General features: G+C 39.9%; 1 protein-coding gene across 2 annotated transcripts; it reads left to right on the top strand.

The window, feature by feature from the left end:
• The first annotated feature begins 20,548 nt into the window (after positions 1 to 20,548).
• runx1 (RUNX family transcription factor 1) lies at positions 20,549 to 69,364 on the top strand. Of its 2 annotated transcripts, none has more exons than XM_063466092.1 (8): positions 20,549 to 20,750; positions 25,816 to 25,967; positions 26,037 to 26,147; positions 27,907 to 28,063; positions 32,691 to 32,795; positions 35,558 to 35,758; positions 67,582 to 67,728; positions 67,807 to 69,364. In XM_063466092.1, exons 1-8 carry the CDS (start codon positions 20,663 to 20,665, stop codon positions 68,346 to 68,348), a joined length of 1,503 nt encoding a protein of 500 aa, XP_063322162.1. In that variant the 5' UTR covers positions 20,549 to 20,662; the 3' UTR covers positions 68,349 to 69,364. The 2 variants fall into 2 exon arrangements, with proteins under 2 accessions (XP_063322162.1, XP_063322163.1); XM_063466093.1 differs by lacking the exon at positions 20,549 to 20,750 and adding an exon at positions 24,059 to 24,489.
• Positions 69,365 to 72,089: the final 2,725 nt, after the last annotated feature.

Below are 72,089 nucleotides of genomic sequence, written 5' to 3'. Positions count from 1 at the left end.
GTAAAAAAAAATGATGTACAGATGTTTGTTTGTTTATAACTAGTAAGTGCAAGTACTGGTAAAGTGTCAAAGCTATTGCTATGTTTTTCACAGATGGTGTGTTTTGTAGTTGTGTCTTTTTATTGCAAAATTATGGACAAGTATTAATAAAAATGTGCATTCTATATTATTTTTTGTGTTCAGAAAAGTTATGAGTTTGAACAAAAATTATAAAGTCCATGAAAAGTGTTAATGTAATCAATATCAATATTATTTATTTTTCTATATAAAATATAAGTAAGAAGTAAAATGTTTTAATCAGGTTTAAATTTGTGTGAAAAGGAAATATTGCATTCAGTATCAGACATTTTGGATGGTGAATGGCATCAAAAGAGTGAAATGCCAGGCTTTTGCAGATGTTCATTGTACTTCCACATATTTCAGGTGTTTGGCAGAAAACAAGAGTAACTTGTTTTTGAGCCTGTCCATGAACCATGTGTTGAATTCACATTGTTCCTTAAGTTCATATATCAAATTGCAGTGAAGGCTGTTTTTCTCACTTTCTTTTCACTATTTTCTTGAGTTTAGTCTCTTCGTTTCCTCCACTTTCCTCCTGTCAGCACTGTTTTCTTTTCTCAGCCATGTTATATTTTTCCTCTCACGGCTGATTCTGGTTATCTGGACGCTACACCTGCTTTGTGTGTGTGTGTGTGTGTGTGTGTGTGTGTGTGTGTGTCACAGTGACAGAAACTCAGTGTGTTATCAGGAGACAGCAAAGTTCAACAGAGGAAACGTGCTTATATATAGATCTGCTCAGGCTGATTTGAAAGGAGTTGGTTCTCTCTGTATGTAGTCACATTTGGACAAACACATGTTCACACAACTTTTACATGGCCTTTCTCATTTTAATGACTTAACATAGTAACAAAACGGGCCTGAATTTAACACAGACAAAAGGTGGAAACATTTTTGCTCTGTTGCTTTTCAAACAGTTTTTCCTGGCTTGCTTGGTCAGACTGTTCTCATGTAACTGATTTATTTTGTTGTTCTTTTCTATTCATTTTCCTCCAGACAGTTTGTTTAGTTGTAAAAGTTAATATAAAGGTCTTTTTTACAATTTTCCTAGTGATGAGGTCAAATGTTACAGTCAAACTGAGTAAATATCCAATGACAATGGGCATCATTCAGAAACAGTGCATAGACATAGATCTGTCATTCATCAGTATTTTCATAAAGTCGGTGCCTCACACTCTCCATACAAACAAATGGTGAAGGCCTGACTGTTGCAGAAAATTTGAATACACACCTTAGGTTTTTGTTGTTGTTGAGTCACAGTAAGAGTATCAGGGGAAACTATATTAACACCCTTGGTCATTTTCATCATTATTTCATCCTGAGTCTTTTTTTAAACCATCAACCAGCTCTTATAAACATATTTCCTTCTTTAGATAAAGGGAGCCATGGAGTGTGGTGCATAGGTTACATGAATGTGGCAATAATTTTGCACACACAATTTCTATCCTATACAAATAACACAGGTATATATAAACTCAAAACTTTGACAAGAGGAACACAAAAATAACATAAATGATCACAAAAAGGTGTGAGGTGCCAGGCACCTAGTTTTCAGCTCAGCCAACCCCACTAGCCCTCTCAGGCTGGATCGGTTGCCCGTTGCCTCTGGATTCTCACCCTTCCGCCATTGGCGCTCCATCCGGGGCCTCCTTCCTTCTCCTACTGGGATGGACGCACAGATATCACCGAGATGTGCGACTTCAGGTCTTTGGTACTGCTGGGGGCTGTGGATGGCCTGGATTTCCTGGATCTGTCTCTGTCTGCTTCTGGCTCCGGGGGGTGTTATTGTGGCTTCCCACCCTCATTATCAAGTACATTTAATATCAATGACACATACACAGACACTCACAGTCTCTCTCGCTATCTCTCTCTCTCTCTCACACACACACACACACACACACACACACACCACAAGTAGATTGCTGAAGATAGTTGATTTATGTATTATGTGCATTTTCATATTTTTCCAGGTGCTGTATTTTTGGGGGGGTTTTCTTAAAGGTGCAGCATTTCTACGTGTACTCTATCCTTCTGTTATTTTTTCCCCTTCCTATCGAGGACCACAAGAGCCACGCGCATGGAAATAAAGATTTCTGTGCTTAAATAATAAATTGTACAATAAATTATGCATTTGTAAATTTATTTACAAGTTCATTTTTCTATAATTTTATTTATTCAAACATTACTAAAGTAATGTATTATTTAATAATTTAATGTAAAATATAAACACTATTTTTAAATCAGTTTTTCAAAATGAATTGTTAATCCATCAATAAATACTTCAAATCAAAAACGAATTTCACAAAAAAATAATTAAACTCTCAATAAAAAAAATCATTTCAAACTGTAAATTGAAAAACAAATTTTCAAAATCATTTTTAAATCACAATTTTAAAAAGAGAAATAAGTAAATGGATTTTTAAAAAATCAAAGATTTATTTCTGACATTTAAAATTGCGATTCCACTTCTTATTTGAAAATCCATTTCCCTTTCCTGTTAGCTCATGGATCAGCTGTTATATGGTAAATGGTAAATGGCCTGCATTTGTATAGCGCTTTACTTAGTCCCTAAGGACCCCAAAGCGCTTCACACTACATTCAGTCATCCACCCATTCACACACACATTCACACACTGGTGATGGCAGCTACATTGTAGCCACAGCTGCCCTGGGGCGCACTGACAGAGGCGAGGCTGCCGGACACTGGCGCCACCGGGCCCTCTGACCACCACCAGTAGGCAAACATGGGATTAGTATCTTGCCATTTAGCCATATTAGCTATTGGATTAGCTATCTCATTTCCTAAATCCCGAAGCAATGCAAATTAGACACGCAGCATAATGTAAGGAGCTCTCTGATTGGTTGGACAGACACAGGCTGGCCGTTCAGCCTCGGAATTTAAACCCGACACGGATATGTGAAGAATAGAGGGGCTCTGCAGGGAAACCGCCGAGTGTGCGCCTGTGGACTAGATTAGAATAGCTAGCTAGCTTGTACTGTTGGGATGTAATATTATCATAAGCTAAGATGATCTTAAAATAACGGGGCTGCATGTGGTGATGCTAGCGTTAGCCATGTTAGCACGTAACCTTCAATGTCCACAGGTGCACACTCGGAGGTTCAGCTCGGCGTTTCTTTGCAGGGTCCATTCATTCTTTACTGATGGATTAAAAATTCATTTTTGACAAATTGATTTAAAAGTAGTGTTTTTATTTTAACTTAAATTACTAAATAATAAATTACTTTAGAAATTTTTGAATAAATAAAATTATCCAAAAAATGAATTTATAAATGAATTTACAAATGCATAATTTATTGTACAATTCATTATTTAAGCACAGAAATCTTTATTTCTATTAGTGTGACTCTTGTGGTCCTCCATACCTTCCTTTTTTTCTGCCTGTTCTGCCATAGAAATTGTCATACTATACCACATATACTGTCATAACTCAAAATAACAGAATCAGAAATGAATAAAGAAACATGTGAACAAGAGGAGCCGATAGAGAATTTCTAGAGCTGATGCTGGAAAAGCAAACAGTGTATTCAGATCATAATTCTGACTGAAAAAGCTGCAGGGCAGAACAGGGTGTGAAAAAAGGGAGTGGGAGTGTGTGTGTGTGTGTGTGTGTGTGTGTGTGTGTGTGTGTGTGTGTGTGTGTGTGTGTGTGAGAGAGAGAGAGAGAAAGTGAGAGTGAGAATTGTAACAGAATGCAGATATTGACAGAAAAAGGAAGCTAGGAGGATGTGTGTGACAGGTGACCGTTACAAAGGCAAGTCCTCATATTCACCACACAGAGACACACAAGAAGCAGCACATACAGTGCTGATGGTTTTAGCACAAACAGCTTTTTTATGGAAAGTTTATGAGTTTATGACATGTTCAAATATTACAGAGTAACCTGAATACACTCCTTTTAATCCTAGATAGCAGTTGATGAATAATTGGATTTAAGGTGTATCTATGAGCTTGACAAGAAAACTTCAACTTATTTTTCAGGGGTCTACTATGAGCAAGGAGGGAAGAAAAGTAAGTGTAAGAGGTGTGCATGGTGGGTGTAATGAAGCTTTTCATGGGTGAAACGATGAACAGTGACTAACTAATCTAGTCTGGTAATCTCATAATTTATGATGGAGTTTCCTATTGTGTCTCAGTCCACTGTCTTTCATGTTGGCTCTTTTTCTATGCTGTAGGCTCCATAAAGCAAAGAAAGAAAACAGTAATCTTGGGGCGATTGTGGCGAGTTCCAGATTTCTCTTGCTACGTTTTTCCTCTAAGATCCCTGTCTCTGTGTGTGTGTGTGTGCGCGCATGCATATGGGTTCTGGTGTTCTTGTTTTTGTGCCGTGTTGGGACTTTGTGGAGGGTCCCCACCTTTTGGCTGTGATGACCTTGACAAGAGCCACTACTTAAGGGAGTGGCTGAGCTTGAGTCTACGCTAGATCGTTGAATGACAACCAATGAAACCCTGAATCGTGCATGAAGCGATTCTATCCTACGACTCTAAAGAAACCTTACCTTTGTTCTCTTTGTTCAGGAAACCTGTGGAGTGGTTTGGGATAGAGTACTGAGTGTCTTGTAAATATGATTTTATTTACAAATAATATGTATCACTTGTAAATAAAGTCACTGTTATTTTTAAGGAAGTCCTGTAACAGACCTGACATGATCTCCATTTCATGGTTCAAACTCTGCTGAATCTCAGCTTCTGTTTCACTTTTTAAAGCAAAACTTCTCCTCAGCAGTGGATACATTGGGTACAGCCTACAAGGTAACTCCAAAATAGTTATTTCTTTTCAGTACTCACAAAGATGACAAGCCGAGCAACTTAACACATGTGGTGTAGCGATGTAGTGTCTGGTGAGGAAAAACCTCCATCCTAACTCGGCCAGCAGAAATCCATCAACTGCAGCCTTCAAAAAACATTTCAGGTGGAGACCGAGGTAAAACTCTTGAACACACAAGGCCCGAGACACAGCCACAAACCAACCCAGTATCAGTGGACCGACGTGTCTATTACACATTTTGCCTGATATCAGGTCGCACAAACACAGAGACAAAGAAGGGAAAAGACTCAAAGGGAGAGTCAAAACTGGACAGAGAGGAAGAAAAGGTCGAGTCTGACCAGTAGGACCAGGACACCCTGACCAGGGATGGGATCTGATAAGAATTTAGCAAATCTGATGTCATTGATATCACCTATCAGTTTGATTCCTTATCACTTCTTTTATTTATTGTCATTATGTTCTCATTGGCCCCATCTTCAGTGTCACCGCCATCTATTTCATTCATGTAAATTAATTGCATTTTTGCATTAGCAGCAAAATGCAGTTGTTTCTGTCCTGGATGCAGTTTCAACTTGTCTTTTTATTTAAAGTATAAATAAAATGTTCATATCCACACTGTACTTTGTAGACTGCGCCACTATTTTCCTCCTCCGGCACAAGGAATGAAAAGCTGATTGTAGTGTAAGTAAAATTGATGAGGGGGGTTGATAGGCAGCGGACTAACAATATCAAAAAGCTGAACTAGTAGTTTCCCAACCCCAGTTTGGAGATAGTTTTATTGATTCAGCTCTTTTTGTTAGAATATTTTTGTCAGACAACCAGACTTTCTGACCTGGAGAGTAGTTGGGGCCTGAAATTTGATGGCAATCGGCTTGGTGCTTGTTTTGTTCCTGCATCCTTAGCAATGCTGTTTTGTTGTCTCTCCAAAGGCAACAGCAGCAATGGAGATGATGCTGGATGGAGGGAGCACAACACTTGCTGTCCTGGGAATGCAAACAGAGGTAGGCAGAAAACATCTGTTATTGTGTGCCTACTCTAGCTAAGCCAGCTGGGTACTCCACATAGGCTGGTTTGATTGGACCACACTGAGCCTGGTTGGCTGTCTTGGTCTGTGCATGGAACTTAGCAAAGAGACTAACCTTGTTGACTGAGACCTGATGGGAAACTTGAAAATTTGCTTTGGGCACAGACAGGGCAGGTGGAGACATATTACAGCTGGAACCAAAGACAGACACCAAAACAACCTCTGGAGAAATAAGACCGTCCATTACTGCCTTAGTTGGCAGTTGAACCTTACAGTGTAAGCCCAGCGGATTACCTGGGGTCTTAGGGCTGTAGGAACATAGAGTCGGTTAGGTGGTCCACCTCCAGGATTGGGTTTGGTCTGCTGCTGTCTTGACCAAGTATCCGATCTGTCAGGAGACCTTTAGGACAACACAGGTGGGCAACAGAATGGGCTCAGGTTATCAGATTTATAGATTACCAGCCTTCCTTCAAAGAACAGCTCGCTTTAAGTTAAACCCATTCTCACTCCATATGTCTGGGTTTGGGTTTTCTCTCTAACCCATGAGTCCTATACCTACCTACAGCCTTCTGACAGCTTTTTCTTTATCTTTTTTTTAATGCCATCGTCTATCTCTATTTTCAGTCACCTTCTTCATTTCGCTACACTTCCCTGCTGACTTTAAGCTCCTCTGAAGTTTGGAGAAACCGCTAACAGCAAATAGCCATCTGGCGATCGATGAAGTCTCTGACAATCCACAGCTTTTTCAGTATTCCCTACATTTTCTCACAGCCACATTGGTTCCCCCTCAGCCTTAATGGGCAAAATGCTGGGTGCATATCTGTAAAGTCTAGTGTGACAGGTGTCCTGTGTGAGGCGAGGCAAAGTCCCTTTAGTCTTGTGGTTAATGAAGAAGTCATGCAAAGAGTTGCCTCGCCCATTTCTCACTCTTCCTCACCCTCTATTTTCCCTCCATTTCCATTTGTTCCCACATTGTGGTTAACAAGTGAATGCAAAGTGTTGTCTTTGTACTTGGACTGTACCCATTAGTGCCCTTATATTCTGTATTGTAAATGCCACCAAGTGACTAAGCCTTCTGATTTATTCATTGGCTCGTTTGGGATTTGTGTCTCCTTGTGTGGTTGGCTTTAAGATTGGCTGCCTCTGCTGCTTGCACCACTGACCTGCTTATGTTTTAACAGATCTTCTGGGTTACTTAACATGTGCACATACACAAACACACATGCTACAAAGGCATAAAGTAATGACATCTCAAGGGGTGTGAATGGCTAATTAGTTAATTGGAAGTCTTCTTCTCAAGCTGTCCAAAATGATCTATGTCATGAAAGACAGTCATTGATTTTTGTAGTTGTCTGTAGTTACTTCTATATTGTGTATTTACTTTCCGTGCCTGTTCACAATCTAGTGTTTACCATTTTAATGTCAGATGTATCCTCAAATAGCTCTTCTATTGTTATGTGACTTCAGTTCTTACAGTTACTCTTTACACATTGCACCGTGTCAAGGCCCATATACATGAACTGTTAAAGCTTAACGTTGTGAGGTTTCATGGTGTGAAGTAACACTTTTCATGTGAAAACATGCAAATGTTATATAATGTATTTCTCATTGTTGCTTCTCTTGGTTAAGGTACGATACGAAGTAACAATCCGAGTACTCAGAACTTACAGGGCTAACCCCAAAGCAACATTAGTCATCCTGATATTGAAAGAAATCATGTACAATCCAAAAAATATGATACAGGGTGAGTTATTAGCAACAAGCAGTAGCAGCAAGTGCCTTATATCAGCCCAGCAAGCTAGCATATTAATGACTGAGCTGGGCCTCTCTCAGAACAGCTTTGTTGCTGCTTGTTACAGATTCTCCAGTCTTAGAACTGAAAAATTATTTCTCTTCATGAAGGGATGAACGCTATTCTTAAACCCCTCCATAGGGGAAGCAGCATGTGCTCTGAAACACAGTCTTTTCCATGGATTGGGCTACTCAATATCAATTTCCTGGTGTTCAAGCAAAGAATGGCGCAAGGACCTGTCAGTTAGCCACAGCACAAAACGACATACATTCACACAACCAATAGAAATGCATGATGACAATGAACAGGTGTATATAGGACACATGAAGATTATGGTTTGGTTTTTTTTTAAAAAAAAGAGGACAGTACAGGCAGAGCACAGCGGCCAGCCCAACACAAATTTGGGACTGTTTGCTCAAACTAACTGTCAGGACTTCTCAGTATGAAGTCTCCCATATATGTTCAGTTGGGCTGAGATCTGTGATGTGTATAAATCACATCATTTGAGCTTGTACCCCATCACCACACCATGCTAGAAAATACCTGAACTGGTTTTCCTGTTTTTGTTACCTGTTTGTAGGACATGAGTTTACATAAAGCTCCCTATGTATTTAAAGTGGTGATGTGCAGAGGTTCCTCATTTATATTCCGGGTTCACATCTTCTAATTGTTCTGGTGAGAAAAGATTCTTGTAGGTCTTTGGCCGTAGTAATGTCCTGGTTCCACTGCACAGCGGTGAAGTCCTGACATCACAGCCTTTACAGTGATGTGAATGCTGAAGTATTCTTTATTCAGTATTCATATCAGTGTTGCCCTGTCATAGCAAAGTGTGGTTGAGGTCACAGAGATTTCAGTCACTCAGGCACATATATATTACAGTACACATTTTTACATTTAGATAAGGGTATGCAGAGTGTTTAATCACAGCTTTTATTCATTTACAAAATATCCACGAGGTTGGAAAGTAAATGCTGTTAAAATCAAGGCTCTAGTTTCCTTTGGCAGCTTTCACTCAAGCTGTTTTCCTCACAGATCTCCATTTCTCTTCTCATTCTCCTTTTCCTGCCCTCAGAACCTGAATTCAGTCCTCGATACCACACCAGTGTTGCTGCTACTCCATCCATCCTCCTGGCATTTTGTTCACGGTTTGTCGTAAAATCATCATAAAATCTTTACACAGAAGAGACACGCTTGTTTTGGATAGATTTGGACCAATATTGTTTAAGTGTAGCTGACTAAAATAATCAAGAGTCTACTAGTTCCATAATGAAACGTCTTGAGTTTAGAGTATTATATTTAATCTGTAAACTATATTCAGTGGAGCTCAATATTGTCTGTACAGATTCCAGTGTTGTCCATTTAATAGTGTTTGTAGAATTTCAGTGTGTACAGGAGTAGCACTGTCATGTCCTGAGCCATTACACGTATACACTACGTCAGCTGCAGTTCCTGATAACCCAATAAGCTTTGTTTTTGTAAAGGCAGCAGTCACTGAGGTTCTTTGAGCATGTGATGCTTTCTGTATATTACCTCACATACTGTTAATTCATCTAATGGGAAGTATTAAAAACAGCTGCATCTGCGACTCTGTTTCTAAAGTTTTAAATGCCACTCTGCCAGATCTTTATCAGTCCACAATCCATTTTACACAGTAATCGGTCAGATGACCACAGGTGAAAAAGAAGCCAGAATTTACCCTGCTTGTGTCGCTTTTCATGTGCCCATATAGCAAAATTGGTATGGCCCGGACGTGGCCCACACATGGGCCAGCACATATTAGGTATTGCTGCCAAAGGAATCTCTGAAGAAACTACGTGCTCGGTTTGTTGGCTTTGTGTGATTATGCAGCTGTGTAAAAGATCAGCCCTGATCTGAACATCATTTACTGCATCCTTTAAAATCATTGAATCATTTTCATATATTTATTAGCTCTCACAGTATGATGCTGATCTCAGTAACAAACGGGCTGCTTCCTTCCCTGTAGGAAGGTTTGCAGATGTGGCTAAAAGAGGGTGATGCACTGTCATCAGTCAGTCAGCAAAGGAGACTGTTTTCTAAGTTTGATATGTAGGATTCTCTCATACTGGAATATTTATTTAGCATAGATATTTTTTTTACTTGACAGTGTTTTGTGCTGAAATTAGAATTATTTCATATTAAATACTGATGTGCATTGGCTGAATAGCACTAACTGGGAAGGAGACTTGCGTGTTAAAACTTTTGTATTGTTATGTTTGGATTACCTGTGTCTGAAGAATACTGCAAAGAGAAAGAATAAATGCATGCTCACATTTACAAATACATCACTGTTTCCTTGTAAAAGCTGTATTTATGTTATGTTATATTTAAGTTCATAATATTCCTAATTATTCAATAATTTCTCATATTTGTTCTATGAACACTACATTGAATAAAATATATTCTGTCAAGCTTCAGATATGAGAGTACAGATCGTACCCTGGGTGCATGATGGAAGCATTGGTCTGTGCTGGGGCAGGAATAACACTCACACTCGACATGTACTGTGCCCAGCTGAATTGTTGGCTTAAAAAGGCATGGCACGATAAGGCATGGTACAAACTGCCTTATGTGAGCACGCCTTTATTCTTTCTTTTAGCACTTTCCGTTGTCAGAAGGGAGTTTCCCGATATTCTGGACATATCTGTGGTACCTTCAGTCTCCACATCCACACAGCAGGAGAGATACAGTTGGAAAAAAATGCTTACATTTTCGATGGTCACAGATGGGTGTGTGTGTGTGTGTGTGTGTGAGTGTGTGTGTGTGTGTGTGTGTGTGTGTGTGTGTGTGTGTGTGTGTGTGTGTGTGTGTGTGTGTGTGTGTGTGAGAGAGAGAGAGAGAGAGCAAGTAGAAGAGGGAGAGTTAAAAGTTTCTGCTCTAATGCACCTTGTTATCCATTCATACTGCACTAAACACAGCCTGAGGCGATTCTATCTCTCCCTCTCTATCACTCTCTCTGTCTTGCTCCCTTTTATGTCCGTTTCTATGTTAAAAGAATGAAGATTTAAATAACTCTGACTGTGTGCAAGATTGAATAGGTATGTCTCCCCGCCCCCCCTCCCCCCAAACCCAACCCCAACATCACCATCACCACATTTCTTGTCACAAAATCAATTTTTAGTTTAGCAAGAATAAACCTGTCTCCTTTCATCGCAGAGGCTGGCTAAATAATTGAGTACATGTACGCACACATACACCTAAAAAACAAATACACACTTTTGCACTTGTAAAGTACTTTTTGTGAAAAGGAACATTGCTGAGCATTTTATCATTTTGCTTTCTTACATCAATGTGTGTCTGTGATTTTAATACATTTTAGAGAATTATTAGAGAAGTCGTTCCGAGACGTTGAATCTACTCAGTGTTTTTGTTACTGTCAACATACCATAAAAATCAAATACAATAACGTATTTATTATTGGACTCCACTCCTATTTACATGACCCTCTGGCTTTTATCAAATACATAGATGAATCCAACCACACCAAGGGTGTTCTCACACTGACCCACATAGCAAAATTGGTATGGCCTGGATGTGGCCCACACATGGGCCAGCACAAGGCCAGTTGCAGACACACTGCTGGCCCTGTGCTGGCCCATGTGTGGGCCACCTCTGGCAAACCTGATCTGGGCCACCAAAGAGCCATCATTCTTTGCGATATATGTGCCATGTGTAAGTTGTGTGCAGCCACGGGCCAGTTGCAGACACAGTGCTGGCCCTGTGCTGGCCCAGAACAGTTTCAGCTCTGGCCCCAGATGTCAGCCTAATGTGTACCTTAATCAAGCCATGTAATAATGACATGTGCCTGAACATAATAGTGCAAAAGTAACATGACGAAACTCTGTTCAGACAGTAAATTAACTGATTCTCATATAGCGCTTTTCTACTCCCCCAGATTATTTAAAGTGCTCTATACAACATGCCACATTCACACACTTCCTTTAAACTGAGTGCTTCCTAACTACATTCATACACATTCACACTCTTGATACACAGACTGGTGGAGCCAGGGATTGAACTACTAACCTTCAGATCAGTAGGTGACCTGCTCTTCCTCCTGAGCTACAGCCACCCAGTAGTAACCATCAGTAAACTGTCACTAGGTTTTGGATAAAGTGTACACTCACAAACCTGTCAAACCTGCATTTGAAACGTTTGCTACCATAGCAGTATAGTATTGCAACATGGCATTTGGGTCTTCTAACTAAAATAGGAAAATAGGAACATAAATAGTGCCATCATTGCCAGACCTGGCCCACATCTGGTTGACATACACCCTGCCATGACACCAGTCAGTCAGATCTGCCAGCTTGATGCCAGATCTGGGCCAGACCTGTTTTCTATGAGCCTGGGCCACATAAACCAAACCACAATCGGGCCAGATGTAGCATGCCATCACATAAACAGTGCCATCTATGCCAGGCCTGGCCCATATCTGGATGACATACCACTTACCATGCCAGAGGTCAGCCAGCAGTGCCGGCTTGACACCAGATCCAGGCCAGACCTGTCAGCTATGTGGGGAGTAGTCCTTAGCATGCAAAGCATCTTTGACCACCAAATGCATTTTGGTTTGACTGGTGTGCTGCTGCATGCAGTGCCAGGCTGTTTGAGAAGGTGAGCCTGGGGACAGGTCCACTGGACTTGGACTGTACAGGTGTTGTGTGATTGCACATCCACTCAGATGGATGCATTGTGAGCAATTTGGTGTTCAGTGTCCTCAGAACCCACACTATGACACGGAAGAGTGAATCCCTGAAAGGTGACCTGGTCCCATGGCTGCAAAAGAAGCTCCTCCCCTCACAACTATTTGACAGTTAGTTTAAGGTGTTTGTCATGACATGCTCTTTGGCATTGACCAGCTGTAAGTGCAGGAATAACCCTTTTCTCCACCATTTCTCTGAGCACTGGGGAGAATTTGCTAAAGCTCTCTTGAACGTTTTCCACTGACACAGTTTAAAATGTCATGTATTGTTATTTGTCTGAGGTTGTGCTGTAGACCTGCTTAGGACCAGATGTTATTTTATGTCCTGAAACATAAATCCTTAGAAACTGAAGACTGTTTTTTTAACTTTCTTTTTCACATTACTGTATACGACACATATATATGTACCACATAGCATTTTACACAGCTGAAATAGGTCGAACTTCTGATTCTCTGTAACATTTCAGGTACTTTTCATTGACCATCAGTCAAACACAGGCCCTAAATCTGCTCCACTGCCATGAATCACAAATTTATATCTATCATCCCTTTAGCCAAATGTCTACTTTGTAGAGTAGGGTTCTAGATAATCAACCACTGAATATCCAAATCATCAATGGACTATATGTTCTTGATCACTCTCTAAGTAATTTTTGATTACAAATAACTTGTGCTTTTATTTCCTTTTTTTGGGGAGGGGGGGCAAGTGGATACACAGGGCTTCCGAGTCACAGATGATGATGATGGATGAGCCTGGAGCGTTGTTTAAGACCTAGAGCAAATACAATGACTGTAGTATTATATGCTTCACAGAAATGTGGCTGATCTCAAACTTGACAGTCTGATAGTTTCTGGCTTCAGAACTTTTTAGGCAGCCCTGAGGTATTTCAGTGACTCCTACAGCAGGAAAAGTGGAGACCAAACATGAGTAGAACAACACAGGGTATGTGTGGAGTCCTATTAATTAATGCTTAAATATGATCTTAAACATAATCTGCCTCTATTAATGGTGTATGTACCACAGGCCTTCAAGCTGGCTGTAGTTAAACCTTTACTTAAAAAGCATCTCTAGACCCAGCAGTCTTAGCTAATTATAGGCCAATCTCCAACCTTCCTTTCATATCAAACATCCTTGAAAGAGTAGTTGTCAAACAGCTAACAGATCATCTGCAGAGGAATGGCTTATTTGAAGAGTTTCAGTCAGGTTTCAGAGCTCATCACAGCACAGAAACAGCTTTAGTGAAGGTTACAAATGATCTTCTTATGGCCTCTGACAGTGGACTCGTCTCTGTGCTAGATCTCAGCACATCATTCAAAACTATTGACCACAATATTTTATTACAGAGATTATATGCTGTAGGGTACTGCAGTGGTTTGGATCATATCTACCTAATAGATACAATTTATTTATGCAAATATAAATGGGGACTTTCTTCAAACACTAAGGTTAATTATGGAGTTCCACAGGGTTCAGTGCTAGGACCAATTCTGTTTGCATTTGCACTTCCCTTAGTTAGGTTTATTAGACTGCATAGCATAAAATTTCATTATGATGTACATGATACCCAGTTTTATCTATTTTCTTTCTTCCATTTACGTGTAATATCTCCAGAATTAAAACATCATGTCTCAGAGTGATGCTACATCTAGACTTCAGTATTGTAATTAATTATTATCAGGTTGCTCTACATCCAGAATCAATTTTTAAATGCTTCTTACATAAAAGGTCTTGAATAATCAGGCCCCATCCCATCTTAAAGACCTCATCTTACCATATGACCCAATATAGCCAACAGACAGGCTCCAGTTTATGAGACTGGGCAGTTCTCTGTTAGATTTGGTGATGTATAGTACAGAGGCTGCTCACCTGTAGGCAACATACAGAAGTACTGTGCTGGGGATGCCTGTACTCCTAAGCTTTCCAGTCCAGTGAAACGGTGAAACATGCCACCTGCAAAAGTTCTCTGTTCCCACCACAGTGGTGGGGTCTTTTAGAGGTGGGCAGGAACTGGGGAATAAGGAACTGGTAAGATTTTTGTGGAGTAATCCAGCAGGACTGGACTGGAGGGCCAACAGTTATGCTGTGCACAAGAAGGGAATGGGAAGATTCTATCTTCTGAGGAAGCTCAGATCCTTCATCATATGCAGCAAGATGTTGGAGATCTAATGCCAGTGTCCATCTATTGACTGCCCACCCGTGCACCCGTCCACCTGCCCGCCTAACCCAACACAGTGTATACAAGAAGCAGGCTCTATTTCCTTAAAGAGGATGAGATCTCCCAGTGTGTGTGTATGCAGTAAAATACTGAAGATTTTCTATGAGCCAGCTGTGAAAACTGGAGGAGCAGCATCACTTAGAAAGCTGGCTCTGTGGTGGAAGCATGTCACTATTACCTGTTACTGTGGATAAACTCGACCACAGCATGTACAGAAGAGGCAGCGGAGCACCTTCACACTGTTTAAGCTTCGCTGCAAACAAGAAACCTTGATACATCATCTACAACAGAGCTGTCTAGAGCATTATTTGCCACGCATTATTATTATTATTATTATTATTATTATTATTGTTGTTGTTGTTGTTGTTGTTGTTGTTGTAGTTGTTGTTGTTGTTGTTGTTAATGATAATAACAATAATAATGGTGTCATCATCATTTTAACTGCTGTAGCAAAAGAATTCCTGAAATATGACAAATAATATTAATAATAAATCAAATATTTTGCAGCACATTGTACTTCCTTAATGATTCATAGTTAGTCACAGGGAGCTGATTTTTTGTGGCTGTCAGCCTTTTACTTCTCCCACAATTTGCAATGACAAACTGTGAAAGCACCCATCTGTGTCATAAAGTAATCTGAGTGAGTAGCACCACGTTAAACATGGAGTACTTTGTCTCGTCACAGTAATCAGGATAAATTCTCAAATCCAAAGGGGCAATGATTCAGTTAAGGACTATCTACGTTTATGAGCGATCAGATGGGAAGAGGGCAGAATGAGACAGTTTGACTGTGTAATTCTATAATGTGCAGTTAGTGCACATCTTGGTGCAGGTCTGCGTTTTATCCAGACTCTTTGGGTCTATTTGTGTCATTTAGTGCTGCTGCGAACTGATATGTCAGAAAATCAATTAATTACTTTGAAGTGGCAGTTAACTGCATCCGCACAATACACCCCATGAATTATAGATGAAGTGTGTGTGCAAATAATCTGTGTGTGTGTGTGTGTGTGTGTGTGTGTGTGTGTGTGTGTGTGTGTGTGTGTGTGTGTGTGTGTGCAACACCAATGATTTCTCTGTTAACTAGAGACAACTGCTAGCTCTTCTGTCGCTAATAACTTGATGAGAGTGCTTTGATACGAATCCACTGAGTTGTGAAGAGTCTGAAGCAACTGAAATGAATAATAGGACAATAATACAAAGAAGTCAAGTAACATGAAAGTAACAAAAGTTAATGAAAATCCAATAAAGCATTTAACATGATGTCTAAAACATTTCACCGCTGTACATTCCTTTGTGTGATCTCTCTGTATCATTTTCTGGAGAAATTCAGTGATGTTTGTAAAGATTGGATTTTATCGCAGTCTGAACTCGAAATTCTGCTTTTGAGAAAATATGATGATGAGTTATGTTAGAGAATACAAAGGATTTACCCTCAACACAGCCACTGGTTTCTCAATCCATTGATCCCCCGCTGAAGGTGTGTGTGTGTGTGTGTGTGTGTGTGTGTGTGTGTGTGTGTGTGTGTGTGTGTGTGTGTGTGTGTGTGTGTGTGTGTGTGTGTGTGTGTTGATCAAGCCATGGCACTGTCATTAGCCTCAGGCTGGCCTCAATTCAGGCGACGACAGGGACTGACAGCCACTGGCATGGGTGGGGGCGGGGACCATGAGGTCATTTTATTTGAGTGCTATCTGATCATAGCACACACAACTTAGTTACATAAACTGCACACAATACTAAATAACATGTATTTATTATTACAAGCTATTGTAATTAAACACTTACAGTTCAAGTATCAATAAGTAATCAAACATTAGCTGACACAGAACTTTTGGTCATTTAAATGAAATCACAAAACAAATTATTCTATTTGGTTCCTCATTCAGCCAAAATGTTTTTGGTGAAAAACAACAGAAAAAGAAAGACAGTTTCTCAGCTTTGAACATGTTCTGCCTGTTAAATTGCTGAATTTAACATGTGGAGTATCACTGCAGTTCCCCTTGATGTTAATATCAAAACAAAATGAAGTTTAAGTACACTGTAAACCCAAACGCTCAAAATAAAAATGAATAAAGTCATGTCAGTTTTTTAAAAGCAGTCCTACAAACTCAAACATATTCAATAAATCCATCCAACATTTTCTTCAACTTATTATTTTTGATCAACTTCAGCTAGTTTGCATATTACGTTCCTGCTACTTAAAAATGTGATTATTTCTTTTAATAATGTAATTTTACTCATTAATTTCATCTACTTGGCGGTCATCTTTGGAAGGTTTTATTGCTTGGGTCGATTTGACCCCAAACATAAAGAAATCTTTTGTTTTAAGTCTTTTGTCAGCTGTTCACAGGTTCTTGCACTTCCATTATGTTTAAGTTTAATCATTTTTGGGTTGCTTTTATTTATTTATTGTAAACTGCAGGGGAAAAAATCAGTATGAACTGCACGTCTTAAAAAGAGTCAACTGACTTTTTAATTTAGGGTTTTAATTTTTTAAATGCATTTCTTTCTGAGGTCATTGAATAATGTGAGGTAATCTACTGTCCAACAGTGTCTTCAGTCTGTCTCCCAAGTCTGATGTAATTAACCAAAACTCAGTGACCCAAACCCTCCCAGCTGTTCCATCCTGTAAAAAAAGGATTTACAAAGTTTCATGGATTTGGAAGTTAGCAGTAGAGTTTTATACGTACCATGCTCTGACTGAGGGATTTCTGAAAAACTAAAAGATGGAGCTGTGCTATCACTGCAGGACATCTGGGAGCTGAGACAGACCTCTAAGTTTTTAAACTATAGACAATGTGCTATTCTTATTTGGTGCAGACGCACATTATAACAAAGTCTAACCTTTCAAAGTGAAAGGGAATCAGTGAATGAAGGAGAGCTGATGAAAAACATCTGCAGTTATTCCCAGGTAAAGAGAAGTGAATTTTATTTAGTGATATAATATGTATGTATGATATGTAAAGAAATGGCTGAACATTTTGGGTGGAATATGTTGCTGCACATCTGCTCAGTTAAAGCAATGCAGAAATCTACAGCCAGGATGACGACGGGTCAGAACATCCCTCGCACTTGTGTTTTGAAACAATTGCCACAGCAGTAGTCACGCTGCACCTTTGTTGTTTTTTCCGTGTAGGTTTACTCAGAGTTTCAACATATAAAGGAGGATTCAGAGGATGCACGACACTTTCTACACCAAACTTGCCAACCTGCCAACCAAAAAAGTCAAATCAGCAAAAGTTTTGGATGAAACATAAAAATTTCACAGTGCAAAGAGATCGTTTAATGTGAACCTCAAAATGTGATTTTTGACCAGTAGTTCACTTTGTTTTCCTCTTTCTCTTCTTCCTCTTTTCAGTGCTTTTGTAGATCCTTGCACACTGTATCCACTGTCCCTCCTCCTGCTGGTGTCTAAACCATCTCAGCCTTTCCTCTGTTTGTCATCTGGGTTTGGTGACCGTAGAAAGGATTACTATTTAGAATACAGACAATCTGTTTTGATCTCTCTGTTTGTTCTCAAAACAATTATAAAAATACAAAGTAACTAAAATAATATGTAGCTTTCAAGCATTAAATAATAAACTGGAGATTTGTAAAATCATCATCTGATGAGCCGAATCTGAGATGGTGCAGCAGCCTGTCGAGTCCCTCATCATTCAAAGTGACTGTGTGGACGTCTGAAACTGCAACCAACTGCTGAGGAATTTCTTAGCAATGTTTGGAGTGATGCATGCACCATACCTACAGTACAGCACTGCATTCATTCAGAGTACAGCTGGAGTCTGTTTCAGAGCACGCTATCTTGCTTTGTTTTTTCAATCTATTTGAGTTTTGTGTTACATGTTTTGGAGATTTCTGAATTTCAGATGACTGACTTCTGTTTAATTCAAAAGGATCACAGACATGAACCGTTTGCTAAACTCAAACATGTGACTCTGTTATGTCAACTTATTCCATGGGATATTGATTTAAAACATTTACTACATTTACTCAAACCATTATTTGGTCAGATAATATCTATGTGCCATTCTTCCTGTCAGTATTCATTATCCACTAAATACATCAATGCGATGATAAGCAGTGATGTATTTGCATCCAAGGAAAACCATCATAGGGATCAAGGTAACTGTCTGTGCTGGTTTTCACTTCTACATTATGTCGAAGCATCAAAGCAAACACACAGACAAAGCAGAGCTGAGGCAGGCCTCGACCACGACCACAGCGGCTCACCAAAACCCAGCAACACAAACTGTGTTACCGTTCAGAGTCACAGATACTTTTTGGTCCAGCAGTCACATACACGCTATAAGTTTGCCAGAGCCACTAAGGGGAGACAGATAGATGTCACCAGCTAATCCTCTGTGAGAGTCACTGTGGGAAGTGAAGTGAGCACCGATGTTGGTGTGAGGTCTGGTAGCATGCACCATCTCTGCCACGTATAATACTCTTTTACATCTATGTTGAAATGTAAATCTGCACATACCACGTAAGCATGTAGGTGGACTAGCATTTATATAGGAGTTTTCTAGTGTCACTGAACACACAGAGTACCAGCAACATTTACCTTTGGGCCATGTATAAAAATGTCCATTCTCCTAAATATTCATGTAATACTTTTGTTAATCCCCTTGAGGTACATTAAACTCACTTGCCCATTGGCCATTAAACTCAAACTCACATCAAGATTACATTTATGTGTCTATAACAACTGGGACATGTACCAGCATATCAGGGATGCCAAACCTGCCCAGGATGAGTTTGTTGGGTTTCAGGTTCCTGAGCTAACCTGTGCGCATCTTTTTAAACAACCCACAGAGCTGTCACTGGTCACTATGGTGACAGTGTCCAGCAGCAGCCTGTATCACTTTGAATATTTTTATGTCTTTTATTCAGTGTAAAATCTCACTTTTGGGTGACGGCACAAACACTAAGAAACGACTGAGAACATGTCATTTTTACAAAGCTGTAGCTTCGGTTTTGCCCACATTTATTGATGATGATTTCACATAACTAAGCAGTGTACTGTACTCTCATCAGTTATTTAGGCTCTTATAATAATTAAGAGAGAGTACAGAGAGGTGGCACAGGTACACAGTGAAGTTGGCTGAAAAACAAACATTATTGTTTATAAAGTAATTGTTCGTGTATTTCAAGGATCTGTGCTTTCTAGTAGCACACTTAAAAAATGCCAGTGCACATTCTTAACAGAAAATATTGATATGAATGGTAACATTTCACAGGATGGCTGCTACACTGATGTGACGGAATACAAGTCTACTCCCCACTCATGAAATTGGGGTACACGGTGCTCTGTGCTGAGTCTGCATAATAAAGGGAGGGTTGTACTTTATTACAAAACAGCTCTATTACCAATTTGCTTTGTGTACAGGTCTATGGAATGAATAGTGCTACTTTTGGTGGACTGGGATGGTCCTTGTGTCAAATATCAGTGATGTGATACTTAGTTAGCATGGTTTCAAATTGAACACAATAGCTATCTGCAAGTTCAACACCTAAATGAAGCTCATCATACTGATTGTTTGACCTCGATGTTCAAGCAGATCTTAGTAGAACCAAATAGAAATAAAGAGCAAAGAGCAGATCAAGAGCAGTTAAATAAAATTAGCAGCTTTAAAGAGCCTGAGGGCAAAATGGAGTTGTGTCCCTCGTGGCTACGCTTTGAAGAAGGGGAGAATGAATTAAGCTTGACTTGCTCCTCTCCCTCCTCCTCTTCTTTGCTCTCACTTTTAACTCCCTCACTTTTCTTCTGGTTTGCACTAATATGTAGGGTGACATGGAGGGAGAGGGAGGGGGTTGAGGAGATGAATGAGGGGTATAAAAGCAAATCATGAAGGTAAGGACAGGCTGGAGCACTTCATTGCTGAACAGCTTTTTGGATTCTCTTACACGTGTTGTTCTTAAGTTTCACAAATACTTGATTTGTTCCCTTTCTATATAAGTTCTCTTTTTCCTCCCTCTCATCCTTCTCTGTACAGTTTTTCCCTCATACGTTCTGAGTATCTGAAATTGGGCCCCAGCTGTTGGTGCTTCTACACACAGGACTGGAGCATGAACCCCGGGGCTTTCTCCAGCTCTGGGCCTCTGTCTTGGGCTATGTATCTGATGAGGAAAGGCCGGACAGGCAGCGGACTCTTTGGTAAAGCTGATTCTTCTTCATATTTGACGTCACCTTGATCACTATCATATCTGCTCTGTTGTTCTGTTGCTGCTCCTTATTGGGAGGTTTTGCATGACCTAAATCCTCACAGTACAAACAGTTAAACTGAACTGTGCTGCCTATCATCAGATGGCTCCTACCTGTTCCATTTTCTTGTCTAGTTCTGTTTCTTGGATTTCTACAAGCATTTGTAGATGGAGTTTCAGGGCTTTTTGAAATTCTGCTGGGTGCTTCAGGACTGCAAAAACTCAAAATCTTAGCAAGTATATTTGTCTTATTTCTAGTCAAAATAATCTCACCACACTTAAAACAGGACAAAATCAGCTAAAGAGTAACATCTCAGTAAGTTTTGTTTTGTTTTTAGACTGTGGATCTTGAAACTAGAAAATTTTCACTTGTTCCATTGGCAGATTTTTTTCCTCTTATTTCAAGCAAAAATATCTTGTATTAAGTGAAAAAATTGCCAATGGAACAGTGAAACTTTTCTAGTTTCAAGATCCACAGTCTAAAAACAAGTTAATATATCTTACTGAGATGTTACTCTTTAGCTGATTTTGTCCTATTTTAAGTGTGGTGAGATTATTTTGACTAGAAATAAGACAAATATACTTGCTAAGATTTTGAGTTTTTGCAGTGAGTTGGTTCTGGCTGAAGGCTACGAAAGTTTGCATTGTCTCAGATCTGCAATTCAGTCGTGCCTGTTTATTAATATAAATCATCTAACTTTAAAAGAGAAATAGACAAAAAAAACCCATCAAATGTGTGAAAAGCACAGCTGATTCTGACTGCAGATATCGATGTTATCAGTGTCAATCACTACCCTGGACAGGACAAATCTCTTTTGTAAACTTGTCCTTCTGCTACTTCAGAGAAGCAGTTTCTGGTTTTTACAATGAAATTTTTATGTCTAATAAATAATTAGAAAAGAAAAACAGTTACATGCACACGACTGATCCACACTGTATTTCTATGAAAGATATCAAGCAATGTTAGTATCAATAACGTTGATAGGACACTGTGGCTGAGTATTGATTATGGATCAGAGGGCAGTAAGCAGCTCACATTACAAGATAGTCGGCGGTAAATGCTGGCTGCGTGAAATCCAACTCCTCTGCCATTGTCATCACTCTTTCTTTCTTTCTTTCTTTATCTGTTGTTTTATTTGACTTCTCAGATGTCTACAGAGGACTTTCATTGAAATAATGTTTAGCAGGCTGCTCTTTGTTTTTTCTTTTATTGTGATGAGCACCAGAACTGTATTTCTTTCTACAGAGATATACTGTTTCAAACAATCCTTCAGTATTTGGAATATTTAGCAGTTTACTAATAAGAAAAGGAAATGTCACGTTTGAAAAAACTATATTTTAAAACAACTTTAACTTGTACTGGAAGGAAAATAATGGTAAAAAGCTGTGAAGTGAGGCTTTAATAGGTTTAACGTTTTGATTTCTGTTAACTTCTGATAACCTGCACAGTGTGGACAAACAGGCATGATGTGAAAAATGGATATTTCCAAGAGCAAAACACACCGTGTCCATCTGGGGCTGAGGCATTTACATTTTTTATCATCCCCCGTTGGCTACAAAGACAGACGGGTGTCTGCATGGACAGCATGTGTTTCTCAGTCAACACAAAGCTGTATTTAATATAGTTTTATAGTGAAAGGAATCGTAGCTACTGTGTGTACGGCATAGGTTTACTCCTGTTTCTGGAAAAACTCCAAGCTGCTGATTCCTGATTTTTGATTTCATTTTTTAGTTTCTATTTTCATTTGAAAATCAGTTTCCTCCAAATGAATATTAATGGAAGAGGAAAACAGATATTTGAATTTGGCTTCAAAGCAAACAACTGCAAACTGATTTCAGAGACATGTTCACTTATAAGTTGGTGTGCTGCGGTTTGACATACAGATATACACAGACACAGAGGAACATTAACGTCACGCACACATAAATGAGCTGAAGACGATGGCACATCTGAAAGCTGAATGAGTTGGATCATTTTCTCATTTTTGGATTAAAAAAGAAAGAAAAACATGATCTCATACACTAAAAAGCGTTTGCCGCTCATTTTAGTCTTTAAGATTATAACATAATGTAAAACTGAAACACGTGAACTCCAACGTGGTTACTGTGTGACTCTTTAAGTGCTGTTGGAGTTTCAACAGCAATTTAAACACAGTTTAGTTCTTCATCACTGAGACTTTTTTTTTTTAGTTGCGCAGATAAGTCATAGTTACTTTTTTCATCTGTCAGCTCTTTCCCTGCTGCTGCTTTCTTCCAGAAATGCTTAATAGCTCCATAATAATAATCTTCATGGTCATCTTCATTTATATAGACTTTACATACAGTACATGCAGAAGACAGAGTGCTGAAATGAACTCAGTATTTAAACCATTTTTTTGTGCATTAAAGTTTTTGCGTGTGCATGAAGACAATGTGCATGTGCAAATGTTGTTCAAATATGAAATTAATATAATAGCAATATAATAAAAATAGCTTTTCCTTCATTTAAAGTTATTTTTGGTGCTTAATTTGTTTCGTGAAATATTTTCCAGTAAAAACTTGAGCAGGATTCAAACTATCCCTGGTCACTATAGGCAGCAATAACATTGTGTTCACAGTTATGATGATAACATCTCCCTCTGAGCACCTGCAGATCTCAATAATGCAATTTTGTATAGTTAGAGGCTGAGTGTATTATTAAACGGTCAGGAATTCAGAGGTATCATTTATATCAAAGTACTAATACAGATGTTTGAATGTGTATTCGAGCTCTTACTATTAGAAACAGATGAAATCACATGAATGTGGAAGTCATCCATGTGAGTCCGGCTCGTTCGGCCTGTGCCGTCTTCATTTAGGATCAGTAACGTGCTTTAGATCACCTGCTGCCCTCTATCGTCTGTATGTGCTACTGACAGCTTGCATATATAAAGCGCACAGATTCTCACGCCTCGGTCTGCTGTGGTGAAAGGAATAAGAAAACAAAGATTTGGAGGCATGTGACTCTGACTTTGATCCGCAGTGAATGCATGCATCTGTCGTTAGTTTGTTATGTGTGGATAACGCACATAACCACACAGTGTCACGCAGGAAGAAGCAAAGCGCTGCCTCCTTGTTTCTCTGCCAAAGCCGCCTCCTTTCGGACGCACAGGATGCTGATTGGTCTTATGTTTTCGGCGACAGCCTCTAGAACGCGTCCTGATTGGCTGAGAGCAGGTCTTTGCACAGACGAGATGCAAATCCAGAGCGGTGCCGGTAAAAGGCTAACGCCAAGATCGGAGATGGCCATTCATCTGCAGCGGAAAGGACATAGAAGTAGTTATGATGAAAGCGCTTACTTACAGAAGCAAAATTTAAAATACAGTCAGATTCTCTCTTTTTTTCCCCTCCAACGTCTGCCCATTTCCTTCCACTTTCAGTATGAGCGGAAGTTTGTTCTGCTGAGCTTTACAGAACCCATCTCAAGTCTGCCTTTGACTTCTACTCTGTATGGAGAACGCATGAAACACACCTGAAAGCGTCGGAGACATGTTTGCACGGATTTAAATGTGTCGCGTTTGGTCGGGATAGTTTGACAGATAAGTATTGGACGACGCGCACTCAGGAATCCGCTTCTTGGCCGCAAACAGGAGGAAAGCAGGAGGCTTATAGTGAAAGTCAGCGAGAGGAAACTGTGGACGCACAGATGGTGTTTCCGTGGGACGCCAAATACGGTACGACGTATTATTCTGGTTATTGTTCACGATAAAGTATGACGACATGCGCAGAGAACATATTTGTTCTCGTCAGCTGTCACATTAGTTTGACTGACTGAGCTGTTGGAGAAATGGTCTCTGACGGTGCGGTGTTAGTCCGTGGTTTGTCGGTCCGTGTGTGTTTGTGTGTGAGCAGTGATGGTGATGTCCATATACTGGAATCTATGTCATTGTACAACAACGTGGTCATTTACAGGCCTGTAGAAAACATTTGTAGCTTTATACATAATATAGCATAATACAGCGTTCGTGTACCGGTTTACTCTGTGACATCCAAATCGGTTTGATTATTGGTTTGATCCAGTCCACGAGTCAAAGTTTCTTAGATTGAAATATACAACCCCACCTTTTCTCAGTGACTGCGTTTGTGAATGGAAACACAGAGTTATTGTGTGAACAGGTGAATATGATTTGTAGTGTTTGCAAAAGGGGAAAAAGTGGAGTCTGAGTTTTGCCCTGCTGCCAGAATTCTTCAGAGATTGATGCAAAATGTTAACCATGTGTTAAAGTGTTCATTCTGAACTAACAAATGTGTGTTATAATGAGTGTTACCTGAGCTCACTAGGATCCAAAGCTTTGGATTTGACTGAGCAGGTCATCAGGCTGGTGGTTCAATTCCCGGCTGCTCCAGTCTGCATGCTCTCTGATCGCAGTGTGAATGTTAGACCAAAAGTGCTTGTATGAAAGGACGTGAATGAGGCGTGTTGTATAAAATACTTTGAAGGCTCCAGATTAGAAATTTAAAAACAGATATAAGAATCAGTTCATTTAACATTTAGATACATGCTCTATAACACAAATGTAACTGTTAGCAAAATAAATGGTCACACCTGTTCAGCTGGTTACCTTCTCCTGTGGTTGCAGTGCCCAAACAAGCGTACGACGTAAACATCTCTCTCCCTCACTCTGTGTGTGTGTTTTATAGATCCCAGTTCACACACACCTGTACAGTGAAACAGGTGTGTGTGTGTGTGTGTGTGTCTTTAACCTGAATAAAAAGCAAGCGTAGTCATAATTTGTCAAACACTATCTATAGAAATCTTTCTAGTCATTACCTACTAATCTAATTACTGATTGCTCATAAGTTGTGACAGAATAGTGAAAAAGTCCTTATTAGTGCACACTGGGGGGAAAAGAAAATATCTGTGAGCAAACAAAATCGCTACATTTTCTTTTTCTGCTGAAATAATTTCTTAAACAATGACTGAAGCGTGAAAATATATTCTCATACTGTTCTGATGATTATGTGATTCAAAGACTATTTTTTCCTGGGTTCTGTCATAGACCCTGCCCCCGGTCGCCGCTATACTCCCCCCTCTACCACCCTCGCCTCGGGGGGGAAGATGGCCGAGGCCCTGCCTCTCGGAGCCCAGGAGGCCGGTGGTGGAGCTGCTCTGGTGGGAAAACTGCGAATTGCGGACCACGGGATGGTGGAGGTAGGGCAGCATGGGACTGGTTGCTTATTTCTGTCTTAGACTAAAATAACTGTGCTGCTGTTTTTTCAGGTGATGCCAGATCATCCAGGAGAGCTGGTGAAGACAGACAGTCCCAATTTTCTGTGCTCTGTGTTGCCTACTCACTGGAGGTGTAACAAGACTCTGCCCATCGCTTTTAAGGTGTGTATGTTGTCATTTCAGCACAGGCCGTGCTGTACATCGTAATGGACTGCGTGTACTTAGAGTTCACATACATACCAGGTTTTACTGTTACGTATACAGTTAGCTCCACCTCTAACCCAGTGATCACGAACCTTTCACCTACTGAAAGTTTCCTGATAATAACACGTAGCATTACCTTTATATGTTATTACATCATGATGAGTTCATCTCTCTGTTACTTTGATTACTTTTACTGTTCTTGTCCAGCGTGCTGTTCAGTATATTCACCGTCCACTGACAAACAGAGAGAAGCAGCAATTCTTTACATCTGGGAACAAATCTTTGACATTTTGTCTTTAAAAGTTAATTGATGTAAATGGTCTGGATGATTTACGACTTTAGTGTTTAATGTACAAAATCTAACATTTTGTACATTTTCCAGCATCACTCACCAAGGTCCATTTTTACAGACCTTTATACTGTCTTACCAGTGGGTCATATGATCCATCCACCCTCAGTGATTTAACACAAGTTTGTTTGTTTTTGCTGCATTTCCCTCATGTGGATGGTTTTCCTGCACTTTGAGACAAAATGCATTTGTGGAAAAGCAGCTTTTAGCTGCAGAAAACACAGTGGATTGATTTACTGAGTTTTATGCATTAGTGTTTGCGCATACATGTGTGTGTAAGAGAGAGTTTGGTGCATTATGCATCATTATGGAGTGTCATGAGCGGATGTCACTGCCTCTTACTGATAATGGATGACTGTTGAGATGAACACACACATTTTATGCACACAGTGAAAGACGCGCATCCATATTGTATGTAGCTGATAACACACACACACACTCTGCAGGTATTGTTCTGTATACATACACACACACACATATTTGCTGGGCTGCTTTTTTGCCCCGCTGCTGCTCCACAGTCTGCCCGACGGTGAGTTTAGTGTTTGTTCTTGAATTATTTCCAAACCCAGTGAAATGCTATTGCAGCCAGTGCGATTCCATAAACTCATCTCATTACTGTGACCGCCACTGTTACTCAGCCTCACACCACTTTAAGTGATGACCAATAGGTGGAAGGTATAATTGAGTACTTTTAATACCAGTGTGGCAGTGAGCGCTGGTTGGAGCGCTCTGGGTTACAGACAGAGATGCTCAATAGTACTATATCTGCCCTGCTTATTTGCACAATGATGCTTTGGTGTGATTAGCCATAATATGGAAATCAGCCTGTCTGGCTCTATATTTGTGTAGGTGTGGAAAAGGAGAGTGTGCTCTCTAGTGCGTTGAGCTCTCGTGGAGGGTAAAGCCTAACAGTACGCACAAAAGCTTTATTCAACAACTTTTAGTTAATCATTTGCATCTTTTACTGTCCATGAAGTTCAGTGTAAAACTGCCTCTTTGCCTCTCAGTCAAACCAAGCGTATGGTCAGTTAGAAATTGTGCTAGCCTCTCAGCAATTCAGTCTTTATATATGAACATTAGCTGCTCAGTTACTAATAGATGACTTTTTTGTTGTACTCTACTTTGGATCATCCCACAATCATCCCATCTGCATAATCAGGAGTTTTGCACTCCTGCTTTGAATGGACTGGCATTTGGTACAAAGTAGCATCAGGCGTGTAAAAACCTCTGTGGGACGTGTGCACTGAAAAATGGCACAGAACAGGTTGGATACAAAGATGTTCTGAAAACCTCAAACTTGGATTAAACCCTCACGCAGACACAGCGCACACTCATGCTTTCCTCCTGTTTGTGCCAACATGTCACTAGGTGGTTGCCCTGGGCGACATTCCAGATGGCACCTTGGTTACAATGATGGCAGGAAATGATGAGAATTACTCAGCAGAGCTTCGCAATGCGACAGCTGCAATCAAGAACCAAGTGGCCAGATTCAACGACCTCCGCTTTGTGGGCCGCAGCGGAAGAGGTACGCACAGACACGCAAATACATCTATGGAAATGTGAATGCAGATTTACTGTATAGTGTAAAAGTTGTACAGTGTGAAATTAGCAAGCACCAGTTTATTAGTATGAGTGACATTAGTCAGAAGAGTTTCACCTTTAAATCTTCCACAGGTTGAAAATTAATAGACATGTTTTGTACAAGCATACAGCACAGCATTAAACTAGGGGAAGTACATGTGAATAAAAACAGCATTCACACAACTTCCTCCTAATATCCCATCCAGTGTCTGCCTCTTTCTTTCTCCCTCTCTTTTTAACGGACACACAAGCACAGTTACTCTAAATCAGGCACAGGCAAATGTCCCTACTTATCTATTTAAAACACCAGTCTTGTGTACACAAACCCTGCTAACCTACAGACACACACAATATTGATAAATCCTCCCCCAGCCAAAAGAAATTGGTATAACTGTCAATATTTTATCAGCTGTGCAGACCTTAAGTTGAAAAAATGAGCATATTAATATTTCAAGTGCAGCAGAATTCAAATGAAGAAGAGTGAGGAGTCTAAATTTGTTTTCATGCAAATTTAACAGCACAGAATACAATGGGGCCATTTTCTCTCCCAGCAGTATTTTAAGATAGTATTTTTGTAATGTTGACTTACAGCTAGAAGACTGTAGCTGCATCTGTCTGTCCATCTGTACAACAGTGTCTGACCCAAACTGCTGTGACACGCAGTGCTTTGTTCTCTGTGCATCTATTTCTTATTAATGCGTTTCATGATAAGGTGACAGGAACAACATGCAGGAAGGACGCAAATCATTTACACACACATGTGTAAGACGTACAGATGTGATGGAGACGATACAAACCTGCCCAAATGTCACTCCTTTCATTTCCACTAAATGGCCAAAAGTTAAATTGGAAATTAGCAAAACATTTGTTACAGACTTGGTAACAAAACTGCTGGTTCGTGGATCAGTTTTCAGAATGCAATTATTGGAATCTGTCTGGAAAACTAAAGCAGTCAATATGGAAATAATCCGGTGAAAAATCTGGACCTGGCTTCTTCATTTTCGAATAAATGTAGTGGAGACAGTTACATACAATATGCCTCGTGCAGTAAATACATATTTTATTTCTTACCGTTTTCTATATGTGTAAAATCACATCTCACCATGTTTCTGTTTGCTTTTGATAAAACTTTACACTTATGGATTCAAGTCAAGATCATTTTTCGTGCATATGTCATCATCTCATGCTCACTCGATCAAAGCCTTCTGATTTAGTTTATTCGTGAGTGCTTCGTTTGCTCTGCACAGAGATGTTCTGACTTTAGAACATTTGCCTCACTAACCTGTATTTCTTTGTTTATGCTATCTGATGACTTTTCAGTCCCCTCGTAGGGACCAAAATCCACGTCCCCAAGAGGTTCAAGGCATTTTTCACACTCAAAATGTGGTTTTAGTGTCATGGTTACAATTAGGTTATGGTTATGGTTATGGTTAGGGCTAGGCATCCATTTTTGATGGTTAGGGTAACCAGCTCAGGAAAGCAATATGCCAATGAGATGTCCCCATGAGGATAGCAAACCAGACGTGTGTGTGTGTGTGTGTGTGTGTGTGTGTGTGTGTGTGTGTGTGTGTGTGTGTGTGTGTGTGTGTGTGTGTGTGTGTAGCCATATATTGTGAAATACAGAAATTATGGTCTTGAAAGAGGAAATGAGAAAAAGACTGAAAATTGGTTACATGCACGTGCACACACACACACACACACACACACACACACACATACTGTGTGTATTTATACTTTGATTGTTAGCTAAACTGGGTGACATGATGTGCACATTCATGAATCACATCTTGTCCTATTTTCCCAGGGTAAGATGTGCAAGAGTGACTGTAGAAAAAACATTGGTCGAGACGCACACAGGCTCTTTGTGATCTGTTAATGTAGTGTGTGTGTGTGTGTGTGTGTGTGTGTGTGTGTGTGTGTGTGTGTGTGTGTGTGTGCACGTGCATGTAACTCTTTCTGTAAACAACGGAACAGAAATGCTGTTGTACATTTTTCATTCATGGTGTGCTTTTCCTTTGCTTATATAGAACAGTGCAAAGAGAGAAAACACTGTGTGTAGACCAGGATCACGATCTCTTTCTGTTGGTTGCACAAAGACAGCAGAGACACACTGGTGTCAGTTGCCATCTAGTGGCCATTAGTACAGCTGAGAATGTCATCTGTTAATCGTTAGTGTTTGCTATAGAAGGGCTCTAGACAACCTAAACTGTTATTCAGTTCTGAGCTTTATATATCACTAAATATATGTTATATAATATATGACTACGTTTCATGTATCATAATTTAACATAATGAGAGGAGACAGAAAGGGAGAGGGAAATGAGAGTAACACGCGGCACACACAACAGCAGTGGGGCTCTGCCATGTGTAGTGTTTACATCTAGCACAGGGTTAAGTGACTGCTACTTCACACAGACACAGAGATAGTCCTATTAATGTGTGGTACCTACACTCATATCTCTTTGATATGACCGCAGTTAAACACTGGTTTGTGATTGGCTGGCAGGTGTCTATTAGAAATGGGACACAGTAGTTTTCTAAATGAGTAATCAGGCTACTTCCAAAGCCAAACTTTCAGTCACTCAAAAAAGTATCTGTCATTTAAATGATCGAACCTTTACAAAAACGTGTTTTTTATAACATTTAAGGTAAAGCAGAGAATTTTGTTTATAAATGAAAAACAGTTTTTTAGTTTTTCTCTCATTTTTTAAAATATCTACTTGAAAAGATTGACTGCAGATATGTGCGAATAGCTTCATAATACCTTGTAATATTCATGACTACCTACATTTGAATTGTTAACTTTGTCTATAATACAAGTTTGCATGAAAAACATCTTCATCTACACCATCATTTTTTCTTTCCTCCACAATCTGAGGAATCAAGTCACATCCAGCAAAGGACAAAGTAATAGTAAAGTAATAGTATTTTCTTCTCATACATATTGTTTGCTTTTCAGAAACTCTTTTACTTTCAGTACTTTTTGTATATCACACTCAGAAGCTGGAATAAAGTTTACACATCGATCGTTAGCAATAAAAACCAAGGCAGTCATACTGAATTTAACTTAAAGACAGACACATATCATCGTAATAGCACAAGGGAGCTATAAAATTTCGATGTGGTCAAAGGTCTTGAAGTTCCAATTTTCATTTGGTAGATGGCCTTAATGACTACAGACTACAGGCCTGAATTCTCTCAATGAGATCATTAATAAGCTTGGGTACGGATACCGAGTACAGAATGGAGCAATCATTAGCCACCCCCTCTACATGGATGACATCACGCTGTATGCCAGGACTGAACAAGACATTGGTTTACTGATCTACAACACTAGGATCTACAACAATGACATATGAATGCCATTTGAACTGGAGAAATGTAGTCAGATGGTTAAGAAGAAAGGAAGAGTAGTTAGAACCAAGACGAGTGTACTACGAGAAGGCAACATTGCAGACATTGAAGATATGTTCAAGAACCTGAGAATCCCACAGCCAAATGAAAACCATGAAAAAGCTGCTAGGAAAGCTGCAACCACCAAATACCTCCAGAGAGTAAGGCCAATCCTGATGAATCAGCTGAATGGGAGGAACTACACCCTGCTGGTGATCAGATACCTTGTTAGGATAATAAGCTGGCCAAAGGAAGGAGATAGAAGCCACTGACATCAAGACCAGGAAGCTCCTGACCATGCATGGAGGGTTTCACCCCAAGTCCAGCATCCTGAGACTGTATGCTAAGTGGAAAGAAGGAGGCCAGGGACTGGTGAGTGTCAGAACCACAGTCCAGAATGAAACAAACATCCATGTAGCAAGGACCCGACACACACACATAAGAGGAACTTTCATTGCTATCTTTGAAGGACAGGCCCCTGCATGGTATCCCATATGGAAAAGAAATAGTAAAAACTTACATGATTTACTCATGAAAGTGGCCACTTTCTCATTACTTTCATATTTTTTTTTAGTAAGTATCCAAAACATACAAGTTTCATTATATAATTTTTCAAGGGATCTTATATGTGTTTTCACTCTTGTATGCTTTTCATACAGGTTTCACACAAGACAGATACAAACTTTATAAGATTTATATATCTTTTCCATATGGGATGTACCACCAGCAGATAGAGGAGGTGGCTGACATCCAGAAATCCTACCAGTGGCTGGACAAAGCTGGACTGAAAGACAGCACAGAGGCACTAATCATGGCAGCACAGGAACAAGCTCTGAGCACAAGATCTATAGAGGCTGGGATATATCTGTATATATGTATATATGTATATATATATATATATATATATATATATATATATATATATATATATATATATGTATATATATATATATATATATATATATATGTATATATATATATATATATATATATATATGTATATATATATATATATATATATATATATGTGTGTATATATATATATACATATACATATATATATATATATATACATATATATATGATTTGCCCTGTGATTTTTGTCCATTGTATTTCCCTTTCTCTCGTCGTCTCTCGCTTTTCACCTTCCTTTTTCTCCCTTTTTTGTGTTTTCATAGGGAAAAGTTTCACGCTGACCATCACAGTGTTCACCAACCCTCCACAAGTGGCCACATACCAAAGAGCCATTAAAATCACAGTGGATGGTCCCAGAGAGCCGCGGCGTGAGTACTACTGACATACAAATGTTCACATTTTCCTCCTAAGCAAACACTAACCTGGTGTTATATACAGTTCGTTTGTAGATCAAATCAAATTACAAAAATACATATGCTTGTGGTCAGAAGTTTACGTACAGTCATGATGGGCATGAATGTCATGGTAATTTGGGGGTTTTAGTGAGGTTTAAATTGCTCTTTTTTCAGAGTGGAATGATTGTATAGCGTAAATCTTTATTTTCATTTCATTTTCTATTCTATTTATGAAGCATCAAATCGCTACAGCTGCCTCAAGGTGACTAAAAATGAGGAATTGGGTGAACAAGTTTGAATTCATTTTGGATTTTCTAGAATCTACACAGGCTGGTTAAATTGTTTCCTTTCCTGGCATGGATCCGGTTAAATGTTGTCCACAAATTTCAACAGGGCTGAGATTGCAGCTTTAGGAAGGGCATTGCAGAATCTTAATGTTAGCCTGCTTTATCCATTACAAAACCAGTTTAATGTATCTTTGTTATCTTTGAGATTATTATCCTGTTGTTTAAATATATTTTTGTTTAAAAGTTTTAACCAGCTAACTGTTGACTGAAGTTAAAGAATTTGGAGGTCATCCTCCTCCTTCATCACTAGGAGAAAAACAGCCCCAGAGCTTAACACTACCATCTCCATGCTTGACAGTTGGTACAGTGTTATTAGGCCTGAATGCCTCAGATTTACTCCTAGAAAAAATACCTTTGGACACTTTGGCCAAATAGCTCAGTTTTTCTCTTGTAGTAAAACTTTACTCCAGAAAACATTTGGCTTCAGCCACGCTTGGAGGTCTTGATTTTGGAGTAAGGGTTGACAGTCGATGGTGACACTGGTGTTCGTAGTCCATGCCAGGATTGATCCTTGGTGAATACCGCATTGTCGTTTAGAAATGATTCCAAAAGACCTTCGCAACTTGTGTTAATCTATAGTTCTCCTTAGATCTTCACTGAGTTTGTAGTCCCCCAGTCCCATGGTTCTGAGTATTGGTCAATCCAACGAGCGCTGTCGAACAAACTCTTTTTATGCCACACAAGTTCTAATCGCTAACATGAAGTTAATAGAGCTTGGCCTTTAAAACATGAACCGTCAGAATCACCTTTGAACCTGTGAGCAGAGAAAATCCCAAATAAAGTCAAACTTGGTAACCCACCTCTCATTTTTTAAAATCACTAAAAATGTATGCTGTGCAATCATTCCACCTTTGAAAAAAAACAATTAAAAGAATTATTAAAAGCCCAGAATTACCATGACATTCATGTCCATGATGAGTGTATGCCAACTTTTGACCAAAACTGTATATTATTTTTATCCTACAGGATTTCAGATTTCACTGGTTTCCACTGGTCAGAACTGTCATGATTCACAGTTGTCACACAAATTTAAATAATTTCAATATAACCAAGGTAAACTAACTCCAAGTGAAGCATTGTTTATTGAGCTCACAGAACAAGGTATGGTAATAATAAATGGACCTGAAAACTAAAAAGCAAACTTCTGGTGTTCAGTGCCATTGTTTAAAGGGTTTCCTTTTAACAACACATTGGACTCACCAATAATAAACAACATTTTTTTATTAGTTTATTACAAATGGTCGGCCTACCAAATGTAAAACCTTGTGCTTTTTACTGTATTTGGTGCTAGGTTGGCCATGCATTTATATCATGCAATTTTAATTGTCCCGACTCAACAACTCCTTCTTCCCCACAGCTGACCTACCTCGACTGCAATCTGCACATCAGGACACTTTGCACACTAAGTTCATTTTGCACATTAAGCTCCTTTGTACATCCATTTACATTTACATCTGCATACCTCACTTGTCTTCACTTACTTATTTTTGTACTTATTTATTCATCTTTCACTATTTTTATTCTTATTTTCATCTTTATTTATCTTAATATCTTGTCTTATTGTTATCCTTGTTTATCTTTTTCCTTCAACCCTACCTACTTGGCATTTGTGTATGGACAGCAAAGGAAGAATTTCATTGCACAGAGAAATGCTATTTTGTTCTGTACACATGACAATAAACACTTTGAATCTTGAATCTTTGTGCTGACATATGATATTACAATAATATTATACAGAATTTCTTAGGATTATATATTTCATTTAATGTCATTATTTCATCACTTTTATTTTGTTTTGTGAACTGCATACTCAGTGAAGACTCACCCCTACAGACAAACTTTCAATTGAGTGCTTTCATAAGGGGAACCTGATGCAACACTTACTTCCTCTCCCACTGAGTATGATGAAACATGGGGATTTCTTTAGGCTTACGAATGGGAGAAGAAAGAAGATAGACGTGTTTCTTCTAATAAATGCTAATAAGTGTCATTAAAATAACATAAGTCCACTTCACTTCCATGTAACATGAACAAAGTGATACTGGTCAGAACAAGAGGAGAAGTAACAAAACGACAGGAGCACTTGTCAAATCTGCTTAGCTGTGAATACCCATCACTCGTCTATAACTCACCCATGCACACACAGTATAAATACACAAATGCACACTTCCCCTGTTGTGAGGAAGTGCCTGTAACTGGAGCTCAGTGTCAGAGCTTTAAAGTGCAGCCCCCCCCCCCCCCCCCCCCCCCCCCACACACACACACACACAGTGTAATCACATCACAAGCATGGAGTGCTTTGCTGACAACTCAATAAAATTTCAGGAATTTTGAGCTCAGGAGTGATACTTGAAATTTTAATGATTTCCTCTTAACTTTCTGCCTCAGGTCATCGTCAGAAGATGGACGAAGTCAAACCAGGCTCCCTGGCTTTCTCCGAGAGGCTAACAGAACTGGAACAGCTGAGAAGGAGCTCCATGAGGGTGACACCTCCTCATCACCATCATCAATCGTCAGCCAACAGTCGCCAACCTCCAACTCTCAACTCTGCCACTTTCTCCAGCCCCACACACACTCAGATAACTCCTGGTAAGGATGTTTATGTCCTTCAAATCAGTCACTCATGTTCCTACCTGTCCAGGACTGTACAACTGCTACATATATCACCATTTTCATTAACTGATGCCCCTTTAATGTGGATCCATATCCACAACAATCATCCAGCTTTCCTTATGTAGGTGTAAAGGATATAGTAGCTGTTTTTCAACCAGATCCAGGTTCATTGTACTATGCGTCAGTGTTAAATAGCAAGTTCGAAGCTGAGATGAAGTTGTTATCACCATGGGCAGCCAGTCAGAATGCAAAGAAATGACCGTCAACGATTGTAAAGTGGGTCTGGGTTTATTTCACGTTACATCAAAGGAAAGACACACATGAACTTCTAAACTCTTCAAAAGAAAACTAGGTTGGACATGGATGTAGTGACCCACTCGCCAATCCAAGTGGGTCACTACATCCAGGTCTTCACACTGTATATACTGGTTTGAAAAAGGGTTTGCCCTTTTCCCGATTTACTTTTTTATATATGTTTGTCACACTTAAATGTTTCAGATCATTAAACAAATTTAAATAGTAGACAAAAAAAAAGAAAACACAAAATGCAGTTTCTAAATGAAGGTGTTTATGATTAAGGGGGAAAAAATCCAAACTCTAATCTCTTAATCGTTTGTGTTGAGAATATGATTAAAACACAGTCACAGAAATAATTATTTGATTCCCCGCTGAATTTCTAAGTGTGCTCACAAAGAAATGACATATATCTAATTTTAATCAAGACAGATAGAATATCAGCCCAAAATTCAGAAAAACCACACTACATAAACGTTATAAATTGATTTGCATGTCACTGAGTGACGTAAGTACACAAATGAATGAACACTTCGGATCTTAAAGGGAAAAAAAACCCCATCATGCTGGATAGCTATACTGATATGGACTGGGTATGGTGCTAGGAACCAACGGATGCCACATTGTTTGATGGAAATGAAAATGATCAACCTACAGGGGGCTGAATTCAAAGACACTCCAAAAGTCAAAGTCAAAATTTTTGCCGAAATTTCACTGCAGCAGTTCAAAATGGTAGTTAATAGGTTGTATGGCTGCCATGTGTCACGGGCACATTCCTGTTGAGACAACAGATCATCTCCTAGGGGATCTCCTCCCACATCTGGACAAGGGCTTCACAGTCTGGACAGCCTGACGTCCAATCTGGTGGTGTTGGATGGAGCAAATCATAATGTCCCAGAGGATTGAACATTAGATTTAGGTCAGGTGAGCATGGGGGCAAGTCAGTGGTGTCTCTTTCTGAAGCTCCATGCAAGATGTTGCTCATTCGATCAGTTCCTAATATTTAAATTTACAGTAATGGATTACACAGCAGTGGGAATACATTTCATTACAGCAGACTGTCTTTTGGAAAGTGCTGTAACTAAATTTAAGGACATAATTCCTCCACTGTTACACTTTTCAATACCATGTGCCAAAACAGTACAAAGCAGCTATCTAAAGTCTACTGCGACAAGAAGTCGATTATCTTGCTGTTACATTCATACTGCAAAGGGACGTGCAAGGGACGACACAGCCATGAGGGACAATGCGAACAGTAACAGAACCAAAAACAGATTTAAACAAAGCAGATAAACAGTTCGGGGAGCTGGCCTGGCCAAGAGGTTAGTCTGAAAGGCTGCAACAGTTTGAGAGGCTGGTTTGGCCATAAGGCAAGGTCTACAGGCAGAGGACAATGCAGGCAAAACCACTGAGGAGGTCTGCCTGGAGGCCAAGGATTGAGAGGGCTGCATGGGTGACAGTGTTTGAGGAGATGTGGCCAATCCAGTTTTATGGCAGGAGACTATTTTTTACTCCAGCGATGATTTATTGGAAGCCAACTGTGGTGTCAAAAACCTTTGAGCAACAGGACTGGAGGCTGATAATGGTGGCAAAGACTGGATGCCAGCGACTGCAGCAGAGCCTCTCCGGTGGCTTGGATGGCGGCCAGCATCGAAGGAGACTATCAGATGATTAAGCTGTGAGGTGATTAGAGTGACAAACTCCCTTAGGCTGGGTTGGAGGTCCACATAGGCAGAGGAGTTGACAGGCCCCACCAGGTGGCTGGACCGGACACACTGGGAATCGATGAAGGTGGAGTCAATGGAACACCTCTGGAGGTTTGGCAGGGGGCCAGCATTGGCAAAGGCGACGGGCACTTGGTCCAGAAGACGCTCGTTAATGCATCAACGCATTAACGAGCTAACCGCGCTAACGCATTGACGCCATGCAGCCCTCGCACAGGGTGATCCGCGTTAACTAACGGGAATTTGCGGCGTTAATGCGGTTATGGCGTTAACGTCATATTTGTGGAGATTAACGCTGACAGCACTAATATATATATACACACACACACACACACACACACACACATATATATATATATATATATATATATATATATATATATATATATATATATATATATATATATATACATATATACATATATATATATATATATATATATATAAAAACACCCAGCTCGCCCCTGCGGGCGGTTTATCCTTCAAGCTCGGGTCCTCTACCAGAGGCCTGGGAGCTTGAGGGTCCTGCGCAGTATCTTAGCTGTTCCCAGGACTGCGCTCTTCTGGACAGAGATCTCCGATGTTGTTCCCGGGATTTGCTGAGCCACTCGCCTAGCTTGGGCGTCACCGCACCTAGTGCTCCGATTACCACGGGGACCACCGTTACCTTCACCCTCCACATCCTCTCGAGCTCTTCTCTGAGCCCTTGGTATTTCTCCAGCTTCTCGTGTTCCTTCTTTCTGATGTTGCTGTCATTCGGAACCGCTACATCGATCACTACGGCCGTCTTCTCATGTTTGTCTACCACCACTATGTCCGGTTGGTTAGCCACCACCATTTTGTCCGTCTGTATCTGGAAGTCCCACAGGATCTTAGCTCGGTCATTCTCCACCACCCTTGGGGGTGTCTCCCATTTTGACCTCGGAACTTCCAGGCCATACTCGGCACAGATGTTTCTGTATACTATGCCGGCCACTTGGTTATGGCGTTCCATGTATGCCCTGCCTGCTAGCATCTTGCACCCTGCTGTTATGTGCTGGATTGTCTCAGGTGCATCTTTACACAGCCTGCACCTGGGGTCTTGCCTGGTGTGATAGACCCCAGCCTCTATGGATCTTGTACTCAGAGCTTGTTCTTGTGCTGCCATGATTAGTGCCTCTGTGCTGTCTTTCAGTCCAGCTTTGTCCAGCCACTGGTAGGATTTCTGGATATCAGCCACCTCCTCTATCTGCCGGTGGTACATACCGTGCAGGGGCCTGTCCTTCCATGATGGTTCCTCATCTCCCTCCTCTTTCTTGGGTTTCTGCTGCCTGAGGTATTCACTGAGCACTCGGTCAGTTGGGGCCATCTTCCCAATGTATTCTTGGATGGTCATTGTCTCATCCTGGATTGTGGTGCTGACACTCACCAGTCCCCGGCCTCCTTCCTTCCGCTTAGCGTACAGCCTCAGGGTGCTGGACTTTGGGTGAAACCCTCCATGCATGGTAAGGAGCTTTCTTGTCTTTATGTCAGTGGCTTCTATCTACTCCTTTGGCCAACTTATTATACCAGCTGGGTACCTGATCACGGGCAGGGCGTAGGTGTTGATAGCCCAGATCTTGTTCTTACCGTTCAGCTGACTCCTCAGGACTTGCCTGACCCTCTGCAGGTACTTGGTGATTGCAGCTTTCCTAGCTGCCTCTTCATGGTTCCCATTCACCTGCGGGATCCCCAGGTACTTGTAACTGTCCTTTATGTCTGCAATGTTGCCTTCTGGTAGTTCGATCCCCTCAGTTCTGACTACCTTCCCTCTCTTTGTTATCATCCGACTACACTTCTCCAGCCCAAATGACATCCCGAGGTCATTGTTGTATATCCTGGTAGTGTGGATCAGTGAATCGATGTCTCGTTCACTCTTGGCATACAGCTTGATGTCATCCATGTACAGGAGGTGGCTGACAACTGCTCCATTCTGTAGTCGGTATCCGTAGCCAGTCTTGTTAATGATCTCACTGACGGGGTTCAGGCCTATGCAGACATAGGCCTGATATATATATATATAATCTATATATATATATATATATATATATATATATATATATATATATATATATATATATATATATATATATATTTATAGATAGATTCAAATTAATTCAATTTTATTTATACAGCAACAACAACAGTCACCTCAAGGTGCTTTATATTGTAAGGTAGACCCTACAATAATACATACAGAGAGAAACGGCAACAATCATATGACCCCCTATGAGCAAGCACTTTGGTGACAGTGGGAAGGAAAAAACCCCTTTTAAAAGGAACCTCTGGCAGAACCAGGCTCAGGGAAGGGCGGGGCCATCTGCTGCGACCAGTTGGAGTGAGATATATTACTTTATATATTACTTTAAGAACTGAAGGTCAGTCAGTCCGGAAAATTGCTAAAACTTTGAATGTGTCCCCAAGCCCAGTCGCAAAAACCATCAAGCGAAACTGGCTCAAATGAGGACCGCCCCAAGAAAGGAAGAGGAAGAGTCACCTCTGCTGCTGAGGATACATTCATGCGAGTCACCAGCCTCAGAAGTCTCACAAGTTCAGTAAAAAGGACTAGATGTTACAGTCCCTGATAATGCATTACTTTAGATGGAGAGACTCTTGAGGGACGGCTGTTATGAGGAAAGGCAGCCCAGAAACTGTGCCAGCAGCACATCACTATGCCTCAACTTTTGGTCTTTTACCCAGGCTAATCTGCCATTTTCCTTCCTTGGTTAGGTTTAGGGATTAGAGATCTGATCTAGATTATCATTTTAAATTTGGGACACATCGTCAGCAGTGGACCTTGGATTCATCGGGTGTTTCGGCCATTATCACTAGACACCCTCATCCAAGGAGGCCCTGCCAGGGTTGATCAGGCCCTGGAGTGTGTCACTGGTTTATTATGTGTGCCTATGCCAAGAGGCACATATATTACTATTCGTCGGATTTATTATTATTATTATTATTATTATTGTGTGGATGCTGGAGGCATCCACACTATTGAGTTCCTGTTTCTCTTTATTCTTTATTATTCTACTTTATTATTATTATTGTGTGGATGCCCTCAAGGGCTTCCACACTATTGAGTTCCTGTTTCTCTTTATTGTGTGGATGCCTGAGGCATCCACACTATTGAGTTCCTGTTTCTCTTTATTCTTTATTCCACCATAATCTAGTTGCTACCCCGTTTTTTGGCACTTAACTACTCCCTCAGTTTTCAGCCGATTTTCTCAGTTCAAACTCTAAACTGTTCTGCTCTTTCTGCTAATTCCAGCTATGACTTTTGGTGTTTATTACTATTATACTTTTTAAAATATTACACTTTTTTCCTTTAATTTGTCCCATTGAAATGAATGGAAAACTTCCACAATTCTGCTAAAACTTGCTTGGTTTTGAAACTTAACTGCTTCCTCATACTTTCACCTAGAAACTCCATTCAAACTTTAAAGTGTTCTCAGATTATTGGGCTATTCCTGTGTGATTCAGCTTTTTCAGCTCTTCTACCGTTTTAATCTTATCTCTCTTTAAGTTTTCAGTTCCAAAATTGTGATTTTTCAGAAAATACATGCGTTGCTATGGTTGCTATGCAATTAACTCAGAGTGTGTGCTGGTCTGTTCTGAATTTTCTCTTCATGTCTAAACAACTTCTTGCTACTCGCTCAATTTCCACTCAACCTCCACAAATTATACATCAAAACGTAGGTATTTTTGCTGGCTTTCAGACAATGTTACTATCTTTATTGTGAGATTTACCTTTTTTTTGCAATTTGCTTCGAAGTGACACATAGTCTGGTTACTTCCCATTCAAAGTGTATGGGGAGGTTTTGAAATTCAGAGCTGAAATTCTGTAACGGGAGGCATTTTGAAATCGCCATATCTCCTTAACAAAGCAAAGTTAGGACATGCGGCTTGTGCCAATATATCTTCAGACACTGCTGACACTCACAGTGGAAGCAGTTTTTACATTCATCTTACCGTTGAGCCATAAATTACGTTTGTTTGAGGGGTGGAAATCTGTCCTCCTCTCAGTTCTCACACTCTGAAAATGAAGCCGTTTCTTCTCTCGTCATATCTCCGCGACGGAGGTACAAAGAGCTATGAAAATCGCTGATTCACCCAGTACAAGAATTATTCTGCTAGCCCTCCTAGTTTTTGAGTTACACGACGTTTTGTAACTCCAAAAAACGGCGCTTTTCGCCTCTCACCGCGATCTATTTCTGATTGCTGATCTATTTGTTTTTCAGCCGCCCACCACCTTCCCAGGTGGCGCAATCAGTAATGACACGGCTCTGCACCTCAGAGGTCGTGGGTTCAATCCCACGACCTCTGATTCAACATTTTTTTTTCATTACAAATTTAAACACTATCACAGACCAGTCATTTATATTGATCATTTATTACAATTCTGCAAAGTTTTATAATTTTAGCAGCTTTTCTAATATGGACCGAAATACATACAAGTACCCAGCCTAATGAAGCAGACAGAGGCAATAGCTCTGATTGGTGAATTTGAGCAGAATCAGGTTGTTCTTTCATTTCATTTCTTTATTTATTTCACACATGGTTCATCGTGTTTCTTTTTCTACATACAGAACCTTCTGCCTCTTTTCAGCAGAAATTCTGCCTCTTTTCAGCAGAAATTCTGCTCATTCACCTCTTTTCAGCGCAACGTTCTGCTTCTTTGCCTCTTTTCAGCAGAAATTCTGCTCATTCACCTCTTTTCAGCGCAACGTTCTGCTTCTTTGCCTCTTTTCTGCAGAAATTCTGCTGATTCATCTCTTTTCTGCTCATTTCAGCCTTTTCACCTTTTTCAATGCTTTCATCTTTTTCAAATCATAGAGTTCAAATCAAAATATAGTATTTTTACCAAAGCATTGTATTTGTACGGAGTACAGTATTTCTGCCAAATCATAGAATTACCGCAATTTCATAGTATTTTGAGGAATCCCTTTTGTTATAGTATTACTTCTAAGTCATAGTATTTCTGCTTTGTCATAGTATTTGTACTGAAACATTGTATTTCTGCCAAATCATAGTATTACTGCTATTTCATAGTATTTGAGTGAAATTACAGTGTTTCTGCAAAAACATTGTATTTCTGCTACTGTATTTCCGCTGTATTACGTAGTGGCAAAGTAGGAGGCTGACTGTTACTAAGTGCATCAGTGTACTTAGGTCATCTCTTGTGTTGGAGTGCCCTCTTGTGGCGCCTTTTGGGTAGTGCCTTACTAAATGTGAAAATGTGAACACTGCAAAGAAGTGGTATCAGACTGGTTTGTAGTGGAGGAATTTGTTGCCAGTTTCTTTCATCTTTAATCCGTATTCATGTTGTAATGTAGTAGTACCACAATATGGCAGAAACACTATGTTTTGGCACAAATACTTTGATTTGGTATACTTTAGCTTCTTCACCCCTTTTCAGCACAAATTCCAGCTTTTTTGGCTGTTTTCAGAAAAAAAAACTCTTTTCAGCAGAAACTCTGCTGATTCATCTCTTTTCAGCGCAAGTTTCTGCTTCTTTGCCTCTTTTATGCAGAAATTCTGCTGATTCACCTCTTTTCTGCAAAATTTTCAGCCTTTTCACCTCTTATCAGCACAATTCTCTGCCGCTTCTGCTCATTCCACCATAATTGTCAGTCTTTCCATCTCTTTCCTTGTGAGAGTGAGTTTGGCACAGTGAGATGAGTCTCTGCCTTGAGCTCAGGAGGGCCAGGTTCGAATCCTCCTCAGGGAGGCATTTTTTTTTCACACCACCATAAACTTTTTGCAACTTTTCATCTTTTTCAGCTTTTCAGCAGACAGCTTCAGCGTTAAGGCATCCACACAGCATTTTCGCAGGAAATGCAAATTTTCTAGTTCTTTATCTTTTCTTCATCTTCAAGTTGCATCCGTACGTTTTTCGGCGCTTAACTACTTCCGCAGTTTTTGTCCGATTTTCTCCGTTCAAACTCTATACTGTTCTGCTCTTTCTGCTTATTGCAGCTATGACTTTTGGTGTTTATTACTATTATACTTTTTTAAATATTACACTTTTTTCCTTTTTTTTGTCCCATTGAAATGAATGGAAAACTTCCGCAATTCTGCTAAAACTTGCTTGTTTTTGAAACTTAACTACTTCCTCATACTTTCACCTAGAAACTCCATTCAAACTTTAAAATGTTCTCAGATTATTGGGCTATTCCAGTATGATTCAGCTTTTTCAGATCTTCTACCGTTTTAATCTTATACCTCTTTAAGTTTTCAGTTGCAAAATTGTGATTTTTCAGAAAATACATGCGTTGTTATGGTTGCTATGCAATTAACTCAGAGTGTGCACTTGTCCTTTCTGAATTTTCTCTTCATGTCTGAACAACTTCTTGCTACTTGCTCAATTTCCACTCAACCCCCACAAATTATACATCAAAACGTAGGAATTTTTGCTGGCTTTCAGAAAATGTGACTATCATTGTTGTGGGATTTATAGAATTCTCCTCAGAGCAACACAAGGTCTTAAAACACTCCATAGAAAGTCAATGGAGAGTTTGTTCAAAATCAGCGCTGGATTTCTCTAATGACAGGCATTTTCAAATCGTCATATCTCCTTAACGAAACAAAGTTGAGACATGACGCTTGTGCCAATATATCTTCAGACATCCCTGATGCTCACAATTCAAGAATTATTTCCTCACCTATTACCGTTTGGCCATGAATTACACTTGTTTGAGGGTAGGAAATTTGTCCCTCGCTCAGATTTCTTCAGATTTCAAACTCTGGAAATGAGGCACTTTTTTCTCTCGTCATATCTTTTTCATGGATTTCAACAGAGACCTGAAAATTTCCATGACTGTTCACCAAAGCCTGCTGTTTCTTACAGTGAAAGAATGATTTTGATGCTCCATATAGATTTAGAGTTACAAAACGTTGTTTGATGGCAAGTCAAGGCAGTTTTGCTTTGCCTCTACTCAGTTACAGTGTATTACAAGTCATATATCTTCAATAATTTATATTTTATCTCTGAATTATGAAGACCTGCAGATTCCCCCATCTCTTCTGAACAAAACGGTGTCAGAATGACCGTTCTAGCTCCTACGGTTAGGAAATTATGGCCATTTGTTTGAGGGGAATCCTGAATGTGAGAAATACACTGAAGAAAACCCATAGCCCCTTTCTGCCAAAAATGCAGAAAAAAAGATGTTTCCCCTTAAATATTAATTGAGCTGCTTTTATTTTGGTTGTAAATAAATCTGAATTTGTTTGAGGCTCACGCTGTTTGATTTTTATTTCATTTTTTGCAGATTTTTAACCAAAACAGCTTTAATCGATTATTTTACACATCGATTATATGTAGGTCAGCCAATTTAGCTGACCTACATATACCAAGCCCAGACTCAGACCTGTACACTTTGCTCTCTGTGTATGTGTGTGTCTGTGTGTATCAATATTTCTCCCATGTTAAAGTATTACTCCTCCATAATAGTATTTGTGCTAAATCAAAGTACTTCTACTACATCTTAGTACTTCTGCTCAATCACAGTATTTCTGCTAAAACATAGTATTTTTGAAAAATCATGGTATTTGTGCCAAATCATGGTTTTGGGGCAAAACCATAATATTTATTTTATGTTATAGTATTACTACTAAGTGGAGGAATGTCTGTTATGTTATAGTATATTTGCTAAATATAGTATATCTGGCAAATCATAGTATTTATCCCAAATCATAGTATTTATGCAAAATTACAGTATTTCTGCTAAAAAGCAGAAATAGTACCTTTTAGCAGAAATTTGTGTCAAAAGATATTATTTATGTTAAAACATAGTATTTCTGCTAAATCACAGTATTTGTGCCAAATCATAGTATTTGTACCCAATCATGGTATTTCTGCCATATCATCGTATTTGTGCCAAATCATATTATTTGTGCCCAATTAAAATTTTTTTATGTTATAGTATTACTACTAAGTCGTAGAATTTTTGTTATGTTACACTATATCTGCTGATTATAGTATATGTGCCAAACATGGTATTTATAGCAAATCATAGTATTTGTGCCCAGACATAGTATTTCTGCCAAATTGTAGTACTTGTGGAAAAACATAGAATGTCTGCAGAATCATAGTATATCTGTTGTGTTATAGTATTACTACTAAGGCATAGCATTTCTACCAAATCATAGTATTCCTTCAAAATCATAGTATTACTGCAATTTCATAGTATTTGAGCGAACTCGTAGTATTAGTGCAAAAACATACTATGTCTGCAAAATCACAGCATATCTGTTATGTTACAGTATTACTACTAAGGCATAGTATTTCTACCAATAGTATTCCTTCAAAATCATAGTATTACTGCAATTTCATAGTATTTGAGCAAAATCATAGTATTTGTGCAAAAACATAATATGTCTGCTAAATCACAGTACATCTTTTATGTTATAGTATTACTACTAAGGTATAGTATTTCTACCAAATCATAGTATTCCTTCAAAATCATAGTATTACTGCAACTTCATAGTATTTGAGCGAAATCGTAGTATTGGTGCAAAAACATATTGTCTGCTAAATCACAGCATATCTGTTATGTCATAGTATTACTACTAAGGCATAGTATTTCTACCTAATCATGGTATTCCTTCAAAATCATAGTATTACTGCAATTTCGTAGTATTTGAGCAAAATCGTAGTATATGTGCAAAAACATACTATGTCTGCAAAATCACAGTATATCTGTTATGTTATAGTATTACTACTAAGGCATGGTATTTCTACCAAATCATAGTATTCCTTCAATATTATAGTATTACTGCAATTTCATAGTATTTGAGCGAAATTGTATTATTCGTGCAAAAACATATTGTCTGTTAGATCACAGTATATGTGTTATGTTAAAGTATTACTACTAAATCACAGTACTTCTGCCAATTCGTAGTATTTGTACTAAATCATGGTACTTGTTCCAAATCATAGTATTTTTTGCAAATCATAGTATTCGAACCAAAACATAGTATTTGTACGAAGTCATAGTATTTCTTCTAAATCATAGTATTTCAATCAAATCTCAGTAGTTGTGCTGAAACGCAGTATTATTGCCAAATCATAGTATTTGTACTGAAACATAGTATTTCTGCCAATAAGTGTATTTCTACTAAAGCATAGTACTTGTGCCAAATCATAGTATTTATGCCACATTGTGCTAGTAGTGCAAAAACATAGACTGTCTGCAAAATCATAGTATATCTATTATGTTATAGTATTACTACTAAGTCGTAGACTCTCTATTTTGTTATAGTATCTCTGCTGAATACAGTATATGTGCCAAATCATAGTATTTATAGCAAATCATAGTATTTGTGCTAAAACATAGTATTTCTGGCACATTATAGTATTTGTGTAAAACCAGAATGTCTGCAAAATCATCATATATCTGTTATGTTATAGTATTACTACTAAGGCATAGTATTTCTGGAAAATCATAGTATTTCAACTAAATAATAGTATTTCTGCCAAATCATAGTATTTGTTTCAAATCATAGCATCTGAACCAAATCATATTATTTGTGCCAAAACATTGGATTTGTACAAAGTCATAATATCTTTTCTAAATCATAGTATTTCAAAAAAATCTCAGTAGTTGTGCTAAAACGCAGTATTATTGCCAAATCATAGTATTTCTGCCAAATCATAGTATTTGTACTAAATCATAGTACTTGTGCCAAATGATAGTATTTGTGCCCAATCATAGTATTTGTGCCATATCATCGCATTTGTCAGTTCAACTTATTTAACTCTTCTCAACAGCCCAACACCTCTTCTTCACCCCGTTTCAGCAGAATTGTGAGTTTTTTCACCCCTTTTCAGCACAAATCCCAGATTTTTCAGGTGTTTTCAACAGAAATCTCTTTTTTAGCACACATTCTGCTGATTCACCTGTTTTCAGTGCAACTACTTCTTTACCTCTTTTCAGTAGAAATTCTGCTGATTCACCTATTTTAAGCAGAATTTTCAGCCTTTCACCTCTTATCGGTACAAATCTCAGTATCTTCTGCTAATTTCAGAAGAAACCTTTTCACCTCTCCTCTTTTCAGTACAAATTTGAACTTCTTTACCCCTTTTAAGCTGAATCTTTGCCTTTCTACCCGTTTTCAGCAGAATGTTTCAGTTTCTTTACCGCCATAAAATTTTTGCAGCTTTTCACAGTTTTCAGTCATTTTCAGCAGACAGCTTCAGCGTTAAGGCATCCACACAGCATTTTCGCAGGAAATGCAAATTTTTCTAGTTCTAGTTGCCACTTTTGCACTTTTTTTGGCACTTAACTACTTCCACAATTTTCAGCCGATTTTCACCGTTCAAATTTTAAACTATTCTGCTATTTCTGCTAATGTGCGCTATGACTTTTGGTATTTTTTGCTATTATACTTTTTAAAATATTACGCATTTTATGCTTTTTTTTGTCCCATTGAAATGAATGGGAAACTTCCGCAATTCTGCTAAAACTTGCTTGTTTTTGAAACTTAACTACTTCCTCATACTTTCACCTAGAACAACCATTCAAACTTTAAAATGTTCACAAATTTTTCTGCTATTCTTGTATGATTCAGCTTTTTCATATCTGTTACCATTTTCATCTTATCCCTCTTTAAGTTTTGAGTTTCATTTTTGTGATTTTTCACAAAATACATGCGTTGTTATGGTTGCTATGCACTTGGCTTTCAGTGAGCCACTGTAAGTTTTGCAGTCTTCTCTTCATGTCCGAACAACTTCTTGCTACTTCCTCAATTTTCACTCAACTTCCACAAATTATACATCAAAACGTAGGTATTTTTGCTGGCTTTCAGAAAATGTCACTGTCATTGTTGTGGGATTTATAGAATTTTGCCAAATCTCCTCAGACCAACACAAGGTCGGAAAAGTCTCCATACAAAGTCAATGGAGAGTTTGTTCAAAATCACAGCTTGATTTCTGTCATGAGAGGCATATTCGAATCGTCATATCTCCCTAACGAAGCGAAGTTAAAACATGAGGCTTGTGCCAATATATCTTCAGACACTCCTGACGCTCACAATTCAAGAATTTTTTTCTCAAATATTACCATTTGGCCATGAATTGGGTTTGTTTGAGGGTAGGAAATTTGTCCCTCGCTCAGATTTCTTCAGATTTCAAACTCTGGAAATGAACCACTTTTTTCTCTCGTCATAACTTTTTGTTGGATTTCCACAGAGACCTGAAAATTTCCATGACTGTTCACCAAAGCCTGCTGTCTCTTACGGTGAAAGAATGATATCGATACTCCAAATAGATTTAGAGTTACAAAGCTTTGTTCGAGGGCAAGTCAGGGCAGTTTTCTCTTCGCCTCTACTCAGTTATGGTGCATTAGAAGTCAAATATCTTTAATAATTCATATTTTAATGATAAATTGTCAACACTTGAAGATTCCCCCATCTCTTCTGAACAAAACGGTGTAAGAATGACTGTTCTAGCCCCAAAGGTTAGGAAATTATGGCCATTTGTTTGAGGGGAGTCCTGACTATGAGAAATAGACTGCAGAAATCCTGTCTCTGTGCTGCGTGTGTGTAAAAACAGGTGCACCTGTTTTGGCGGGAAAAAGCACAGAGCCTCTCTGATTGGTGGATTCAAATTTAGCAGCTCCCAGGCTGCTTGACTGACCTAGAAACTTGATTTTCTCTCCCTGTGTGTGTGTGTGTGTGTGTGTGTGTGTGTGTGTGTGTGTGTGTGTGTGTGTGTGTGTGACACAGAGAGAGAGAGAGTGAGCCTCTCTCTCTGGGAGCATCTTATTGTATGATTTAAATTCAATATATTTAGACTGGTTGACTGAATTTGATCCTGTGTGTGTCTCTCTGTACATGTGTGTTTCCATATGTGTCCATATTTGTGATTTGTGTTATACTTTTTTTTGCTGATTCTTTTTTCATTTAACAATTACATTTGAGGGACCCTTAGCATGTTCAGGATTTTTTCAGCTGTCCATTTTGCTTTTCCAATTTTTCTATTTAACTTATTATTATTGTGCTAAGTCATAGCATTTCTGCTGCTTTTCAGTATTTGTGCTAAATACAGCATTTCTGCTAAATCATACTATTTCTGCTATTTTATAAGATTTGTGCTAAATACAGCATTTCTGCTAAATCATACTATTTCTGCTATTTTATAGGATTTGTACTTAATATAATATTTCTGCTTAATTATAGTATTTCTGCCATTTTATAGTATTTGTGCTAAAACATATTATTTCTACTAAATGCAGCATTTCTGGGTAATCATTGTATTTCTATATATTTCTGCCAGGTCCCCAGGGAGTCAGTCCTCTGTAAGGACTGTAATATTCAAATTTACATATCAGGACCTGGACGGCTTCCCAGCCAGCCAATCATATCTGAGGGCTGGCACATTCAAATTTGCATATTGGGGCCTTCATGGCTTCTAAGACAACCAATCATATCTGAGCCCTGGCACATTCAAATTTGCATATTGGTGCCTTCATGGCTTCCCAGCCAGCCAATCATATCTGAGGCCTGGCACATTCAAATTTGCGTATTGGGGCCTTCATGGCTTCTAAGCCAACCAATCATCTATGTCATATATCTTTAATATTTCATATTTGTATTTTAAATGGTCAACATTTCAAGATTCTCCTATGCCTTCTGAACAAAACGGTCTAAGAATGACCATTTTAGCCCCTACCGTTAGGAATTTACGGCTGTTTGTTTGAGGGGAGTCCTGACTATGAGAAATAAACTGCAAAAATCCTGTCTCTCTCTGTGCTGCATGTGTAAAAGCCTGCACTTGGTGCACCAGTTTTGGCGGCACAAAGCACACAGCCTCTCTGATTGGTGGATTCAAATTAAGAAGCCCATAGCTATTTGACTGACCTAGAAACATGCTGTTAACAGCCCCTGTTCACTTGTTGATGCTGCTGCTGTGTGTGTGTGTGTGTGTGTGTGTGTGTGTGTGTGTGTGTGTGTGTGTGTGTGTGTGTGTGTGTGTAAGAGAGAGAGAGAGCGAGAAAGAAAGACACACACACAAAGACCCTTTTTAGGGCAGCATCTCATTGTTGGATAAAAATATAATATATTCAGACTGTTTGACTGGCATAGACCCTGTGTGTGTGTCTCTCTCTGTACATTTGTGTATCCATATTTGATTTTCTGTGTATTTGGTGATTTGTGTTTCTATATTAGATTTTGTGTAAATCTGTTGGCTGTTCTTATTTGTTTTTTTCTGAATGTATTTTTATTTAATTTTTTTCACAGGTGAACAAAAATTAGTTTTGAGCTTACTTAACCATCTTCCTTTTTATTCAGCTTGTCATTTTACCTTTCCAATGTTTTCACTTCAGTTATTACTATTCTGCTCAATCATATTATCTGTTCTAAATCATTGTTATTAAGCTATATTGTAGGATTTCTGCTAAATCATAGTATTTCTACAATATTATATTTTTCGTTCTAAATATAGCATTTCTGCTATAGAATAGCATTTCTGCTATGTTATAATACTTGTGCTAAACTGGAGTATTTTTGCTAAAACATAGTATTTATTTAAAATTACAATATTCATAGTATATTATAGTGTCTCTGGTAAATCACAGCATTTCTGCTATGTGGTACTGTTTTTCTAAATCATAGTATTTCTTTCAATGTTTAAGAATTTTTGGCTAAATTTATTCTTTCTGTTATCTTATACTATTTCTCCTAAATTCTTGTATTTTTGAGAAGTTATCATGTTTCTGGTAAGTTACAATATTTCTGCTAAGTTCTGCTATGCTATTGTATTTCTGCTGAGTATTATGTTTCCTCTAAGATATTACAGTTCTGCTAAGTTAATACATTTTAGCAAAGTTCCTTTGCTTCTGCAAAGTTTTTACAATTTCTGCAACTTTTCAGCTTCTTCAGCTAGTTTCAGCAGACAGCTTCAGCGTTCCAGCATCCACACTGCATTTTCGCAGGAAATGCAAATTTTTCTAGTTGTGTGGATGCCCTAAAAGGGCTTCCACACTATTGAGTTCCTGTTTCTCTTTATTGTGTGGATGCCCTCAAAGGGCTTCCACACTATTGAGTTCCTGTTTCTCTTTATTCTTTATTGTGTGGATGCCCTAAAAGGGCTTCCACACTATTGAGTTCCTGTTTCTCTTTATTGTGTGGATGCCCTAAAGGGCTTCCACACTATTGAGATCCTGTTTCTCTTTAAACTTTATTCTTCAAGTTGCTCCCCCGTTTTTTGCCGTGGATCTACTCCCACAGTTTTCAGCCGATTTTCTCCGTTCAAACTCTAAACTGTTCTGCTATTTCTGCTAATTCCGGCTATATCTTTTGGTGTTTATTACTATTACACTTTTTAAAATATTACACTTTTTTCCTTTAATTTGTCCCATTGAAATGAATGGGAAACTTCCACAATTCTGCTAAAACTTGCTTGTCTTTGAAACTTAACTACGTCCTCATGCTTTCACCTAGAAACTCCATTCAAACTTTAAAATGTTCTCAGATTATTGGGCTATTCCTGTATGACTCAGCTTTTTCAGATCTTCTTCCATTTTAATTTTATACCTCTTTAAGTTTTCAGTTGCAAAATTGTGATTTTTCAGAAAATACATGCGTTGTTATGGTTGCTATGCAATTAACTCAGAGTGTGCACTTGTCCTTTCTGAATTTTCTCTTCATGTCTAAACAACTTCTTGCTACTCGCTCAATTTCCACTCAACCCCCACAAATTATACATGAAAACGTAGGTATTTTTGCTGGCTTTCAGAAAATGTCACTATCATTCTTGTGGGATTTACAGATTTTTTGCAAATCTCTTCAGAGCAACACAACGTTTGAAAACTCTCCATAGACAGTCAATGGAGAGTTTGTTCAAAATCAGCGCTGGATTTCTCTAATGAGAGGTATTTTCAAATTATCATATCTCCTTAACGAAACAAAGTGGAGACTTGAGGCTTGTGCCAATATATCTTCAGACACTCCTGATGCTCACAATTCAAGAATTTTTTTCTCACCTATTACCGTTCTGAGATGAGTTACACTTGTTTGAGTGTAGGAAATTCGTCATTCGCTCAGATTTCTTCAGATTTCAAACTCTGGAAATGAGGCACTTTTTTCTCTCGTCATATCTTTTTGATGGATTTCCACAGAGACCTGAAAATTTCCATGACTGTTCACCAAAGCCTGCTGTTTCTTACAGTGAAAGAATGATTTTGATGCTCCATATAGATTTAGAGTTACAAAACATTGTTTGAGGGCAAGTCAAGGCAGTTTTAATTTGCCTATACTCAGTTACAGTGTATTACAAGTTCTATATCTTCAATAATTTATATTTTATCTCTGAATTATGAGACCTGCAGATTCCCCCATCTCTTCTGAACAAAACGGTGTCAGAATGACCGTTCTAGCCCCTACGGTTAGGAAATAATGGCCATTTGTTCGAGGGGAGTCCTGAATGTGAGAAATACACTGAAGAAGACTCATACTTCTCTCTGTGTCTGTGTGTGTAAGGGCTGATTACAGCAGGTGCAGCCAATTTAGCTGACCTAGATATACCAAGCACAGACTCTTAACAGCCACTGCTCCCTTTAGGCTCTGTGTATGTGTATGTTTGTGTGTCTGTATCAATATTTCTCCCATGTTAAAGTATTACTCCTCCATAATAGTATTTCTGTTGAATCAAAGTGGAGCAGTTTTTACAGTCATCTTACTGTTGAGCCATAAATTACGTTTGTTTGAGGGGTGGAAATCTGTCCTCCTCTCACTTTTCAAACTCTGAAAAGCAGAAACTCTGCTGATTCATCTCTTTTCAGCGCAAGTTTCTGCTTCTTTGCCTCTTTTCTGCAGAAATTCTGCTGATTCACCTCTTTTCTGCAAAATTTTCAGCCTTTTCACCTTTTTCAATGCTTTCATGTTTTTCAAATCATAGAGTTCAAATCAAAATATAGTATTTTTACCAAAGCATTGTATTTGTACGAAGTACAGTATTTCTGCCAAATCATAGAATTACTGCAATTTCATAGTATTTGAGTGAAATTACAGTGTTTCTGCAAAAACATTGTATTTCTGCTAAATCATAGTGTCTGCCAAATCATAGTATTTGTGCCAAATTATGGGATTTTGCCATTTTGGCTAAGTAGGAGGGTGACTGTTACTAAGTGCATCAGTGTACATAGGTCATCTCTTGTGTTGGAGTGCCCTCTTGTGGCGCCTTTTGGGTAGTGCCTTAGTAAACATGAACACTGCAAAGAAGTGGAATCAGACTGGTTTGTAGTGGAGGAATTTGTTGCCAGTTTCTTTCATCTTTAATCCGTATTCATGTTGTAATGTAGTAGTACCACAATAGTAGTACCACAATATGGCAGTTTTGGCACAAATACTTTGATTTGGTATACTTTAGCTTCTTCACCCCTTTTCAGCAAAATTTTCATTTTTTTCACCCCTTTTCAGCACAAATTTCAGCTTTTTTGGCTGTTTTCAGAAAAAAAAACTCTTTTCAGCAGAAACTCTGCTGATTCATCTCTTTTTAGCGCTAGTTTCTGCTTCTTTGCCTCTTTTCTGCAGAAATTCTGCTGATTCACTTCTTTTCTGCAAAATTTTCAGCCTTTTCACCTCTTATCAGCACAATTCTCAGCAGCTTCTGCTCATTTCAGCAGAATTGTCCGTCTCTCCACCTCTTCTTTGTAAGAATGACTTTGGCTCAGGGAAATGAATAGTCGCCTTGAGACCAGGAGGGCCAGGTTCAGATCCTGCTTTGGGCTTGTTCCTGCTTTGTTTGTTCCCCCTGCAAATTTATGTGAATTTGTACACTGTAATATCGCTGTATTACGTAGTGGCTAAGTAGGAGGCTGACTGTTACTAAGTGCATCAGTGTACATAGGTCATCTCTTGTGTTGGAGTGCCCTCTTGTGGCGCCATTTGGGTAGTGCCTTAGTAAACGTGAACACTGCAAAGAAGTGGAATCAGACTGGTTTGTAGTGGAGGAATTTGTTGCCAGTTTCTTTTCATCTTCATTCATGTTGTAATGTAGTAGTACCACAATATGGCAGAAACACTATGTTTTGGCACAAATACTTTGATTTGGTATACTTTAGCTTCTTCACCCCTTTTCAGCAAAATTTTCATTTTTTTCACCCCTTTTCAGCACAAATTCCAGCTTAACTCTGCTGATTCATCTCTTTTCAGCGCCAGTTTCTGCTTATTTGCCTCTTTTCTGCAGAAATTCTGCTGATTCACCTCTTTTCTGCAAAATTTTCAGCCTTTTCACCTCTTATCAGCACAATTTTTTCACCACCATACAACTTTTTGCAACTTTTCATCGTTTTCAGCAGACAGCTTCAGCGTTAAAGCATCCACACAGCATTTTCGCAGGAAATGCAAATTTTTCTAGTTGTGTGGATGCCCTCTAAGGGCATCCACACTATTGTTTTCCTGTTTCTCTTTAGTTGCTCCGTATTTCGCCGATTAACTACTCCCTCAGTTTTCAGCCGATTTTCACCATTCAAACTCTAATCTGTTCTGCTATTTCTGCTAATGTGTGCTATGACTTTTGGTGTTTATTACTATTATACTTTTTAAAATATTACACTTTTTGTGTCCCATTGAAATGAATGGAAAACTTCCACAATTCTGCTAAAACTTGCTTGGTTTTGAAACTTAACTGCTTCCTCATACTTTCACCTAGAAACTCCATTCAAACTTTAAAATGTTCTCAGATTATTGGACTATTCCTGTGTGATTCATCTTTTTCAGATCTTCTACCGTTTTAATTTTATACCTCTTTAAGTTTTCAGTTCCAAAATTGTGATTTTTCAGAAAATACATGCGTTGCTATGGTTGCTATGCAATTAACTCAGAGTGAGTGCTGGTCTGTTCTGAATTTTCTCTTCATGTCCGAATAACTTCTCGCTACTCGCTCAATTTCCACTCAACCCCCACAAATTATACATCAAAACGTAGGTATTTTTGCTGGCTTTCAGACAATGTCACTATCTTTATTGTGAGATTTACCGTTTTTTCGCAATTTGCCTCAAAGTGACACAAGGTGTGACAAGTCCCCATTCACTGTCTATGGGGAGGTTTTGAAATTCAGAGCTGAAATTCTGTAAGAGGAGGCATTTTCAAATCGCCATATCTAATTAACAAAGCAAAGTTAGGACATGAGGCTTGTGCCAATATATCTTCAGACACTGCTGACACTCACAGTGGAAGCAGTTTTTACATTCATCTTACCGTTGAGCCATAAATTACGTTTGTTTGAGGGGTGGAAATCTGTCCTTCTCTCAGTTTTCACACTCTGAAAATGAAGCCGTTTCTTCCCTCATCATATCTCCGCTACCGAGGTACAAAGAGCTATGAAACTCGCAGTCAAAATACACCAAAGTCCGCTGATTCACCCAGTACAAGAATTATTCTGCTAGCCCACCTAGTTTTTGAGTTACATGACGTTTTGTAACTCCAAAAACCGGCGTTTTTCGCCGCTCACCGCGATCTAATTCTGACTGCTCAAGTCTCTGTGTCTTAGACACCCGCCCCCTTTGTGAGCAGACCTCATTTGGCTCAGAGGGTTGAGCCGCTGCTGTGAGACCCGGTAGCAGAGGTTCGAGTCCTACCTGTGACAGTTGCTACACATCTTCCCTGCTTGCATGCACTCTCCTTTCTTGACACTCTTCAGTGTACCCTTACACATAAAGCCATCTCCATCAAGCGCGTCTACACCTCTTTTTTAGCAGATAATTCTGCTTTTTCAGTTGTTTTCAGCAACTACTGATGCTGATAGCCCTCCTAGTTTTTGAGTTACACGACGTTTTGTAACTCCAAAAAACTGCGTTTTTCACCTCTCACCGCGATCTATTTCTGATTGCTGATGTCTTTGTTTTTCAGCCGCCCGCCCCCTTGCCAGGTGGTGCAATCAGTAATGACTCGGCTCTGCAGCTCAAAGGTCATGGGTTCAATCCCACCTTGGTCAACATTTTTTTTCACTACAAATTTATACACTATCACAGACCTGTAATTTATATTGCTAATTTATTACAATTCTGCAAAGTTTTATGATTTTAGCAGCTTTTCTAATATGGACCTCAGATTCTTGTTAACGCTCCATGGCAGAAATAAATACAAGCACACAGCCTGTTGAAGCAGACAGAAGCAGTAACTCTGATTGGTGAATTTGAGCAGAACCAGGTTGTTCTGCCTCTTTTCTGCAGAAATTCTGCTGATTCACCTCTTTTCTGCAAAATTTTCAGCCTTTTTACCTCTTATCAGCACAATTCTCAGCAGCTTTTGCTCTTTCCACCATAATTGTCATTCTCTCCATCTCTTTCCTTGTGAGAGTGAGTTTGGCACAGTGAGATGAGTCTCTGCCTTGAGCCTAGGAGGGCCAGGTTCAAATCCTGCTCAGGGAGACATTTTTTTTTCACCACCATACAACTTTTTGCAACTTTCATCTTTTTCAGCTTTTCAGCAGACAGCTTCAGCGTTAAGGCATCCACACAGCATTTTCGCAGGAAATGCAAATTTTCTAGTTATTCTTCAGTTTCTGCCTGAAATTTTGCAGCGAATCTCGCCTCGCAGTTTTGAGACAAGCTTCATATATGTTACCTCATTTTGTGCGGCTGGATCAGGAATGGTGTGCTATGACTTTTGGTGTTTATGACTATTATAGTTTTTTAAATATTAATATTTTAGTGAAAATTTTCCCGCGCTTCTCTGCCAAACAGTTTTGACAATAGGGTTACATATGTTAGATCATTTTGTGCGGCTGGAGCTGGACTAGTATGGTATACACTTTTGGTGTTTATGACTTTTATAGTTTTTTAAATATTAATATTTTAGTGCAAATTTAGAAAGATTCTTCTTTTGGCGCCATAGAAACAGACTTCATTTGTGGTGTGTTGGCTCCATCTTTTGGTCCCACTGATACAAATTTCAAACTTCATTTGTGGTGTGTTGGCTCTCTCTAGTGGTATGCCGGGAGTAGTACGGCCTGTCTACCCTTATTTGGATTACCGTAATGATGACAATATCAACGGTGCGCACAGCGTCGCTGCTTTCAGGAGCCATTGGAATTTTTAAGGTTGCGCAAATCATTCAAAAGTTACGGTAATGCTTGGTGGAAAACTCAATATCCCACAATTCATAGCACGCCTCTGCCGAGTCAAACAATGGCGGCCATCACTTAGTTTTTATTTTCCTCTTAATACTGTTTCTAGGTCATAAAATAAACTTTTAAGATATTTTCAGGCGAGAATATAGGTGTGTAAACTTCAAATATCTGCTCGTTTTGTCAAAACATCCCATATTAGCGACAATGTTCTGACGATGTCGTTTCTGCTTGAGGCTAGCTGGCTAGTGTGGCTAGCGCGGCTTTGCTAACAAGCTACAGCCGGGCTGGATGACAGTGAGAGCGGCTTACTCTGGTTTCACACCCGGTCCTTCGTAAAGTCTCGTGGTCACAGCTGGACTTATTTTTCGTTTATATGGACCGATGATTTATTTATTTATTCATTTTAGTAACGGTATAAACAGTGAAAGGTGGTGGATTGGCCAGATGTAAACTTCAAATATCTGCTCGTGTTACCAAGACATCCCATATTAGCTCTGATGGTTTCGGTGCCTGCAAAGAGCTGGACAGCTAGCTAGCTAACCGGAGTTGGCTGTCTTTTTGACTCAGGGTTATAGCTGGACTTATTTTTCGTTTTTATGAGCCAATGAGGGTTTTTTTTTTAGTAACGGTACAAACAGTGAAAGGCGGTGGATTGTCCAGATGCTGGTCGATGTGGAAAAAATAACTGAGTTGTTTGGTGGTCGCTGACACGGAGCTACAACCAAGGGCAGCTATCCACCGGTGTGTGTCAGACAGAGCATGCAGGGAACGAGACATACGAGGCGGCGAGGCGACCGCCGATCGACCGGTGGTAGATCGTGGATCAGGGAAACCGAAGGCAGGAGAAGCAGGCGGCTGCCGGTCAGAGCGTGAGGTGAACTGAATTTCAGGTAAGAAGTTATGAACTGCACTCTATTTGGGTCAGATATAAACCGAGTTTAGGTGTAGTTTATTTTCGTTGTGCTGACTTTTTACAATCAGTTATAATAACTCGTACTGCGTGCTAGCTACTAGCACGATGGAGTTTCTATACAGCTGTGTGCGCGCTAAGTTACTGATGTTGAACTTTATGACAGCCTCCCCTGTCATTCTCTCGCCTGTTCAAACTTCAGTCATGAAACTGATCAATGATCGGCTTTTCTCTCTTGTTTGTTTATCGCGCTAAACAACAGCAGCACGTTTAAGCTTGATCAGCTGTTGTTAGAATTCATTTGATTTTAATTTCTAGTATCAGCTGATGTTTGCTGGAGCCACAGCTGTAGAAGCGGCTGGTGGAAACCAGGAGATGACCTTACCGAATCATCAGAGCTGAACTGGTGATGGAGAAACAGGTTTACCTTTTTTTTAGGTGACATGAATGAGTTGAAGGGAAGTTATGAACTGTTTCTGAGAGAAATAAACACCAAGCTCCTTTTTTATTTAGCTGACAGCTGGTAACTGTGCAGGGGCGGATTTAGCAAAGCTTTTGCCAGGGGGCCAGGTAGGGCATCTTACAACCAAAGTTTGTATAATAATACACAAGATTGGCTGTAGACCATTGTTAATCATTCAGAACACTGTGTAAAAATAACAAAAAACAAAAAGTGAATGCAAAAGTGCATAAATATTTATTTTACGTGATTGATGTGTGTGGCGGGGCATGGTCTGCAGTGCCGCTGCAGGGGAGGTGGACCCACCTGAGCGGCATCTGCAATCACGCCTCTCTGGCGTAGTCTGTGCTCTCTCGGCTGTTTTTTGGGTGTGTGTCAGGCTGTGAGTTGAAAAGCTACAGCCGGCTGTGTGGGTACACCAACCATGTGTGAAAAGTGGTCCATAACGTAATGCTTCAAAGCGTGTTCATGCAAACATTGTCGGGTCTGCCGTGGTACAATGGGACTTCTGCTCATGAAACTATGTGCACAGCGTCTGCAAATCGGGGCTGTACAAAGTCACTTCATCTTTACCCAAAACTGTAAGCTGTCATCTGTGAGGCGCGAGCGGTGTTTGTTTTTACCATAGTTCATGGTGGAGAATGGCTGCTCTGCTGAGTTTTGCTCTCTGTAGCTGTATGAATGGCAAACTACACTGATTACCAGCGGCAAAGGCACACTTAAAATTTCTTCTGAAATTTTCGCTTTCTAGTGTTAAATTGTTATTTCTCTTCTTCTTTCTTCTGTTTAGTTTCCTACAGTTTATTATCTATCTATTCACTGCAACTGAGAAATAATACCGGAAGAGGGGCATCCGATCTGGCTTCCCACACCTCCCTGCCGGATCGGGCTGTACGCACTACCTCCCCACTGCCTCCCAGAAAAGGGAAGAAGAGCAGAGGGGAGAAGAGCAGAATATTTTCTTTTCTCTCGCGGTTAGCTGACTGCCTTAGCTGCTTTTTAGCCATAGCCAGTGACTGGTCCTCTCAGCAGTGTTAGCTAATTCTCTTATAGCCTGCCGTTGTGTCTGTCCTCTGATCCCAATCTCTCTAAGCAGTTTTGCTGTTGTACTGGCAACAAAGCCTCTGCACCCCACTTCCACCAGGCGCACCTTGATCTTCCAGCCTCTGTCCTCTGCCTCAGCTGCCAAGTTGGCATACCGCAGCTTCTTACGCTCAAATGCTTCCTCAATTGCCTCCTCCCATTGTATCGTCTGCTCAATGACGTACGCAAGTTTCCGGGAGTTAGACCAGAGGACGAGGTCTGGTCGCAGAGTAGTTGTTACGATGTCTGTGGGAAAAATTAGCCTCTGATCCAAGTCCACTTGCATCTAAAAAAATCCCTGGTGACCTTCAGCGGGCCCAGGTCTGGGGTTGAGGGGCTCGTCCTCGGCTTGTCTCCTTCCCGGACAAATGTTGATGAACACTGACGCTCCTCTTGGTTCGTGAAAGGTTGAGCGTTAATGGATTTTCCTTTGCACTCAACTTTCTCGGCTAGACACCTGAGAACCTGGTTGTGTCTCCATGTGTATCTGCCCTGAGTAAGGCCAGTCCTACAACCAACCAAGATGTGCTTGAGTGTTGCTGGGACTGTACACAGGGGGCAGGATGGGTCCTTTCCAAACCACAGCTGCAGATTTATTGGGGAAGGTAGCACATCGTATGCCGCTCGGATGATGAAACTTAGCCTATTAGAATCCATGCCCCAGATTTCACTCCATGAGAGTTTCCTCTTTTCCACACTCTCCCAATTCATCCAGCGACCCTGCTTGGCCAGTGCCACGGCTCTGGCATGTCTGGCTGTTTCCTCCTGTCGACGCACCTCCTCCACCACCATTTTTTGACGTTCAGTTACAGATGCCTGTTGCCACCGAGGTGTTACTGCACCAAGACCAAATCCTCCTCTGCCCTGTTGGATGTGACCCACCATGTCACGATGCTGAAGAGCAGATTTTGCCTGTAGCACAGATGTGGCTGGGGTCCACTTCCTCCCCGTTGATAGGGTGGGAGCAGTGCCTCTCACTATGGAGTCCCGGGAGTCCATGAGTGACATCTCAAGCCTCACTTTTGCACATTTAAACTAACAAAAAGGCTTTTAACAAAGTTGTATGGGTTGCTGTAGAAAAGGGTCCTTGTCCGTTCTTTCTTCTTACGTTGTCATCTGAGGTGTTCTGCTCTTCGCAGCTTAGTAAGTTGTTGCTTTATTTCCTCCTGCAGGGTAGTGAGTCCCTCTCTTTCTGTCTCATAGGCCCTCCTCCACTGTTTCCTCAGTTGTCTTCTCTCTTTCACTAATCTATCAATTTCCCGCTGTCTCCTGGACTTTAACTGGTTTAAAGGGCCTTTCTGCTGTCTCTTAATCTTGTTCTTTACCCCAAATTGCTCAGCCCCATAGCTGTAGATGATGGTTCCCAGGTTCTCCAACTTCCTTTCAGCTAGACCCTTTTGTTGATCTAGTATAAGAGCCAGTTCCGAGTCAATGGTTTCCCACTCTCTTTTCTCACTGGATCTGGGCCACAGAATCTGATCTTTCCTGCCTTCCATCTTCCTTTCCCTTGCTGGTAGTGGTTGGCTAGACTCAGTGTTGGAAGGTTCTGTTGGCTGTTTCGGGATGAGCTCTGGGCTGGAACATAGTGTTGATTGTGGCTGGTTTACATCTATACACAAGTGTGTTGCTAGCTGTTGGTGGATAACCTCCAAGCTAGGGACTGATATTAACAGCAGCTCAGATTAGAGCCCAGATAAATGCCACAAAGAGTTCCAGTAGCAGACACATCTCTACATGTTCAGAGGAGACTGTGTGAATCAGGCCTTTATGGTCAAACAGCTGCTAAGAAACCACGACTAAGGAAAAGCAACAAGCAGAAGAGATTTATTTGGGCCAAGAAATACAAGGAATGGACAGTGGAAATCTGTGCTTTGGGCTGATGAGTCCAAATTTGTCTACAGGAAATTATACTATCCAGGGAGGACACGAACAAAGAACAAAGGGAGACTCAGACACAATATTGGAGGGTTGCTAGGGAAGTGGGGACAGCTGGGAACACATCAGGGACAAATCAGGAGTAACAAGACAAGGGAAGCAAAACTGAATATGCCACACACAGGACAAGTAAATAAAACAGGAAGTAGCACTGAGACCAAGACTAAGAAACACAAGCTTGACACAGGGACAGAAGACAAATCATGGAGACAAGACCAAGGGAAGAGAATGGGAACACGAAGAGAAACTAACTGCTAACCAACTAAAGGCACAGATGACAGGAATAATCCAAAACCCATAGCCAGAAAGACAGATTTTAAACAGAACCAAGAATAATCATAAAAACAAGACAACCACCAAAAATGCCAAAGCTTACAATCCTCGTACAACAACCCAGGAAAGGAAGGAAAAGAACAACTTGTCCGTTTAACTAGGCTTCTAGTACTAACAGGCATTTGTGTGTCATTTATCTTCTTGTGTTAATGAGATCTGTTGTCTTCTCCATGGATGCTCTATGTTGTACCAAAAGAAAGTATTTGTTTCTCCTCGTCTTCAGTTGATGTGACACAGAATGTCAGTTTCTACTTATGTGTGCATTTACATATATGTGTGTGTGTGCGTGTGTGTGCGTGCGTGTGTGTGTGTGCGTGTGCGTGTGAGGACACAACTGGCATCTTAAGGAGGAAATGAGAGTCAGCTGGCAGGAAGTGCTACTGTGAGAAAACAAATATTTAAAAGGACATGTATGTAACTGTCACAAACTAAAAAAAAGAACCTTGCATACTATAGCTCCCATATATAGCTTAAATGCCCCTTCCAGCTGAAACAGTTCAGAAGTGAATCAACTGAACTGTTTTTGTGCTATTTAAAAATATGTTAGAAGGAATAAAACTCAAAGTAAAATTCCAGATAACTAAGCAGCCAAACATCATAACATTGCTCAAACGAACCTGTTTTAAGGAACCTTAAGTTCAAATACGCAAAAAAATACATTTGTTGGATTCCTTAGCCATCTCATGTTAGAACATTTTTACTACCTTTAAAATGACTGTACTGCAGCATGGAGGTAATGTGACTGTGGTGGATAATTGCTTTTTATGATCAGTTTGATATCTCTTTCATGTATTTGCAAGCTGTGACGATGAGCAGAGATGTAGAGTAGCAGAATGGTATGTGTACACTGAGTGGAAAAGAAACAGAGAGGTGATCTCTAAGTGCTTCCTGCTGTCATGAATCCTGTTAAAATGAAAAAAAAAAAATCAACATTCAGCAGTTAATTTACTTTTTCCTCGCCCTTTCTTCTCTGAACAACCTGTCACTCTCACTAACCCCACCAAGCGTTCATTTCTAATTTGTCTTCCTTTCTTTCACATCTATAATTTCTCCATGCTGTGAATAAACAAATGTGCACGTAGCTCTATCTCTGTTAGATTTGAAATGGCAGCTTATTACACATTTGTGTTGTTGGCTCTCCTTGCGCTATTGTATCACTTCCAGTTCTTGTTAAATGCACAGTGGTATTTTGTGTAGCCAATTTAATTAAAACCTTCAGATAATGACTTATCACATAGTTTCATCTTTACGTGCCTTATCCAAAGCACACGCCACTGAATCAGCTGATAATTATATTTTTAGTATTCATTCATTTTGTCTTTAGGTATTCGCTACCTTAGCTCATTGCCAAGTCACTAGCAGCATGGCTTCTTTACTTGTCCCTCCCACATTTTCCTGCTTAGCATGTCAGATATGTAGCTACTCTTCAGCATCCTTTACAAATATTTGTGAGAAATGTAGCCTGGAGGCCATGCTTAGTGAATTGGAAACGCGACTCCGCAACCTGGGAAATCCTTAACATAGTGTACGCTGTTAAGTGCCAGGAGGACTGGATTTATACATCGGGGAAACCAAACAACCTCTGGCAAAGCGGATGGCACAAAACAAAATAGCTGTGGGGTGGCTGTGGCTCAGGTGGTAGAGCAGATCAGCTGCTGATTGGACGGTTGGTGGTTCGATTCCTGGCTCCCCAGTCTGCATACCAAATATCCTTGGGCAAGATACTAACCCCAATTTGCCCTCCCTCCTCGATGCATTCATCGGAGTGTGACTGTTAATTAGTTGCACTTGAGCTTAGAAGTGCTGGTGTGAATGGGTGAATGAGGCATGTTGTATACAGCGTTTTGAGTACTCCGGGAGAGTAGAAAAGCGCTGTATAAGAATCAGTCCATTTACCATTTACCGCCTTGTCAGGCCAGGACTCTGCAGTCTATTTACACCTACAGGCCAGTGGACACTCTTTCAATGATGAGGATGTACACATCCTGGACAGGGAGGAACGCTGGTTTGAGGTCAGAGTCAAGGAGGCCATTTACGTGAAAAGGGAAAGACCATCTCTGAATGGAGGAGGGGGCCTAAGGGTACATCTGTCACCATCTTACAATGCTGTCATTGCAGTCATTCCCCAACTCTCTGTGAATGGTACTCATGGACATTGATCAGTAGTCTTTGATCAATGATCAATGGTCTTCCTTACAGATGGACTTCTAATAGGATCAGTGCCTTTATCGTTACAAAACCTCTAAAGAGATCAGATAGTACCATTAAAAACAAAGGACTCTGATGCCGAACTGGCTTTTCTACATGCATTTCAAAGTTCCTGTTCCTGCCAGTGTTTTGGACCTCAAACAGCTCAAGACTTGATCATTTTGTTAAGACTTGACAAAGTGAGTCCAAGAAATACAGAGTTAGAATTAACACATTGTGTAAAAAAGCTTTATATATCTTTACATACTTTGTCTGCATAGCTGCAATTTTCACTGCCCACAAATATTACCTGTTGGGCTGATTAAGACCCAGTTTGCCTCTTATAGCACCAGGAATGCTCAGATGTATCCTCACTGTGTGAAAGGTTAGGATCTACTAATACTGATACAACTGAATCCATAACTGCGCACATGCCTGGCAGATAGCCCTTTAACTCATAGGACTACCATCAATGCCAGTGTGAAAACCCATGCCAACCCAACCAATTCCATTTGTGAGTGACTGGGAGAAAATCCAGAGAACAAGCCTCCATACTTAAGCTCTGGGCCACTGGGTACAGAATACCACCACAAGTTGGAGGTGGAAATACACTGTCCTGCCACTTCATTAAATACTAACCAGGAGCCACCCATGAGCCAGTAGCCTTGGTAAAAGCCTTGAAATAAACAAAGCAAGTAAATGTCAAAACAGGGAGCTGGTTGAGCTCAGTTGGATAAGCAGGGGAACCAGATGCTGCATGGCTGAGAGCGGCCAGCCCGGGTTCGAGTCCGACCCGTGGCCCGTTGCCTCGTCTCCCCCCTCTGCTTTCCTGTCAGTCTTCACCTCCACCTTTCTAATAAAGCTGTAAGGGCGATTTTTGTTTGTATGTGGCATCAGTCCATAATTCCTTCAAAAAAAGAAACAATCAGGAGCCAAAATCAGTTATCTAGAAAGACTTCTGTATTGTTTCATGCAAGCTGATGCAATGCATCATTTAATTTATTAAGCTCGTACATGATCATTTCTTGAAGTGTCATGTAATTTTATTTTTTCATTTGATGTTTAGTTTATGCTCAAAGAGTTACTGACACGAACCTCTTCCCTTAATTTAATCTCAGTATAGCAGGACAGTTATTATTTTTGAATCAGCCGTACCACACAGTTTTTCTTATCATAGTTGGTTATTACGATGAATGTAACTCCAAATTCTCAGTGTAATAGTTAACAAATTAAAATTAAACACGTTTACTTGTTTATCACTTTTAAAGTTATGATAAAAAATAAGGTACACTTTATTTAAATGCTAAAGTTTTATATCTCAGGACATGTAAAAAAAAAAGTGGTCTGTAGTAGGTCTTAACATTAGTTTAATACAAACTCAGATAAACTATAAAATGTGACATATTACACTGTGTTATTATTTATTTACTAAAGAAACTAAGACAAAATGCAGAAGCAGTGTATAAAAAACCAAGCACACCATTACTACTTCCATGAAGATGTTAATCAAATTGTCTTGATTAAATGATCATCAGCAAGTGTGCCCACCTCTATAAAGGCAGACATTTTTGGTAGTTTGCTCGGTGGAGCATTCCTTTGTGTTTTAATGCAACACCAAGGTAGAAAGAGATCAATGTTAGAGGCTCATCAGTTCCAGGTTTCTTTCAATGTTTTTCTTTTGATTATAAAAAACTGAAGAGGTATGGCTTGTTTGGTAGCATTGTCAGCCAAAAGCCTTGTATCCCTAAAACATTTAGCTTTGCAAAATGGCATCTGAGCAAGCCACAAGACTTCTTGGACAATGTTGGACATACTAGTATAATGTGGACATGTTTGGCCAAATTGGCTTGTTTGGTGAAAGGAAAAAAACACAGTATTTCAGCACGAACATATTACACCAGTCCTTAATCCTGAGGTAAGAATTTTGACTTAATTGCAGCCCCAACAACAGAGTAAGGAAGACATAATTAACATTGTAAGAAAATAGATGGATGGACATAATTAGGAAGGGAGAGATTGGGGTAAAATGAATGGCTACTTTGAACATGAACATTTCTTTAAAGTGTGGCTTTGCAGTTTTTAATAGTCACATTCAACATCCATCCAGTCTCATCCGCTTATCCTTGTCAGGGTCGGGCTGGAGCCTATCCCAGCTGTCATAGGGCGAGAGGCAGTGTACACCCTGGACAGGTCGCCAGCCTGTTGCAGAGCTAACACAGACAACCATTCATACTCACATTCACACCTATGGACAGTTTAGAATTACCAGCTAACCTAACCCCAAATGCTAATCTTTGGACTGTGGGGGGAAGCCGGAGTACCTGGAGATAACCCACGTGAACACGGGGAGAACATGCAAACTCCAAACAGAAAAACCTGGGTGTGGAATCAAACTCAGGACCTTCTCATTAAATAGAAACAGTGCTAATCACCCCACCTACATGCAACATAACATCACATAAACTGGGAGTGTCAGTAGCACAGGAAAAAGTCAAGTGAAAAAAACTTTTCTTGAACCTCAAAAGTTGATCCTGTTCATCTGGAAGTAGCGTTTTCAGTGGGAGAAACGTTTCGTCACTCATCCAGATGACTTCTTCAGTCTCAGCTGACTGCAGGATTCCAACCTTATATACAGTACATTTGCACAGTAACTGAAACTAGCACTGTTGAAGAAATACACTTTTCTTGAAACATTTTGCTGCTCCAAAGGTATCAGTGATTATATATTACATGTATTTTCGCTCACAGTCCCTTTCTCCTGTCTGCTTGTCTCTCTTTCAGATTCCAGACAAATGCAGTCATCACCATCTTGGTCTTACGATCAGTCGTATCCTTATCTTGGCCAGATAACTACACCCACTGTTCCCACGGCTAATTCTCTATCACCTGGTCGCTCTTCTCTCAGTGACCTGTCCTCTCGACTAACAGGTAAGAAACCTATGCATGGTGACACACGTAGGGAACACTGTGATTAAGTTGTAACAATCGACCTTTGTCTTCTTTCAGGCTCTGAGCTCACTGCCTTTGGTGACCCAAGGATGACCTTAGAACGGCCTTTCAGTTCCCTGCCCTCCTTGCCTGACTCACGTTTTTCTGATCCCCGGGTGCACTATCCTCCCACTGCAGCTGCCTTTACCTACACCCCATCCCACAATCCAGTCTCCAATGGTGCACTCGGTATCACAATGGCAACAGCCATGGCCACCACCCCTGCAGGGAGGTACCACACCTACCTGCCTCCACCCTATCCTGCAAATGCTCCCCAAGCTCAGAACGGGCCCTTCCAGTCCACCTCCTCACCATATCTCTATTACTCCACTGCCGCTGGCTCCTACCAGTTCTCCATGATGACAAGCGGAGCAGGCAGCAGTGATTCACGCTCACCACCAAGGATCTTGCCACCATGCACCAATGCCTCCACAGGCTCTTCCCTCCTGCACCCCTCTTTACCCAGTCAGAACGAAGGGGTGGGTGCAGAGGTGGAGTCCAGTCACAGTAGCTCACCAACAAACATGGCTCCTGCTGAAGCTGTCTGGAGACCCTACTAAACGAGCAATGGCAGAAGCGAAGGGTGCACCCACCCACTTTGTCATGTGATGCACACACTGGCAAGGCTGGAACAAATAAAATGAAACGGTAACATCCGGTGGGTCTGCCTACTAACTAGCAAGCAATATTGAGTTTCAAGTTAAGCTGCATGTTAAGACCAGTTTATGTTAGAACTGGCTAATGTCGGTACCAAACATCATACAACTAGGAGCCAGACGAGTACAGCCAGTATGAAATACTGTCACATCAGGGTCTATCAAGATAGGATTGCTCTCTGTGGAGGAGAAACAACAAACTGAAGACACTGTGGTCGAGCAGGACTGGACTGATCTCAGCCAAGCATCCTTTGCGCAGTACCAGGACTTATTCATGATAATGTGGCTGATGATGTGAATATATTATTTGCTCCTGACAAATGTTGTGATGAACTGTTTGTGTTTACTGTAGCAAATTCTGTCTTTTTATACATCAGCATTCTTTCTCCCTTTTTTCTCAACTAAAGTTCAAGAAATATCATTTTAGACATGAAATAGTTTTCCATTGGCATTCTCTTAGCTTTTTAATTCCATTATTTCCATTTCCAAAGTTCACTGCATTCCATTAGCAGTGTTCCTCCAAGATGGTCTTCTCTGTTCTCCAAATCCACCACCATTTGATTTTGAACCAGCAAACCATCACACCATTGTAAAAGCATTGAATTTGTTCTCATGACACCCTTTTAGCTAGTATTTCATATTTGTTCCTGTCTGTGTGCATATGTGTGTTTGGGTGAGAGCCCATGTATTTGTGTGTCTGTGTGTCATATTTTCCAGTGATCCACTACTGATTTGTACCATATATAGCAATGACTGTATATGACACCCTAAGATTGTTTTCATCACCCCTTCCTCTCTCTCACTGCCTCTCAAATAGACACACAGACTCAGAGAGACATACAAAGACACACACACACACTTACGTCATAGTTTGCTATAGCACTGTTGTGTATATTTCAATTATATTGATGTAAATATAAAGAACATACAACTGTTTCCTGGTCCTTTAATATGTTTTCATTGTTATTTTTCTCTTCATGAATAGTCTGCCCCAAGACAAAACACACACAACGCACACCCGATATTTTGCTGTTTCTGAACCTGAAGTGCAACACCAACACACTTAAAAGTCAAGTGAGATACATGACACCTGCAGCTTTGAATTTAATACCAAATGAGTAATTCAAGTTTGTGGATGACTGGATCTGTTAATATAAAAAGGACACCAAGGTATCGTTGGAGACAGCTGGATATATTTCTAACAAAATGAAACTCAGAGTCTCCAAACTGTTGTGAATGAAATGTTCTTTTTAAACAGTTTTTATTTCAGTTGAGGTTGTGTGCAAAATAGAAATGTTCAAAGTTCTTGGATTTATTTCTCAAACTCTTTACCTAATATTGTTCCGAAATGTAAGAACAAGAGCTGGGACTCTCTAAGGTGTGTAGCATTATGTTTCCACCTTATGACGACAGGTCTTGGTGCTTTCTTTTGAGTTTTGATATATGACACAGTATACACTATATTGTCAAAAGCATTTGCTTCACACTTCACATACGTATGACATCCCATTCTTAATCGATTAGGTTTTCCACAAGGTTTAGGAGTGTGCTTATAGGAATTTTTGACCATTCTTCCAGGAGTGCATTTATGATGTGAGACACTGATGAAGGACGAGAATGGCTTGCAATCTCCACTCTAACTCATTCCCAGGTCTACAGTGGCTTGCAAAAGTATTCGGCCCCCTTGAACTTTCCCACATTTTGTCACATTACAGCCACAAACATGAATCAATTTTATTGGAATTCCACGTGAAAGACCAATACAAAGTGGTGTACACGTGAGAAGTGGAACGAAAATCAGACATGATTCAAACATTTTTTACAAATAAATAACTGCAAAGTGGGGTGTGTGTAATTATTCAGCCCCCTTTGGTCTGAGTGCAGTCAGTTGCCCATAGACATTGCCTGATGAGTGCTAATGACTAAATAGAGTGCACCTGTGTGTAATCTAATGTCAGTACAAATACAGCTGCTCTGTGACGGCCTCAGAGGTTGTCTAAGAGAATATTGGGAGCAACAACACCATGAAGTCCAAAGAACACACCAGACAGGTCAGGGATAAAGTTACTGAGAAATTTAAAGCAGGCTTAGGCTACAAAAAGATTTCCCAAGCCTTGAACATCCCACGGAGCACTGTTCAAGCCATCATTCAGGAATGGAAGGAGTATGGCACAACTGTGAACCTACCAAGACAAGGCCGTCCACCTAAACTCACAGGCCGAACAAGGAGAGCGCTGATCAGAAATGCAGCCAAGAGGCCCATGGTGACTCTGGACGAGCTGCAGAGATCTACAGCTCAGGTGGGGGAATCTGTCCATAGGACAACTATTAGTCGTGCACTGCACAAAGTTGGCCTTTATGGAAGAGTAGCAAGAAGAAAGCCATTGTTAACAGAAAACCATAAGAAGTCCTGTTTGTAGTTTGCCACAAGCCATGTGGGGGACAGCAAACATGTGGAAGAAGGTGCTCTGGTCAGATGAGACCAAAATGCAAAACGCTATGTGTGGTGGAAAACTAACACTGCACATCACTCTGAACACACCATCCCCACTGTCAAATATGGTGGTGGCAGCATCATGCTCTGGGGGTGCTTCTCTTCAGCAGGGACAGGGAAGCTGGTCAGAGTTGATGGGAAGATGGATGGAGCCAAATACAGGGCAATCTTGGAAGAAAACCTCTTGGAGTCTGCAAAAGACTTGAGACTGGGGTGGAGGTTCACCTTCCAGCAGGACAACGACCCTAAACATAAAGCCAGGGCAGCAATGGAATGGTTTAAAACAAAACATATCCATGTGTTAGAATGGCCCAGTCAAAGTCCAGATCTAAATCCAATCCAGAATCTGTGGCAAGATCTGAAAACTGCTGTTCACAAACGCTGTCCATCTAATCTGACTGAGCTGGAGCTGTTTTGCAAAGAAGAATGTGCAAAGCTGGTAGAGACATACCCTAAAAGACTGGCAGCTGTAATTGCAGCAAAAGGTGGTTCTACAAAGTATTGACTCAGGGGGCTGAATAATTACGCACACCCCACTTTGCAGTTATTTATTTGTAAAAAATGTTTGGAATCATGTATGATTTTCGTTCCACTTCTCACGTGTACACCACTTTGTATTGGTCTTTCACGTGGAATTCCAATAAAATTGATTCATGTTTGTGGCTGTAATGTGACAAAATGTGGAAATGTTCAGGGGGGCCGAATACTTTTGCAAGCCACTGTATATGCAGGCCAGTCCAGTTCTTCCAGTCCAAACTGCTTTGTGCACTGCTGTGCACTCCTGTTGGAACAAAGTTTGGGGCATGAAATTGGAATATATTGGTATCCTAAATTATTAAGAGTTCCTTTAACTGGAATTAAGGGTCCCAGCCCAAGTCCTGAATAGCTACCCAACACCATAATCCCCCCTCCGCCAACCATTACACCTGGCACGGTGCAGTCAGACAACTAACTCCTGGCAACTGCCAAACCCAGACTTTAGAGTTTAGTGGCAGCATGCTTTATTTTTATCCAACGCTTTGTGTTGTGCTTGTTGATGTAAAACTTAGATGTAGGTGCTCACTCATGGAAACCCTTCCGATTAAGCTCTCTGTTCTTGAGCTAATCTGAAGGCCACATGAAGTTTGGAGGTCTGTAGTAATTGACCCTTC

The sequence above is a fragment of the Pelmatolapia mariae genome, linkage group LG23 (assembly GCF_036321145.2).
Source record: "Pelmatolapia mariae isolate MD_Pm_ZW linkage group LG23, Pm_UMD_F_2, whole genome shotgun sequence".
NCBI classification, from domain to species: Eukaryota; Metazoa; Chordata; class Actinopteri; order Cichliformes; family Cichlidae; genus Pelmatolapia; species Pelmatolapia mariae.
Note: the sequence above shows the minus strand (reverse complement) of the source record. Positions and strands in the feature narration are given on the sequence as shown.

Coding starts and splice junctions, on each gene's coding strand:
- runx1 (XM_063466092.1), top strand. CDS start 20,663: ATGAACCCCGGGGCTTTCTCCAGCTCTGGGCCTCTGTCTTGGGCTATG. Junction 28,064..32,690: donor TGTGGGCCGCAGCGGAAGAG/GTACGCACAGAC, acceptor GTGTTTTCATAG/GGAAAAGTTTCACGCTGACC. Junction 35,759..67,581: donor ACACACTCAGATAACTCCTG/GTAAGGATGTTT, acceptor TCTCTCTTTCAG/ATTCCAGACAAATGCAGTCA.